Source organism: Peromyscus californicus, unplaced genomic scaffold (assembly GCF_007827085.1).
Source record: "Peromyscus californicus insignis strain IS unplaced genomic scaffold, ASM782708v3 Scaffold_13__1_contigs__length_99412109, whole genome shotgun sequence".
NCBI lineage: Eukaryota > Metazoa > Chordata > Mammalia > Rodentia > Cricetidae > Peromyscus > Peromyscus californicus.
The window spans coordinates 29,433,353-29,505,441 of NW_026294424.1; the positions used below are offsets into that span (position 1 = coordinate 29,433,353).

General features: G+C 42.6%; 1 long non-coding RNA gene across 1 annotated transcript; it reads right to left on the reverse strand.

Moving 5' to 3' along the window:
* Window positions 1-16,706: 16,706 nt before the first annotated feature.
* On the reverse strand, window positions 16,707-60,273 carry LOC128108339 (uncharacterized). The gene is made up of 3 exons (XR_008217440.1): window positions 60,126-60,273; window positions 21,722-21,817; window positions 16,707-19,644 (listed from the first exon to the last, which is right to left on the reverse strand). It is a non-coding gene; the product is annotated as an uncharacterized LOC128108339 (long non-coding RNA).
* Window positions 60,274-72,089: the final 11,816 nt, after the last annotated feature.

Sequence of the window (72,089 nt, forward strand, 5' to 3'; positions counted from 1 at the left end):
TGAGACTAGAAACCTGGAATTTGATGGCCTGAAGAGTATACTCCTCAATTCAGGTCCATCATCAGCATATATTGGGCCCTTTCCCCACTACAGCAACTCTAGAGGGTTAGAGAGTCATCTGTCAACCAAACTTCCCCCAACTTCAAATGCAAAAAGTTTGCTGCAGCAGGAAAGAGAGACTAATAAGTGAGAGCAGGATCCTGTGTCTTTCTGGAACTTTCCATCACAGAAACCTCAGTCCTAAAGCAACTTTTCTAGTATATGAATAAAGGGAGTTTCAGTAGTATTCACCAGAACCAATCAGCCAACAGATGGCTCTTTTTCAATGTTTTAATTAGCATATGTTAATGATGAGTAATAACGGTTCTCATTGTGACATTTCTATACATGTACATAATGTATTTCTTTGGGGGGTAGGAGGGTAGAAGAAGCCCTGAATGTGTGAAGGAAGGTCTGAGTGAATGTGTGGTTGACATAAGACGACAATGTCAAGGACAGGGGTCTGTGCGCAGATGTTAACAGTGTGTGCAGAAAATGTCCACCATAGCGTTCTCCCCCAGGATGTTTACAGCCTGGAGACTACTCTCCTACAGAGACTGTTACTGCCCAGATTAGTTAAACCTGCCTCCTCGTTCAGCTGTATATCATAAACCCTGACTCCATCAGTGATATGTAATAACCCCCATCCCTGCTGAACCATATATAATAAACATGCCGAGTTTCCAGAGTGCTGTGGTTTCTCCATCAGACAGCCGAGTCCACCCAACCCCAGATTTTCTGTGTGTCCATGAGTTTATATGTGTGTTTGTCCTTTCTTCATCCCCTTGCTGCCCAAGTTAAGTCTGTCCCTGTAGCCATGCAGGACATGGGATATTTCAGTCATTTTTATTCTCTGATTTGAATCTCCCTCTCTCTTCCCTACTAACCCCTTTCCTCTTCCAAACTAATATCCCTTCTTCTTTCATGTAGGTTTTGTTTTGCTCTGTATTGTATTTTGTGACCTAGTAAGTTTCATTAGGAGTGTTATGAGAACATAGGTGAGTCATTGTTTACAAAAGAAAAGACACCTTATCAGTGACTACATCACTGAAGGAAATGTCTCTTCCTCTACCATAAACCATTAACTACTTAGAAATCATAGGGGAAGGGTGGTGCCTTCTCAGCCCCTCTGAAGGTGTTGACAGGCCCAATCCTGTGCAGACCTTGTGCAGGTGACTACCCAGTCATAGATGTTGAGTTCAAGAGTACGAGGAAAGCCTGTCACACCCAGAAGATGGTGTTTCACAGTGCTCCTTCCCAGCATCTAGCTTCTACATCCTGTTTTGTCTTCCCCTGTGTTCCTAAATCTTGGACTAAGTGATATGGTTGTCCTCTGGGTAACTGACTATTTACAGTCTACCTAGTTTCAACTTTCACCAGTTGATGCCTTTCTGCAGCTCTCACCGTCCAGAAAATGGTTCTTGAGCAGGGATATGAAAGATTCACTCTCAAGAACTTAGATGGGGCCCCTAGGAGGGGGATCAGGACCTGTCCCTGCCACATGAGCTGGCTTTTGGGAACCTATTCCTCATGCTGGGGTGCCTAGCCCTGCCTTGATGCAGGGAGAGGAGCTTGGTCCTGCCTCAACTTGATATGCCATGCTTTGTTGGTTCCCATGGGAAGCCAGTGCCTTTCAGAATGGAGGAGTGGATAGGGGGGTGGAGGGAGGGAATGGGGAGGAGAGGTGGGAGGGGAAACTGTGGTTGGTATTTAATAAATGAAAAGTTAATAATTTAAAAAAATAACTCAAAGATCAAGGCTCCCAGGGGAGGGGGACAGACCCGGAGAAGTGCACACAATGGGAAATCCCAGACCCTAGAAATGCTAACCACGGTCTGTAGGTTGGGAAGTATGATTGGCAACGTATTAACAAAGGATATGTGAAATGGAATTTGAGGTCAACTTTCAAATGACTATACCCAGAATAGATTGAGTGATTGGGCTGAGGGTCATGTTGAGACAGAAAAGCCAACAGGAAATCCTGCAAAGAGAAAAATGCCCCCAAACTGAACACATAAACGCCTTGGGTTAATAGCTAATTTATCCAGGCAGTAATCGACTACAGAAGATAGATATGTAGGAGAAGCATAGTTCTCAAAGAATGCCAAGGAAATAGAATCTAGGTTGTATATGAGAGCCCTAGCATGTAGGATGACTTCCTAAATCATTTCACTCCCCAGGATACCAGTAAAATCCAGCTGAACATCATTCATGAGTTATCTATTTTAGAAAGACTAGAGCAGTGTTACCTGGATTAGCAAATTAACATGTGAATAAAATTTACCCACTGCCTATCTGAAATCTAAATTTAACCAAGTGCCCTTTATTTCATTGGGCAATCTGATAAAAACCCATCTGGAATTTAAAATCCAGTTCCACCATTTCAAAAACCCTTCTACCAAACGTGTAAGTTCTATCTCTTTTCTCCAGTCTTAAAGGACCAAGAACTGACCGCAAGCCTCCATATCCATGTCCCTCCCTCATTCAAAGAAGAACAACCTGGACCCCACAACAGAAGCACCTGCCTTTCTTCGCAGTTCACTGACCTTTCCTCAGAACCTATTACGAGGAAGATTGCTTTTACAGATGAAATGATATTTGCTCTATCATCGTGGCCAACTCAAGTGCCATGTCACTATAGCAGGATGCTAGCCAGGCAGAGAGCCACAGTGAGACGGCAACATCACATAAGCCAGTTAGTTGTACGGGCCTTCTTGCTGCTCTCTGGCAAATGCTGCCTACTGAACGTTTACAGCTGCAACCAAGGCTGTGAGACCCGAGCAGAGAGTGGAAGACAAGACTGTAGCCACGTCTGGGATTTATAGTCATTTGGGCAACTCTCTACCATTTCAACGACTTCTCAATTGAAATGAGTATTGAAAAATAATTTCTACTAGTTGATCTACTGTTTTCACTTCCCAGGAAAGCCAACACGTCCTCTTCTTCCCTCCCAACTCTATACCCTTAGAGAAAGCTCCCATACTCCTTCCTGCCTCATGTATCAACTTATAGTTTGTAATAGACTCACTATAAATAAAACCACGGATGTCCATCTCCCCATGAGCCCCCTGAATTCTGAGGTGGGTGCCTTTGGTCAGTTGCATGCTTTGCAGGCAGCTTTGAACACACAGCCTCTGTCTCCTGCCACTTGTCCATAACTCCATTTGACAATGTCCGACTCCTTGATGAGACCCATCCTCTAGATTTACCACAGCTTTCCTAGTCTTTCCCCGGTGTCTCACCACTTTTTCTGGGTACTCTTTATCATATTCTTCTGGAATAGAAAAAAATCAAGTTTCTGTAAAGATAGAATAGTATGGGAGAAAAATTTCCCTTCTGAATACCAAAACAAATTTTAAAAATCTAAAAATCTAATTTAATTTTTTTAAATGTACAAAGCCTATATGATGGAAACTCTTTAACGCTATTAGATGACAAAAAAATGAATAAATTTTGACAACAGATTCACTCTTACAGGAATGCCAGACCTATTTATCTAATAACCCAATTGTAATTATTAAAAAATCTAATAGAAATTTTCATTAAAGACAATCTGGAAAAATAAATGTAAGAAAATCCCAAATCGAAAAACTAATTGAGGATGATTTAGTCTTAGCATATCTTAAAATATACTACAGAGCTATAAAAAACAGTATAATATTAATATTAGAATAGGCACATAAGTGACTAGTACAGAATAAATGGTCTGGAAACAAACCTAAATATACTGGGAACTTCACTTATGAGAAAAGGGTATTTATTCCAAATAATGAGAAAACACCATGGAGACAAAGGACATGAATGGTTGCTTTGAACCAAGGTCACAAATATCTCTCCTTCCCTCCCTCCATCTTTCTAAAGACAGAGTTTTCTTGTTGTATAGCCTTGGCTATCCTCAATGTCATGAGGCTCCTGCCTCAGACTCTTGAGTGCTGGGATTGCAATTGGACAGCACCACAACTTGGCTGGAATTTGGCAAGTCTTAAACTAAAGGGTGCATACGTGCCATATTGGTCCACATTGAGTCCTACAGCAAAGCACCTTTGGTGTGGTATTTTATAGACAATATATGTTCATTATTCACTGTTTGGGGGGGGGGGGCTAAGAAGTCCAAGATCAAAACAGCAATGGATCTGGTGTCTGGAGAGTGTCTTCCTCTCATAGTGACTTCTACGTGTCCTCATATGGTTTAAAGGGCTTCCTTGGGCCTCTTTTTTAAGTTTATAACAGGTAGTCCCCAAATTAAAATAATTCAACATGATCATTTCTATTCATTTGATCATGGAACAAAAGCAATGTGCACTTGTGGGTCTCCTTCTTCCTCCAGGTGGTTGGCTACTGCCCTCAGGGAAGGGGGGCAGAAACAGAGAGCTGGTTTTAGGCGACTGTGAAGAGGACAGAAAGAACATCCCAGGAGTTAGCTTCAGTGAGACAGCTCAGTTATTTGAAGCCCCCAGGCCGATTTAAGACAGACAACTTAATGGTACACCATTCAAGTACGTGTGTGTGTGTGTGTGTGTGTGTGTGTGTGTGTGTGTGTGTGTGTGTGTGTGTGTGCTGAGTCATACAGTCTTTGCAGGGAGCTTTTGTGCAAGCTCATCCTCCAAAGAAGGTCAGGCATCCCAGCCTAGAGACACTATCCAAATAAGGCAGAAAAGGGGTCCTGCTGCAAAGGGAGCCCTCCATATTACACCAAGCTCACAGAGCTATCCTGACATCATGAACTGTAACCTTGAATGCAAGGTATTCCAACATACATTTAGTACAAATTATCCTTGGAAATTTGGGGTTGACCTTTTCTTAGGCCATGAGTATTCTTTCATGATTCTGGACACCCTGCAGAGCTCATAAGTACAGTCATGATGGTGGATAACCTATACAGTGTACTCTGTACTTGATGTTAGCATTCAGGGTTCTTACCTGCAGCCATTAAGAGCAACCCCTGTACGCATGGGCTTACTAACATTCAGGCAAGTACCTGGCCAACCCAGGGTGCTATGGCCATTACATCACTACGTAGTCTGTGCGTGTGTGCTATGTCTCTGTGCAGATGAGCTAAGTCCCCTTTAAAAGTAAGTTCTGCCTGTTCCTCTCTCTTTCCAGCCTCTCCTCTGAAGAGGCAGCCAGGCATTTGTGCCTCTACCTTCCAACGACCCTTTTCCCCAAATATAACCCTCCCACATGAGAGTTCTGTTGTATGTCTTCTCGCTGCCGCAAAACGACAGCAGTTAAGCTGTGGTGCTTTCGCAGTTAGGCACGGGAAATCATTATTTTTTAACAATTGGTTTGTATAGATGCAACTCTTTGTCAGTCAAGGACCATCTGTAATTTCATAATGAGAGCAGAGATTTCGTGACCTAATAACCCTCCCCCCAAATACCTTGTTCCCCATACGCTGAAGTCAACAAATGAATTTTCAAGGCACAAACACCCTGACAACAGCAAATGCTTCAAGTTCAGTCTTTCCTGCTTCATATAAAGAAACTGACACCACACTGCAAGTTCAAGGCTGGGACTAGACCATTCAAATTCTTTGTCCTTGTTTTGTGTCCTTAACAATATATATTGTCCAAATTTCCCAATGGAGAAAATGCACATTATATGTGCTCCAAGACTAAGCTTATTATTGCTGTGGGACATTCTCTATGCTGTGAATGCATTGCTGTGATTGACTGATAAATAAAATGCTGATTGGCCAGTAGCCAGGCAGGAAGTATAGGCAGGACAAGCAGAGAAGAGAATTCTGGGAACAGGAAGGCTGGGGGAGAGATGCCAGCCTGCCGTCCAGGGAGCAACATGTAAAAGCAACAGGTAAAGCCATGGAACATGTGGCGACATATAGATTAACAGAAATGGGCTGAGTTTAAGTGTAAGAGCTAGTCAATGGTAGGCCTGAGCTAATGGCCGAGCAGTTTAATTAATATAAGTTTCTGAGTGATTATTTTATAAGTGGTTGCGGGGTCCATGGTGCTGGACAGGACTGAAGAAAACTCCAGCTACATACTATGGAGGCCACCAACTGTGGCTAGCCAGACACTCTTCCCAGCTTTCTCCACATCATAACTATAACAACTAGGAGTACTTTGTTTCCCACCACCTTCTAGACCAGCTGACAATTCTTTGCCAATGGTCTGTTGTTTCTGCTACCCCATGCATGTACTGTTTTGCACATTGGAGCACCTGGGGAGATTGAAAACTTCACTAGGATCACATCACACACAGACCTGTTAAGTGGGAATCTCTGAAGTAAAGAATCAGGCTCTGGGGTTTTGAGGTTATCCAGGTGTTCTGGTGTTCAGTCAACACTGGAGCACGGGTCTCGAATCTCTTTTTTTGGCCTTGACTCTTAAAGATGTCTCTAGAATCTCTCCCTGATGCAACCTTGGGCCCCTTCATCTTTTGCATATTTTTATCACTGGCATTTCCTTGTGGAATAGAAAATAGTTCTTTTGTCTCTTTTGTCTCCCTGCTAGTCTCCATCATAGGATGTGACATAGAGCTGATGCTCCATACACATTAGCAAACATTCCTCTCAGCCCACATGAAATGAATTTATCTTAATGAGGTCCCATAGCCATCTCCATCTCTGTAAACCCGCTGCCTTTATAGGCCGGTATCTTCATCATCTCCTGAAGCAGTACTAAATCCTGCTAATTTGGCTTTCTTTCTCTCTTGTGTCAACTCAGTACTTTCCACAGTCTTCCTATCCTTGGTACAGATCTTATCACTTCTGCTAAAGCTTGAACATAATCAAATCCAGCATTATAGCATAAAGCTCTGTCTTGTAATCACCATGTATATATAAATCTACAAGTCACCATTGATTCAAGCCCAGATACATTAAAATTTGGGTCTAACATATAAAATTAGCCAACTGCAAATCTTTTTTGTTGTTGTTGTTGTTGTTCAACGGAATTACAAATGTTCTCTGTCTGGTAGAAAAGGCAGCTTTATCCAGCAATTTGTAAGCTGATTAAAATACATAACATTTTTTTAGAAAGGAAGAGGAGGAGGAGGTGGAGTTTGAACAGAGGTGCCCTATAGGGAGAGGCAGTACTTCCCCCAAAAAGACATGAGTTATTAAGAAACAAACCAGTGCTGGGCATGGGATACCTCCTTGGTAGTATTGGAGAGGCCAGGCCAGGAGGCCCCAGAAATAATGCCCCCTCCCAAACAACAGGGACTGCTGCTGTTGCTCTTGGTCACCTATCATAACTAAAGGGTAAGACCCTGTTGCTGGAAATGCAACACACCTTGGTTGCAGGACACAGAAACAAGCTGGAACTCACCTGGTTACTTCCTCCCTGCTGGCTATCTTCTCTACTGCTATGCAGGGCGCTGGTGAAGAACCAACCCTCTAATTTGAGGTTTGTTCTAGGAGAGAAAAGTTGTGCCTAATACTATGAATCTGGCAAAACACGTATCTAGGATCGTCATATAACCTAGCAGGGCACCTCCCACTGTTGTACTGTTCAGTGAACACTGTGTCGAATTACTTTCTGAGCTTTCATGTTTTTGCCTATCTATATATTACTAGTGCTGCTTTCAATCCTTGGCAGAGAAGCTTTGTCTTACAGTTGGTTCCAATTAATACAAAGTCATGACTGGCCAAAGTGCTGAAAATAAGTGACTGTTGAAGGTTCTGCCCTAAATGGGACGTCTATGTCAGTCTTTACGAAGCTCCGGGAACATCGTGGGAAGGGGAACAGAAAGAAGGAAAGGGTACCAGGAGGGGGAAAATGGGGAGAAACGCAGTCTTCTAGGCATGACATGGCTGCCACACTCGAGAATTCATAGCATCTGTGGTTACATGCATGAGATAAAGCCCGTCACCATTTCAGGGTGGATGGAGGAAGGGTTCATGTGGCCCTACCCCTAACCAATGAGCTATTGACTGATGGTGGCTGCTGAGCAAGTTGGGTGGGAGCATTTTCTTTTGGAGGTTTGGCCACTGGTAGATGGCGCATGTAGATGGCCCCAAACAAAGAAGGGAAAGGCAGCGGCGGCGGCAACAGCAGAAAAAAAGGAAGAGGCAGAGGAGAAAAGGAGGAACAAGAACAGCTAGAAGAGCAAGAAAACGATGACCCGAACGTGCAAGGAAGATGTGTTAAAAAGGTCCAGGTGGAGTGTTGTAACAGGTTCCCCAGACCTTAACAACTGACGCCATGGTGCATTTAAGCCTTGGAACCCAGTACGGAGACAGTACCACCTGTCCAGATGAGAACAAAGGCCTAATCCATCCAAATCCATAGTTCTGGGAAAGTCCCTAAATCTACTAACCTTGCCTTTTTGGTGTCTGAGGTTTTGCTTCTGGCTAACTGTTCTTGCCAACTGAGGCGTGTCAACCAGTGATATGGTTTTGTGTTTAAAAGCTCACCCTGAGAAAGACTCAGGACAGCATAGGGGTACCAAACATGCAGTGTAGTTGCTGGCCAGCTAATAAAGACTTTCTATTGGCTTAAACCCATGCCTGAGCAATCTTCTCTGGTGGATACCTCACAACAGTGGGCGGGGTGAGTGCGGGGGTGGGATATAAGCAAAATACATTGCGTATAAGTGTGAAGTTGTCAAAGAATTAATTTTAAAATGGTCTAAAAGTAAAAAAGAAATTAGAGACAGCCCCAGAGGTTTAGTGCTTTATTGTTCTAAAACATTTACAAATTCTGTGTAATCATCTCTCAGCTTCCCTCTGTTTATTAATTCATTATACATATGTTTTGATCTCTCAAATTTTTGAACCAGCTTTTGACTTTTTTGTCTCCATAAAAGCAAGATTTTGTTTTTTTTAATCTTTGACATAGATCCAATGTATATTCATGATTATTTGTTTTGGGCTTTTTAACAAAATTCTTTTTTGTTGGGCCAGGGATATAACTCAGTAGTACAGTGGCTGGTTAACATATGCAGGGTTGTGGTTTTGACACTCACACACACACACAAAAAAAAAAAATAGAACAAAAGAAGAGAAAATGCAATTTGGCAATTTATACTAGAAATTCTAGCACACTGCATATTTGCCAGTAGAGATGGATGAATTGAAACCTTTTCTCTTGACATTACTCAATCCAAAACTCTCCATTATGCCCACATCTATCAAAGGCTCCACTGGTCCTCCAGACCCCTCTCCAAGGTTCCTGGGAAGGCTCTGCTGACCTCAGTTGTGTTCTCTTTAAGTCTCTCTCCATCAGGCCCTGACATCTTCCCACTGGCAGGAATGGAAGTGGGGAGTGGGAGAGGTCCTGCTCTGCCTTCTACCAGCTCAGCTCTGTGTCTTTCTACCTTAGCTCAATACCTGACCAATACATGTTTTTTATTTGTTTAATTGGAAGTAATCAGTCTTTAGTAACCCACTATTTCAACACTTTGCCTCAGCCAAACTCTAAACAACCTAGTAGATGATGACTGGGGGATTTCCAAACTTTTTTAAAAACCACAAAAGATGACTGAAATTGAACAGACATTTATTGAGTATCTTGTAGATGCCAAAACCTAAAATGAATGTGGCATAGAACTAGGGTGACCTCTTGGCAGTAAATGAACTTGCTTTCCAAGTCTCTGTGCTCCGTGTGAAAAGAAACATTAAATTCTAAATGAGTTACTTGCTGAGTGCTACACGGACTGACTTTAACAAGCATTTTCCTTGGCCTACGTGTCCTTCTGAGGTGGAAACACTGATAGCCACAGGGTTCTCAGCCAGCTGTGGCTGCCAACCTCCCTGGATCGGCTCAGTGCACTGAAGGTGGCAGCTGCCCAGTGGGTGCCCTGGGCCCTACCCTGTGGGTAGAATATGGACTTAGACCAGCACCCCCACCACGGTGTGCTGTATTCTCCAAGGTCCATTTCTACCACCATTCCACAAGCCCAACCCCAAGTTTGCCTCAACTATGCTGAAAGGTGTAAGTAACTCTTGAGTAGGAATAGTCCAGCTGCATCAAAGGAAGGAATTGGAGCCTACCCAATGTCCCACCAATGTTGCAAAATGATTTCCCACTTGTTGCTTTGGGCTTCAAAGGGCTATTTTGTTTTAATGACCTGCTGTCTAATTAACCAGCCTCCACCCCTCCCAGCTGCAATTACTGACTACTGATGGAAATAAGAGAACAGCCGAAATTTGCTATTTCCCTTTTGAATGCCAACAGTGTGGAAATCTTCCCATGTAAATCAAGACAGGGTGTGGATGGGTTCTGGGCTCCAACAAGTCTGCCGTCCAACCACAGAACTCAGACTCAACTGTAGAGAGCTCGGCTCCTCCCGGGAATGCCAGAGGTTATAAACCTTACCCTTTCCCATTCGCATCCGTCATACAGAAGGCATGGCTATCTGGGTGCACTCAGCCAAGTCAGGCTGAGGCCACTGAAGCCACCGGATCCCAGCCTCACAACTGGCTGACTCCACAGGAAGCCATTGCCTTTCAATCTCAGCTCTCCCTATGCTCTATTGCTTTGAGCAAATTATTCACCTACCTGTGCCCACTTTCTTATTACAAATTTGTAATATTTGTAACAACAATTTACAGTAACAATTATAATAATCCTTCAATGGCAAGAGTATTGTGTAGTTAAGAGTGCCCTGCAGCTGTAAAGATGGTTCAGCCTGTAATAGCTCCTGCTGCTCTTGCAGAGGACTAGAGCTTGACTCCCAGTGCCCACGCTAGGTAGCCCACAACTGCCTGTAACTACAGCTCCAAGGGTTCTGACGCCCACATTTGGCCTCCGCGGGCACTCACATGCACAAGCACATGAATAAAGAATAAAATAAAGCATTTTTTAAAAAGAGTGCTCTGGGGGGAAGCAGGCTTAATTATAACCTGGCTTCATCATTTACTGGAAATGTGACATGAGCAAATCCCTTAACGTCTGTGAGCCGCAGATTCTTTATCTACAAAATGGGGTGATGAAAATAGTACATAATTTACGTGGTAATTGTCAGCATTGAAGGAAATAACACAGGCAAAGTAAGTTCGGGATTTGGAATGTGGTATGTCCTTCCAGTGTTTGCTGCGGTTAGTGCTATTATCATTATCAATATTAGTGCTTTTTAAAAACCGTATCAGTTACATGTCTTCCAAATGGCATCTTTTTAATACTTACAGCAGCATTATAAGTAGTGTCTATGCTTTATATCTGTATTATAGATGAGAAATGAGACTCAGATGAAGTAACTTTTTTAAGGTAATAATAGTAGTAGGAAGTCTAGAATACAATAATATCTGAGATGATCAATGCAAAATGTTGGGCCTAGTGCAGCACATTCTCAATAGGGCTAATAACTGTTATTTAAAATGTAAATTAGATACTATGGAATTCCTTTTACAGCTCAAATTCCAAAGGAACTACATCTCCCCACTGAAAGAAGTCCCAGACTTCCCCTTCACCTCCAATTTTATAAAGAGGAGATGCTTGAGGGGAAATGTGCCTAAGAGATCTCACTTCAGAAGCTACAGCAAACCCTGGGTCTCTTGTCCTACAGACCTTAAATTCATCCATCTTACACAACATGGAAAATCCAGAACCACCTCCCTGCCTCCTACATACAGGCACAGACATAGACACATCTACATGTACATGCACAGGCAGACACACAGACACACAGACACACAGACACACACACACACACACACACACACACGCATAGAAACACACATACACACACACTTGTGCACACACATGTACTCACATACACACACAGAAACACACACGCATGAGCACACATACATACAGAAATATGAGTGTGTACACACATTCTTCAAGAGAAGGATGATGTCATCCTGTCTAGGTTCTGGCTGTAAGTTTCTCTGCTCCCTGCTCACCTCTGAGATCCCCATGACTGCATTTCTGCTGTCTGTTCCTCCCCAGAGGGAAGGACACAGACCCTTCCTCTTGGTTCCTATCAGACTAGACTTCATACATGTAAGACAGAGCTTTGACTGAGTGTCATTTTCCCTAGACCGTTTTTCTCTGTGTGTATCAAAAGAGGTCATTTTAGGTGTATCCCTTCTTCTCTGAGTTTCACATTGATTTAGCAGCCCATCCACCAAACACATGTAATAACTCAAATTCTATTCTAGAAAACAATTTCTTTGTTTGTTTGTTTCTTTGTTTGTTTGAAATTTCCCTTATCTACAACCATGCTCCTTAAAGTGAGGTCTGCAGTGTAGTACCAGCCCATAAACTTTGGTTCCCACCGCATGACAAGATAAATATAAATGTTAAGTTTTATGGTAATTGAATCTAAATAACAAAACAAACACAGGACTTGTGCTTTCTAGTTTTTATTTTATGTTTTTAATAATACGTGTTATTGTATTTTATAAAAGTAACAGATCAGGAAGTATTGGCATGCTAAAGCTGCTTCTTTATTATAGGTCATTAACAGGAACAGGTGTAGACTGGTCTTATAGAATCCAAATATCCCCTTATGTGGTCCCAAAGGGAAGACCAGTTTTTCCACCTCAAAGAAGGTCTGCTAGTCTCCCAAGGCAACCAGATTAACACTGAAAATACATTTCTTCTTCCCATCAGCTACAAAAGAAATCACTGGTGTGGCTCATGGGTTCAGAACAGGCTGCGGTGGTAACAAACGATCTGTTTCCACCTTCCCTTGCGCTTGCGACTCACTTTCCTGTGCACCAGCACCGTTTCCTTCCTAACCCATAACTCCACAACCCAGCAGCAGCAGCACGTGCCCCACTTCCCAGATGAGAAAGCCAAGGCTCCATGCAAAAATCTTGCATGCAATGATCCAATGAAAGCATTCAGTGACCTCAGAAGCAGAACTTTGCTTCCAATGTCTGTGCCCTATACCATGTCACAAGAGGATAAGGTCAGTGTCTATTTCTGTGACAGTGGACTCATACAGATAGATCCCCTAACTCCATCTTATCTTGAACCAAAACTGCCCTCCAATATTTCTAGTTAGTTAATAAAACTAGCTGGGTCTCATTCTGTTTTCATGCTGCTACACTTGAGGTATACACACACACACACACACACACACACGTGCACACACACATACACATGTACCTCCTCTTTGTTCTTTGCCAGTTCTGCTTCAGGGCTTTGCCTACCTACCCACAGTCTTCTTGGTTCGGTAGAAAAATGCTCAGGGCCTCCCCGGGACCAGCACTAAGAACAAAAGACAGGGCTCAGAAAAGAGCCCTGAGCTCTGCCAGCCGCGGCCCTGTCTTGAACCCTGCCTTCTAATGTGTACTCTTTTCTAATAAGGCAGGCATTCTGGATTGGCACTAAATGCCTTCTTGGGCATGGCCACATGCTGACAAAAGATGACCAGAACAAGTATTAAGCAAGAGTTGAAAAACAATTACAGTTTTAATCTCATTAAACTGTTGCCCAAAAGAAAACCAGAGGGGTTTCTTAGAACCCTGCTTCTGTAATTCTGATTTCTTCCATTTTTATAGCATATAAATAATTAAAATTATGCCCACAATACATTTGGCTTCAGTCAGCAGGCATACTGAAGAATATTACATTTAGTAATTTACATACACCGGAAACATAATACATTAGATTATCCAGAAGGCTAAAAGCAGCAAGCAACATGGACAGATCTCTTATGTAATGTCTGCACGAGCTGATTGCAGGCACATAAAAAGAGCTTAGATTTTCCTAGGAATCATTTTCTTGCAAATGAAACATTTAATTATGAAGCAGAGTCCATAAATAGACCATTAACACTGGGAGGAAGGATGGATGCAGCTATATTGCTGGATTAGCAGGGGAATAGCCTACAAGAAATTCATCAATGCCATAGATAATTAATTACAGCTCACCTTCTCCCCACATAGCCATGCCTTTATCAGTCAGTGTTGGGGAAACAGCAGATGGTCGAGCAGATACAGAATGCAATTTTCTGTTGACTCATTACTTACAGAATCACAGATTAGGTACGAGACCCCTGGAAGGTCACCTAGACCATTCCCCTGTGTCCAGAATAGTCCTCACCAGAACTGTCCCAGGCACATGTGTATCTGTCTCTCCCTTAGTCAGAAAGCATGCCCAGGAAAAGGAATAGCTCTGTCTCCAGAGGTTTGGAATCCCTTTGAATCCATCCATTGGGAGGTGGTCCCTGTGGACTACCGTCTACAGCACCTTTTCCTCTTTGGTCCTTGGATTTGTATCTGTAGTGAGTGCTGAAGCTCCTAAACCTACACGGTCTCCTGAGCTTCACAGGGACATTTTGCTGCAGGTACTCACAGTGTCTTTTATTCTATCCTTGCAAGATAGAAACAGTGAGACCGCGAACTCACAAAGCCAGCTTCCGGTGACATACTTCTGTTGTGGGGTATCTGCACAGTGTGTGAAGATATATTGCTGATTGATTTAATAAAGAGCTGAAAGGCCAATAGCTAGGCAGGAGGTAGAAGCGAGACTTCCAGGCAGAGAGAGAGGAAGCAGGAGATGAATCTAGGCGAGAGGGAGAAGCCAATGATACATGGAGGGAGTCTGAGAAACAGAATGAAAGAAAGGTAAAAAGCCCCATGGTAGATTAATAGAAACAGGTTAATTTAAGTTATACGAGCTAGTAGGATACACGTAAGCTAAGGCTGAGCTTTCATAATTAATAATAAGTCACCGTGTCACTATTTGTGAGCTAGCGGCCCCAAGAAAAATCCAGCTACATACTTCCTTCCACAAGACCACACCTCTTAAGCCTACCCAAAGAGTGCCATCAACCCGGGACCAAGTTCAAACTCTGAGCCTGCAGGGAACATTCACGTTCAAACCACTACAGATGCCACCTTGACATCTCAAAGAATTTCTTCATCCCCATTCCATGAGGGAAGAAGATTCTCTCACCCTAGTCACGGCTGTGATTGCCTAAAACAGCACTCTTCCCTACAGTGGTGACAGTGGAGGGAGAATGGTGGCCGTGGGTTGTGTAAGTGTTCCCCGAAGGCCTGTCTGCTAAAGACTTGGTCCCGCTCATGAAGTTATTGGAAGGTGGTGGAAACTAAGAGATGGGGCCGCGTGAGAAGTTAGATCATTGGGGCATGTCCTTGATGGGGCTGTTAGGATGTTTACTCCTAATGGCAGTATCCCCCTTTCTCTCTTTATCCAGACCGTGAAGTGAATACCACCCCACCCCACCCCCGCACTTGGCCACATGCTCCTGCTGTGATGGAGTGTGCTGCCTCAAACCCAAAGTAATATGGATGGCCGAGGAACCACGTGCTGTGAGCATAAATCAATCATTTTCCTTTCAATGTGGTTATCTCTGATATTTGTGGGATAAATCTGACTAAGAAATGACTAAGGGGTAAAGGATGAAGGGGTACACACACTTGAAGCCAACATGCTCCACTCACTACTGGAGTTTGTGGTCTTGTGTTTCCGTCTCTGAGACGATGACCACTGTGCCATCTTCACCTTGACTCTGAGCCTCTGGCAGAATGATAGGTTTCCCCAGGCCCTTTCTGCCCCTCCAGGCTGCCAGGACCTGGTTTTTCTGTATATCCTTCTTCTATTGCCTTAGCCTCCTTTTGCCACACCTCCACAACCATCATTAATACGCTATGAAAACAGCAAGGACTAGTCCATGCAATTAACAAACACTGCAAATCATGGATGCTTTTTTTCCATTTACCAGCACAGTGTTATGCCTTAGCTGTGTTCAATGTTTTCCCAATTCTCTTCATTATACCACCCATCTGACTCCTATTAGAGAGAGCACATGCTCCTCTCTCTCTCTCTCTCTCTCTCTCTCTCTCTCTCTCTCTCTCTCTCTCTCACACACACACACACACACACACACACACACACACATACACACACACTCACACACACACACACCTCAAAAAAGCACAGCACTAGCTCATTATCCTAATATGTACCTTATGCCAATGTGATACCCCAAGATACCTTGTGATACCACAAGGAGACCCCAACAGTATCAGAAACAAAGATGCTTGAGTCTGTTTTTCCTTCCTTCTTGTGCCTATTCTTCTTAAACCTACAGAGGAAGATCCCCCTTTAACTCTAACATATATTATTCCTAGCCTAAGATTACAAGCTGATATGGCAGCCATCATGGCAGAGGGAAGCATTTGGAAACACCGCAGTAATCTAACATAGCACAGCAGACTTTCAACCATAAATTCAGTTGCAACTGGAGATTATTAAGGTTATTTCAGAATGTAATCTTACTACATTCAGTTTCCCTCTGCAACTCCTGTGCCTCCTAGGCACCTACATTAATAACCTACAGTCACACGTAGTCATGCATTACAGACATACCCAGCAGATGCACACTATTCCTTATTTCAGGTGAGAGAAAGTAGCAGCACCAGGATTCAAACTAACAGACTGTCACAGCTCCCTAACAGACTGGAAGAGCAGACATGCATAGTTAACCCTTTTCCAGAAAACCCATCATAGCAGAGAGAAAACAAAAACAAAAAATATGCAAGTGGTTGGTTCATTCTATTTATTATCATTTATTTTGAATCTTGATGACATACTGTATTTCACCACATGTCAAAAAAATCATCAAATGATTTCTCAAAGTGGTACCATTAGAGTTCATCAATACATGAATATACATACATGTAGAATTGTTTATGACTAAGTCTTAATATATACATACATGTAGAATTATTTATAACTAGGTCTTAATGTGTTTTCAAACAAAATGATTATATCAACTATATATATATTCATAGGTAAAACCTATGCATACCCCAAGTTGCACCCCATTAATATCCCCCTACTGCACACATATTAGACTCTTACAATGAATAATGAATGATTAAACCCTCAGTACAAATGCCATGGAGAGGCACTGACATCAGTGGCCAGCTTTACCCCCTCCCTGTGGTTTCCAGCAATATGAGAACAAACCTCTTAATCATGAGCTATTTCATAAGGAATTTCTTCCTCGTCATTATATGTGGAATATATAGCATGGTGGGGAGATTTATAGGGCTGATTTGAATCTCTCTGCTCTGGAATATGCATCAGTGCTTACCTCTAAAAGGAGGTATGTTTTATGTGCTCATTGTTTCTTGTGATCACAGGACTCACCCAGCCAAATAACCACATATCCAAAACCCAAAAGCAAAATCAACACTGTGGGATATAGTGAGGTAGAAGCCACAGTAATAGGAAAGGTCTGTTAGGGACTCCTAAGCAATGCCCATAAATGTGAGCAATATTAGCAAATAGAGTTGATGGTGGAAAGATAGAATTTTGGCAGAGAAAAAGAGATCTCAGTGGTGTAGCAGATCCCCAAAGCCCTGGCGATTCCCAGGATATGAACTTCTCTAAGTCACATAAATAGAGTTCAGACTCATTCTCTGGAATTTGACCTTTCCTTTGAAGCATGAGTTTCATACATAGAACTGAGGGTATCCACAAGACATGGTTTAAAGTTGACACTGGGTCGCAGGGACCTCTCCATGCCCTCTCAGGCCTGCCAAGCTGACTGCCTCACCAGAACCTGGGGAAGACCCTCGTGAGTTTCCATGGACAGTAGTAGCTCCTGTTCTAGATCCAAAGGAGTGCTCATTGGTGGGAGAATCCTTTGACAACTGACCAACTAATTCTCAGCCACTGTTTTCCACTGACCCAAGGTACTAGTATATATTTTTCAGATTGGAAAAGTATTTTCTAATACTTAAGCACCCTAATCAACTGAAGTAGACTGTGTCTTCATTTATTCTTCTGGTATTTCTTAAGAGCTTATTCTACTCAGTAGAGTGTATGAAACTAAATAAGATCAGGATTTACGGTTGGGGCCATTTTTACTCAAATTATCTTCAAAAAGTTAGAAAGTGATGGAAGGAAAGAATTGCCCAGCTGTGGCCTTAGCTGAAACCTAAACCAGGATCATTCCACTCTTCAGTCACTAGGTTTGGGGACAAAGAGGCTGATGAAGGAGGAAAGTGACACAGACATCACAGACCCTGAGAACCTGTGGCCATAATCAAGAAACAGATCACAGCCTCTGTGATGTTCAGGACATCACGAGGAAGGTTTTAGAGCCAGGTGGCCAGCTCTAGCCCGGCCCAGCTCTTTGTAACTATTCCTGTTCTCTCTCTCTCTCTCTCTCTCTCTCTCTCTCTCTCTCTCTCTCTCTCTCTCTCTCTCTCTGTGTGTGTGTGTGTGTGTGTGTGTGTGTGTGTGTGTGTGTGTGTGTACAGTCACAGATCTTGTCTCATAAAGAATGTCCATCTGAAACCTCAGAATGTGAGGAAATAAGATTTAGAGGGTATGTAAGGTTCTGGGGATGAAATTATCTTGGGTCCTAAACCACATATTAGTGTCCTTATATGAGGAAACGATCCAGACAGGCACACAGAGAAAGTGACATGGGGTGGAGGCAGACTTGGGGTGGTATGTATTTCAGTTAATGAATGCCAAGGATACCTAGAAATCATCAGATATTAGGAGATTCTAGAAGGAACCAACTCTGCCACCACCTTGATTTCAGACCCTGGAAGACAGAACTTTAAGGGAGTAGATGTCTACTGCTCTAAAACACCCATTTTTGTAGTAGTTTGTCTCTACTACCCTAGGAAATTAATAAGTGAGTTCCACTATTCCTCACCACCAGATCTCCCTTCCTTTTGCCATTATCTTCCCCTTGTAGGATCCGAGGAAACACTGAAGGAAGACCCGGACTCAAACAGTATGCAAGAGCAAAGAGCGTTTATTAATATTCCAACATGCATGTGGGGTCGTTCAACTGTACAAAATGGCAACGACCCTGAGAGGAGTGTGCATGCCCCTTTTAAGCACAGCTAGGGCAATTTCAGGAACAGTTAGGTCATCTCAAATACGATTGGTTAAGCAAGCAGCAGTTACATTAGTACATTTTTAATTGGCCGAGCTTTTATCTTTGGACATACTTGAGTAAGTTTCAAGGGGGTTGTAGAACTGTCCTTGAGACATTGTGGGGCTGACTCAGGACCTGTTTGTGCTCACTCCCTCATCTCTGAATGTAATTTGTTGATAAATGGCCCTTTGTTGGGAGAGACATCTGTTTGCCTCTCTCAGAGACCTGAAACCTAAATTTAGTTGTAAAAGTGGGAACATTTGAACCGTCACTCTGAATGGTCACCACCTGAGCTTCAAATATGTTGTTCTCAGACCACAAGCAGGAAGAAGGCAACAGAGAAGTGACTTCCTGTGTCTCCAGTCAGTGATGGAAGCCAGCTGATGCTATACTGGAAGTATCAACTCCATGCATCTCTTCCAAAATCCAAGTTTAATAAGTGACATGACAGCAACCTTGAAATAAGTATTTATACCAGGAAAACTAATAAGCACTACAATTCATGGCTTTTTCTCCATTTATCAGCACAGTGTTGTGCCCAAGCTGTGTTCAAGACTTCCCCAATTCTCTCCATTGTCCCGCCTCTGTGATTGCTACTAGTGGATGAGGGGATCCAGAAACATTACCATAAACTAAGCCACAACTATCTCTTCCTGAGAAGACACTCCATTAGTTTTGTGTGTCCTTTGAGCTGTGATTGTTACTGTATTGTTAGAAATGAAGTCATCCTCCCCATGGGCATTTGATTATTTATAACTTCAGAAAGCTTCTCTTCTGCAGTTATTCTCCAGGCTTTCATCCTGAGCAGACAACCTTTGATAAGAATATGGAAAACAATCTGAACCTTAAATGGCAAACAGATGAGGAGGCCCAATGAAAATCACACATTTGAAAGCCATGTGTTTTCACATGAAATATGTATATATGAGATTTTTAATTGATGTTGACTTTTTTAGCTTACTTCATTACTGGGTTTTAAGAAACTATTAAGTAGAAACTGTGATCAAGAAAAGTCCTAGAGAAAATCCTAGGCTTTACATGATTTCTCTTTGATTTACATAATTTCCCCTTGACCCCTGAACCCAGTGGTAGTATACTCAATTTTCTTGCGAAAAAGGAAGCATTCTCTTATTCACTCTAGCAGCCCTTCTGCACATACTGCAATATAAGTAGTCCTGCCTTAGGTGGCATCCAGTAGTGTGAGATGCTAAAGGCACATGTGGCATTCATATTTTAGGTGGCCACTGATGCTCTTCTCTAAAAACTCTTAAGTTTCCTACCTTTGGAGCACATGGGGAATCATATACCTAAAACCCTACAGATGGATGGGACTCTGTAATTCAAGAAGAGTTCAGAGAGATTGTGACACCATTTTCTAGACCAAAGCATTTAATTGCCAGTTTACTAACTTTCAGAATATTTTTGTCTCTGGCAGAATGACCCAACACATTAAAAATAGTAGCTCTGCCATTCTCAGCTCTAGAGGCTTAATCAGTGTTCACACACACACACACACACACACACACACACACACACACACACACAAACTGAAATGGTCTTGTAAACACACGCACAATTCTCTTTGAAGACACTTTTAACCATCAGAAAAACTCCACTTCCCTTCCTATAGGTGCATAAGGAGTCCAACAGTACTAGATTTAGATTCAGTCAGAGCTCAGAAAATAAAACCTGGGGAATCTCCAGCCCAGCAAACTTCTAAAATCACATATATTGAGACCTGAAAGGGACCCTACAAATTATTCAAGCCAATCCTTTTACTTATTCCCCCATAATCTAAGGTCTAGAATGGGGATATTTTTGCCTTAAATCATTCAGCTATTAAAAAATATTGGTAAATTTTATTATCTCTTCTCCTAGCGAATTTGATCTGATCATAATTTTTGTAGCCTTTAGTGTCCTTGTGGTAGAATCTCATTCCATGCCTTTGTGCTTGAAAGAACAGAATACTCTGGTCAGACGAACTGAACTTGACCCCGTCCTGTACGATGTCTATGTCCTGTACAGTGTTCTGCATTTGCATAAAATCAAAACCAGTAATCTTTGAAATTCAGAAACAGTCAATACTTCCCCAAAGCAGGCCTTGCCTTTCCCAGAAGCTATATGTGCCAAGTACAGTCTATGTATTGTTCTATTATTTGGATAGCTCAAACAATTGTGATTCATTGAAAATGATGTTATTTCATCCAGATTATTCAGACAATTACCTCAGGTCTGTTTGCTTTAGAAGTGAAGCCTGGAGCAATAATTACTTATTTCTTAGATTTCTTCTTCCCCAGAGACCTTAAGTTCTATTAGTGTCAAATAGAGGAAAACATCCCTTAGCATGTTAACAAAGGCCTACTAAAGAATAAAATCCTTTCTCTGAACCCATTTAGATGCTAAAATGTCAACTCTAGGATTATTCATCAGGCAACAGTACCTGTCTGTGTGTGCTGTTTGTACAAATGACAATATTCAAAACATAGCTGAAAGACAACCTTCTTAGTTACTTTCTCGCCTGAGGTCCCCAGTGAGCTAATAGCATCTCTACAATGTTTGGTGGGGGAAGAAAAGGGCCAGCAGAGGTGCCAATCATAGGACTCTACTTACGGGACCATTGCAGAATCCACGAAAAACAAGCTAAGGGGCTTGAACCTTCTAGACACAATTATTTTCAAATAGGGAAAATGCTTTCTATCCAAACTGGAGGGTAAGACTTGAGTTGTGAGAATCCCTGGAAGAGGTGACAATTAAATGCTCCCTGACTGGAAGTATTCTTGCCTGAAATGAGATTGAGGTCAGAAAAAGCTGTGTGTAAACAAAACGTACAGAAAGAAGCACGCAGACAGAGGACCAGGCTGAGCCTGGAGTGTTAGGTGATCTTACATACGTCCCAAATTCTTCCACCTCCAGCAGCTCTGGGCAGAGACTTTGAATCCAGATAGTTGATTTTATCTACTAGGCATTCCAGTACTTTCATCTAATCCTGCAGAAGTAATCACCAAGACAAAAGTATAAAGAGAGAGTTATACAGCAGGACCAGGAACCTCAGGGTAAACATCTGTGTCCAGCAAAGCCTGCCTAGCATTCTGCTTCTCCTGACTTCTAGGCATGATGTTTAGTTATATATGAGACATGACTCAAGGTGCCGTTCCCGTAGACAGCTGGATTGCAAGATTAAGCAGGTGTTCTTACACCTCAAACACAGTGGGATAGGACTGGGCAAGAAGTCAGGTTGATGGTGCAGGCTTGTTATCATGGCATTTGTCTTTCCTCAGAGAGGGCAGTGCTTTGCCTATGACTCAGTTGGGCTCAGTCATAAATCTGTGTGTTCAATTGGAGGTTCGGGCCAGCCACAAATGTTCTTTATGTTAAGATTTACATGGGGTAAGTGGTTCAAGAGGATGCTGAAACAGATCACTGGGGACTGTGCAGTTTATTAGAAGAGTTATTAATACAATGAACAGACAGATAGAGAGGCACATGGCAGGGACTCTGAAGAGAATTCAGACCCTAGCATCATCACCGACAGACAGCATAGTAGGGTCTCAGAGAATCTGAGCCCAAGTGGCAGAAACAAACAAAGCTAACCTCTTTGTTTTGTTTTCTAATTAAACATTTATTACAAAGAACTTGCAAATGAAAAATCACATACCAAAATTAGCCAAACCCAGAGTCTATATAGCTCTATGAACATCTATGTAGATACAACAGTCATTCTGATGCTGTGGAACGTCAGAGCTGGATTTTATACTTTCACTAGCAAATGCAGTTTTATGTATTTATCCACCACCCAAAACCATAACACAAAGAAAAATGACAGATTTCAAACTATAACAACAATTAGCTTTATATACCTTTCATGACCCATGTCCATTACCTGCATTCAATTTTTTCTCATCATCTAATATCTACCCTTTCATGTTCTGCTTTCAACATGTAACAGTGTGCAACAGTATCATGTTATACTATAGCCACAGCACAACATGAAGACATAACCCCTTCCTCTAGCTCCCCACGTGTGATGCTTAGTGTCTGTCAAGTTGACACAAACTCAGGTCACCTGGGAAGAGCAAACCCCAACTGAGAAATCTTTTTCCATCAGACTAGCCAGTGGGCATGTCTGTGAGACATTAATGATTGATGTGGAGGACCCAGTCCACTAAGAACAGTGTGCCATGCTTGGGCAGGTGGTCCTAAGTTGTATAAGCAAAGAGTAAGCAGGATTCCTCCTTGGCCTCTGCTTCAGTTCCTGCCTCCAGGTTCCTGACGAACTCCAAGCTTGCCTTCTGCTGATGATGGGCTGGAAGCTTTAAGCTAAATAAACTCTTTCTTCCCCAAGTTGCTTTGGTCAGAATGTTTTATCACAATAGTGTAGAAACAAACTAATACACTGAGAATGGGGGTAGTTCATAGCATGATCTTGCACACAGGCTCTCTGATCCCCAGGCAGAAGTCAGCGAAAGTGGTGGGGACCAGGATGTAGCACCTTTGATGACAACTTGCTTTCCAGATGAGATGTCATGTCCTGGCACTAGCAAGCCTGTTAGCTAGGGATTCAGACAATGTCTCCGTAGGTGCCTGTCAGTATCTGTGAAAGTGTGGAGCAGCTACAGACAGCAGCTAGATTCTAACATTACATTCTTTGTCGGGAGGATGGCGTTCTCCCTACATAATTCTCTGTTTCTCCAACAAGGTAGCTCAGGCATGCAAACATGTGAGTGGCCGAGGAAATACACAGCATTGTTTCAAGCTTCTACTTACATGCAGTTAACTACTGTCCCACTGGTTGATTCAAGTCACATGGGCAAGGCCAGAATCAGAGTAGAAGTTGCAGGCCAAACAGCGTGAAGACATTAGTTAGAATCAGTCTGCAACACCTATCTGTCACGGCGATAGATCCAAATGTGTTTTGATCTCTGTCCATTTATCTTTAAGGGTTAAGTATCAGGAAGTTAATTAGAAGCTGTTGCAGGGAGGCAGGTTTGTGGACTGTCGAAGGTCAAAGAAGGACAATCATTAGAACACTCTGGAGGCCAGCACATGGGTCACTTAGATGGATCCCTCTTGAGACAGTTTGGGTCTCCTCCCGAGGGCGGTGTAGAGCTTCTGGTACTCTGGAGCACAATCAGAAGGAATTGTGATAACAGGGTTCAATAGACAGATATTCAAGAAAACTCTAGGTTTTAGCCTCTCCTCTGCACTCCGTGGGGGCCAGCATCCCAGTGTGCAGAGCCTCTCAGATATCGTTTTCCCAGAGATTATTTTTCTGAACTTTGTGTGATGGGTGAATTGGAAGGAGGTGGGAGAAGGACTGAGGTGAGGGGGGAGAGTTTCCTACCTACACTGGCTCAGGAGGGGGCCTTGGGGTAGTCCATGGTCCCAGCGCTCTGTACTTAGACTTTCAGTCCTCCCCATGATGCTTAGGGGAGTCTGGCATCTCTCTTCCTGGGCTGCTCTCCAGTGTCCCATCTCTCTACAAGCATGAAAGCTCCAACTCAGACATGACTCCCCTTGAGGAACTTGAATGGAACTTGGGAAGGCAAGGTGCAAACAACTCGTGTTTTCTGGTTTAGCTCTTGATTTTTTTTTTTTTTTTATTGTTTTTAGTTTTCCGGAGCTGAGGACCGAACCCAGGGCCTTGTGCTTGCTAGGCAAGCGCTCTACCACTGAGCTAAATCCCCAACCCCTAGCTCTTGATTTTTAAGGACATGTCTATATGGACTATTCCAAGTATTTATTCAACTTTGAACGAAAAGCAGATCTGAGGGAAAGAGGAGTTTTGCCATTTTTACTCAGGAGCAAAATTCCAATCTGAACCCCGGGGTTAGATCAGTTTATTTGGCAACTATAACTGGGGCAGCATTCCGTCCAAGCCTTCTCCCCATCCTTTTCACTGTTTTGGAAAAGGCACGACAGAGCAGGGAAAGGCAAGACAAAGATGGATTGTAGAAAGGGAACTGGGAAATAGAAGAGGATGTAGACTGCATGCAAACAGAAAGGAAGGTGACCAGCCAGAGGGGAGAATAAAGCACAGGAGAGAGAGTGGGAGAAATGAACCAAGGACGGCACGTATGTGTGCACATATGTATGAAGACGCAATGTGAAACCCATTACTTTGTTGCTACATTAAAAATAATTTGAAGAAGGAGGAAGGGAAGAAGGAGGAAGAAGAGGAGGAGGAGAAAAGCACCTTGCAATCTTACTCATATCATGGCTCACATAGAGAATTATTTCCTGAGCAGAAACAAAGTACTCTAGTGGCTGTGCCTTAAGTTATCCCAAGTCTCCTACAGGTACCCGAGAGCCCAGGAACACAGCAGCTAAGACACCTGAAATCTGTGCATGACACACAAGTCTGAAGCCACACCTCAAAGTATGTATGATAAGGATCCACGATGTGGGAAACACAAGTACCCTGGTATGAATAAGCATTCATGACATGAATATGGCCATGTCAAGAACACCAATGTCTTAGACTCGTGGGAATGGCAAGGCCCTCCCTGGGTCAGGCTCAGAGGAATGGCAAGACTTTTCCCTGGTCCAGGTATGGATGCTGAAGACCATTGACTTTTAGCTAAAAACAGTACATGCAGAAAGTACCCACTGCATCTTCTTCAACACACTGACTTCATGGCCAAACTCCCTGAGACTGTTCCCACCTACCAAGATCACCTAGGCTGCCTCCTCCTCCCTCATGCTATATATAATAAATCTGCTGAGTATCCGGGCTGCTGATAAGTCTCCATCCGAGGTCAAGGCCCACCCAATCACAATTTTAAGTCACTTGTGTCTGTCTTTGGTAATCTCTCATCACTCTCAGTGGAGTTTCCAGGACCCAGCCACAAAGGCCATACCACCAAGTGCTTGTTTGCTTCCCTTCATTTCTAATCCACTTCAGAATAACACATGGACCCACTGTGAATGTCTCACCCACAACTCACATGACACTTACCTTTTACACAGGCTCCACTGTGGGATGACTCATCCCTAAAAGGCTTGAGGGCCAGCTGGCCCAAACAAGTAAAAAAGATGCTTTCTGAGAGCCAAGCTGGGTCTGCCTAAGGGCCTTAGCAACAGCAGCTGAAACATGATCTGAGATGACCTGGACCAATGAGAGGCAGCCATGTCACATCAGAGGATACATATTCATCAGATCTTCCCCCAGGGTTGGGTGGAAGGTATATAAGACTTGCCTCTTCCTGAATAAACTGAGCTTGTTGTTTTGACATTCTCCCCAGAGTCTGTGTGGTTTGACTCCGCGCCTACTTGGTCCCCACCTCCAAAGGGAAGAACAACAAGGACCCTGCTACACATGGCAACTCTTCTAAAGTAAAGCATTTAACTGGGGACTTGCTTACAGTTTCAGAAGCTTCGTTCCTTATCATCATGGCAGGGATCATGCTGACAGACATGGCAGGCATGATATTGGTGAAGGAGTTCAGAGCTACATTATGATCCACAGACAGAGAAAGAAAGAGTCAGAGACTGGCTGGGCCTAGCATGGGCTTTTGAAACCTGAAAGCCCACCTCAGGTGACACACTTCGACCAAAAGGCCACACCCCCTAATCTTTCTAAACCAGGGATTCTCAACCTCCCTAATGCTGCGACCCTTTAATACAATTCCTCAAGCTGGGATGACCCCCAACCATAAAATTATTTTGTTGCTACTTCATAATTTTGCTACTGTTATAAATTATAATGTAAATATCTGATATGCAGGATATCTAATATGCAAACCCCAAAGTGGTCACAATCCACATGCTAAGAACCACTGTAAATCTGAACCTTTCAAACAGTTCCACTCCTGGTAACTAAGCATTCAAATATATGAGCCTATGGGGTCAATTCTTATTCAAGCTACCACATTCCACTCCCTGGTCCCCATAAGCTTATAGTCATATATAACAGGGCAAGACTGTACAAAGGTTCTTCCATCTTATATTCTTGCTGAGGCCACTTGGATTTAACTAGAATTTGATTTCCTTAATGGAGAATCCCATGGAAAATTACCTAATTCTATTCTAGGTACCAAAGGTGAGGATGCCCTAGTTAACTTAGCTTCTGTTAAACTGCTTGTTTGTGCAGAGCCTGCTCCAGCTAACCACATGTCTTAGCTTCTCTTAAAACTGCTTACTTCAAATTGCTTTCTATTGCAAAGCCCCCTGTGGCTGCTGAGCAAGTTGCCAAGTCATGGTTTCTGTCTTTAAAAACCTCATGTTCTGAACAGCTGGGGCCACACCTAGGTCCCTGAATACCTGGTATGGCCTCAGCTGCCTGGAATAAAGACTTTCAATTGGATATGAAGTGTGTCTGTGTGGTCATCTCTGGTGGGCTACCCATAACACATACAATGCATTCAGACCAACTTCAAAAGTCCCCTTGTCTATCAAAGTCTCAAGACTGTTCAAAGGTCCAAAGTTCAAAGTGCCTGGGACTCAAAGCCTTCTCTTAACTGTAACCCCCTGTAAAATCAAAATTAAAAAGCAGATTGCATACTTCCAACATACCAACAGAATATACATAACCATTCCAAAAGAGAGGAAAGGGAGCATAGTGAGGAAATACTGGACCAAAGCAAGACTGAAAACCAACTGAACAAACTCCAGACTCTGTTGTCTCCACATCTGAGGTCAAAACACTCTTCAGAACTCCAACTTATTTCAGCTTTGTTGACTGCAACACATTTCTCTCTTGGGCTGGCTCCACTTCCTGTTAGCAGCTTTCCTTAGCAGGTATCCCATGACCTTGGCATCTGTGACATCTTGAAGTCTCCAATACAATTCAGACTTCACCCTCACAGGTTCACACGATGGTCTCTCTGGGCCTCCATGCAGGGACACCGCTGACACACACCTAGTCTCAGCAGCTTTCCTTCATTGTGGAGGGAGATCTCACAACCCCTTTCTTGTGTTCTTGACTCTAACTCAAGAACCACACATGGATGAAGCTGCCAAGTTCTGCTGCTTGATGGGGTTGGAACTTGATCTCCTTCAATTACATCTGCATCAGCTTTCTGTTGTTGATGGTTTCCTTCACTGCTTAATCTTTCCTTTAATTCCTTTACACAAGTTAGAAGATTAGCTAGCATGTCTTGAAATCTCTTCTGCCAATGCCATTAACCCCAAACCCTTCAAATTTAGCCTCAGACAGATTTGTTGAACAGTGCCAAAAAGCAGCCACATTCTTTGACAAAATATCCTAAGAATGATACTTACTAATACTCTTCCCCTCTGCAACTTCTTGATCTGGTCCCCTACAGCTCAGATTGCCCTCATCAGCATTATCTTCCATGCTCTTACTAGGATGGCCCACTAGGCTGCACTTAAAACTTCCAAATGCTATTCTAGTCCAAAGTCCCAAAGTCATCCATATTCCTCCAACAAACAGCATGGTCAGGCCTGTCACAGTAATACCCCAGTCTCTGGTACCAACTTCTATCTTAATCACTGTTCTATTGCTATGAAGAGACACCAAGACCACAGCCATTCTTATAAAAGAAAGCATGTAACTGGGAGCTTGTCTACATTTTCAGAAGCTTGGTCCATTATCATCAGGGTGAGGAGCATGGTGGCAGGCATGGTGTTGAAACAAAAGCTGAGAGCTATTTCCTGATCTGTAGTCAGAGGGAGATCTGTAGTCTGACTGGGCCTGGCAAGGACTTCTGAAACCTCAAAGCCCATCCTTAGTGACACACTTCATCCCACAAGGTCATGCCTTCTAATCCTCCTAATCCTATCAAAGAGTTCCACTTCCTGGGAACTAAGCTTTCAAATATATGAGTCTATAGGGGACATTCTTCTTTAAACCACCACATTCATTATTCAGAAGAAGATTATGAGAGCCAAAGAGGTGAACTGACTTTCCAAAAAATCTCCAGGTGTGTGACCTGAAATAGACACGGATATTCTTGTTATAGAGTCTGTTTCATAGATATCTTACAAGACGTTGAGTAATGCTAATTATCCTAATTATCATCTAAAGTAAGAATATAGATGCCAACGATGTATTTGGAATATCCAAGAGTATATACTTTGGGGGACATGTGGACCTCTAATGAACTCCTTGGCAGATGGGACATGGCTTCAGGGGCTTTATAGTTCTCCTGAGTCATTTCTACCCACTGAAGCAAAACAAGCAAAAGCCATTTTTCTTCCCTCTTGGAAATTTGAATTCAGGATAACTTCCCATAGTCTGACCAAAGGGACCAGATCATTTTTCCTGTTTTCTCTTCTTTCGAAATCTCTTTCTGATCACACTTATTTTCATGATCTTAGTAGAGGTTGGAGAGACAGCTAAGCAATTGAAGCACTAGCTGCTCTTCCAGAGGATGAGGGTTTGTTTCTCAGTACCCACACGAAGGCTCACAACTCTGTGACTGCAATTCCAGATGATCCAGCACCCTCTTCTGGCCTCTGCCAGGCATGTGATCATACACATGAAATAAAATAGTACAATAAACCACTCAGTAGTGGTTTCAAAGAAACTGGCTAGAATTTCTAAATTCTAAAACTAACATTGCAGATGCCCAGGTTAAATCAAAGGACTGGTTAAGCTCCTGAAAAACTGTAATGTACTGGTTTGGGTTATGTAAACAATTTCTAAACTCAATTTCTCTCCATCTAAAATCTTGTAAGAAAAGGGAGTAAATACCTGGGTGGTTCTCCCAGTCTGGTCAATGCCTGCTTCCTGCAGAGAATGGAGGGAAGAATATACTCTAGAGGAAAGACTTGGGAGTCTCTGAGTCTTGGGGTAAGGAGAGCAGGAAGGCTGAGACACCTTTTCCTGTCCTAAGGGTGGCTACATCTGTGAACTGCCTGTAGTATTCCCTGGTGTGAGGACAGCAAGCGGTGTTGAGCCCATACATCACTCTCTGTGTAAGTCTGGGTTGTGTCTCAGAGCTAAGAAGGCCTGTATACAGGGTATCTCAGACAATTTGCCTTTTCTCTTATAAAACAAATCTAATTCTAAAATATCATTAAAATTAGTTCTTCCCACTGGGGTTCATGTTTCCCACTCTTCAGTTTATGTTCAGGCTATGCTGAAATACAGAAAAGAATTAGGCATTTCTCAAGGACTGTGGATAATTATCTATCTGTAAGACTAAAGTGGCATGTTAGAACCTCTGGTTTCTCCTGTCCTCCCATCCAAGTGTCCTCTGACAAGCCCCTTATGTCCCCTTCCTCATTAGCAGTCATGAAGAAAGGATGGGTCATTCCATTTTAGCCATACTTACCAACATGGCCATGGTATCTATGTTGCCCCAACTCATCACAACCACAAGGGAAAGTAAGGCCTTTACTCCCTATGGACTGCATTCTGCCCGATTACCTTTAAATAAATCTGTGGTAGAAACATGCTGAATACAACTAAGAGGCAAATCAATAGGTCTAGGAATCAGTAATAGCATCTACTGTTCAATTCCAGACTTAACTTTGGTGGGTGAGAATCAACTAGAACAGTGGTTCTCATTCTGTGGGTCACAACACCTTTGGGGGTCAAATGACCCTTTCACAGGGGTTGTATATCAATATCCTGTATGTCAGATATTTACATTATGGTTTATAACAGAAGCAAAATTGCAGTTAGGAAGTAGTAACAAAAATAATCTATGGTTGGAGGTCACCACAATATGAGGAACTGTGTTGAAGGTTCACAGCATAGAAAGACTGAGAACCACTGATCTAAAAGCTTCCTAGAAACTGGGATGCATGCTTTGCCCAATTCTGAAGGTGCTTTATCAGTGAGGACACAGCAAGGGTCAGAACCCATCAGATGCTAGTTGATGGGGATCGAGGTTTGCCATTCTTTCTTTTTCTTTTAACATGAATAAAGGTGTGATTGCTTCTTTCAGCAAGAGTATTAATTTTTGTTGTTGCTGTTTGTTTTGAGTGTTTGTTTGTTTGTTTATTTTTGTTCTTTTATTGTTGAGACAAGGTTTCTCCATGTAGTCCTGGCCCTCCAGGAACTCATCCTGTAGACCAGACTGGCCTCAAACTCACAGAGATCCACCTGCCTCTGCCTCTCAAGTGCTGGGATTAAAGGCATGTTCTACCTCCGCCTGGCCTAATTTTGTTATTATAAGGATCTGCAATGATGGGAGAGGTAACCCAAAGATCTTATGTTCCTGACTTTACAAGCTGTTGTTGGAAGGAGGAGGATGGGGAAGCCGAGAAGCATTGCTAATATTCATAGATGTTGTTGTTGCTTTGGGAGCACATGGGAAAACAGGACTGGTAAAGCATTCCATGTCATCACTGCTCAACTTGAAGATGGTGTGGGCTGAGACCAGACAGATCTGTGACCCTCTGTGTTGAAAGGGCACTTAAGGCCCTCAAGTTGACAAGCACAGCAGTAATTTGAAGCCTTTGCAGCCTGTATGATACTTCTCCTCAGGCATGCAACTGTCTGGAGACATTGGATCAGGCAGGCAGACACCAGCTGTGAGCACATCACACTTGACCCAGGGCTGTGCTGATGCCCTCCATTTTGGTCAGAGGTCTGTGAGTCTAACCCTGCTAAGCTCTGTTTGTTCTTCTCCATGCACCTAACTTGGAGCAGAGTTCTCTGGCTTGATGGGAATGCAAAAGTTAGGGGAAAACTGTCCCAACAGCCAAGGAGAGAAGGGGAGTTCAACTTAATGCCATTTATGTCATACCATGTGGCATGAACCTTGGTCACATAGAAAAAAAACCAAGGGGGAAAAAGGGCATTGTATGCCCCACTATTATCCCCAAGGAAGATAGTCTAGGGACCTTGTACAAGGTCAGTTATACAAAAGACTGGAAGACTTCAGGCCCAGGAGATAACAGCTTATACTTAGAATGTGCCCCCCCCCCAGAGTTTAGAAGCTCCCAGAAGTCAATTTTCTCATGGAAGGATCTGAACAAGTAAAAGGAAGAAAAAAGTAATAGGCAGCCATCATCTTGGGAAGCTCTCAGGGTGCAGGACCCAGGATAGTTAGGTGGCTGTGCCATCCTGGCCCATCTCCTCTTCCTCTATACCTCTCTCTCTCTCTCTCTCTCTCTCTCTCTCTGTGTGTGTGTGTGTGTGTGTGTGTGTGTGTGTGTGTGTGTGTGTGTGTGTCCATCCCAGCCATGGTGTTCTTTCTTGCCGTTATCCTTAAGGAGGAGTTATGCAAAGAAAGAAATCAGACCCTTTTGTAACACGAATTGTTAGAAGGTCTTATTAATAAAACAAACCCAGAGCCAGGTATTGGGGTGAATGCTGGAAGATCAGAGAAGCGGAACAAGCCACAGCCACCTCACCTTGCCAGTTCCTCAGCTGATCCTGTTTCCTCAAACTGTAAGCCTCTGAGTTCTCATCCAAATGGATCTCAGCTGAACTGCTGCTAAAAGCCTAAAAGCTTAACCAGCTCTAGTTCCTGGTTTTCACACCTTATATACCTTTCTGCTTTCTGCCATCACTTCCTGGGATTAAAGGTGTGAGTCACCATGCCTGGCTGTTTCCAGTGTGGCTTTGAACTCACAGAGATCCAGATGGATCTCTGCCTCCCAAGTGATAGGATTAAAGGCGTGTGTGTGCCATTATTTTCTGGCCTCTATGTCTGTCTAGTGGCTGTTCTGTCCTCTGACCCCATATAAGTTTATTAGGATGTACAATATATTGGGGGACACACTATATCACCACACCCTTTTCCTTATCCTTAGGGTGGCAGAATCTCAAAGCCTATACCAGGGACAAGATAGAAAGATGAAGCTTGAGGGAAGTAGGGAGAGTCATGAGGCAAAGAGGACAGGCACCAGGACCCTGTAGATCCAGCATCCTCAGCACCAATGTTTAGAGCATTCCAGTTGCCCAGTTCATCACCCTAGCCTGGCTGCTGTGCTGGTTCTAGTCAATGGCAGCCACAATGCAGATGTAGGCTCATTGGGGTCGCCTGAGTGAGCTGGGCACCTCCCAGACTTGGTGCCAGTCCCTGTTAATCTGTGTAGACCTCCCAGGTCCAGCTATCTCAAAGTATTAGTTCTCTCATGCTAATGATGCATGCTTTCTTACATGAGCAAAGAAAAGGGAGTGTCCAGATAGACTCTCACTCTTGGCTTATGGCTGCATAAGGGACAGAAAAAAACAGATTGAATCATGTTCAAGACAAAAGGAGTATAAAGAATATGAGAAGTGGGTAATAGAACAGACATACCTCCTACCTGTAGGCAAGAACAGGAATGTAGTCAGACTTTTCTTTGGGCTGCCAACTTACAAATAACAACATGGAAACTTCCTAATAGTTATGAAAGCTCAGCCTTTGGCTTAGGCTTCTCTCAACTAGTTCTTGTAACTTAAATTAACCCCTTTATATTAATCTGTGTTCTGTCACATGGCATTACTTCATCTCTGTATTGCCCATCCTGCTTCCTCCACATCTGACTGGTGATTCTGTCTTTCTTCTTCCCAGAGTCCTCCCTGCCCCCAGAAGTCCACCTAACCTCTTCCTGCCTAGCTATTAGCCATTCAGCTTTTTATTACACCAGTCACAGCGATACATCTTCATACAGTGTACAGATATCCCAAAATATTCCCCCTTTTTTATCTAAATAAAAAGTAAAGTTTTAACTCTAACATAGTAAAACTCTATGCAATAAGAACAATTATCAGGTAAGAATTGCATTCACAATGTCTAGTCCATTTGTATTTGGTTCATTCAGAGAAAATATTATCTATCTTACCTTGATGAATTTAAAGTTTTATACCTAAACCATTTTCAATCATACCTTGTTTTACTATCCTAAAAATAGCTTTTTAGACCTTAAAGTGTCTTCCTAGATAAACAACTTAAGCTTTTATATTTTTCAACATTATAAACTTTACATCTCTTAAGTAAGTTTCTTTTTTGAATTTTGTAACAAGGAAAACTGTAACTATAAATATCTGGTCTTCAACACCATCAAAGACCCAAGAAGGAAATAATATTACCTGAGTAAACAGGAAGCGTAGAGCAAGCAACTTCCAAAACTATGTAAATGACAGAAACAGCTGGCTTTGAGCTTTCAAAAGCCAAGTCAGGTCCAGTAGTGCTCTCTCTCTCTCTCTCTCTCTCTCTCTCTCTCTCTCTCTCTCTCTCTATCTATCTATCTATCTCTATCTCTATCTCTATCTCTATCTCTATCTCTATCTCTATCTCCTGCCTGCAGATCTGGTTGTAGAACTCTCAGCTACTTCTCCAGCACTATGTCTGCCTGTGTGCCACCATGATAATAATGGATTAAACCTCTGAAACTATAAGCCACCCCCAAGTAAACATTTCCCCTTATAAAAGTTGCTGTGTTCATGATGTCTCTTCACAGCAATTGAAACCCTAACAAAGACACTCTGCTCTCTCTATTTTCTATCTCTGGTTATTCTCTCTTTTCTCACAGATAGCCCTGGCCATGTTCAGTCTACTTCTTTCTCTGCTCTGGACTCTTTCAGAGTCCTCTGGATATATCTACAATAAAAACCTTGGCCAAACTATGGAGTGGCCATGTTGGCAGTTTCTTTACTGCATCCCCTTTGCATACATCTGGCACCAAAACCCTCACATACAGTGGGCTATAATAACGACGCCATGGTAAAGGCAGTTTTTACCAAGTCTGGTAACTTGAGTTCACTCCCAAGACCCCACATGGTGGAATTATCCTGTGACCTCCTAAAGTCCTCTCTCTCTCTCTCTCTCTCTCTCTCTCTCTCTCTCTCTCTCTCTCTCTCTCTGTCACACACACACACACACACACACACACACACACACACACACACACACCAACTAAATGAATGAATAAATAAATATAAAGTAGAACACTGGTCCATGCCCTTCGGTTTCCTAGGTCATGCTCCTCGAATGTCCTCGAGGGAACTAGGACCCTATTCTTGTCGCACAAACTAGAAGAACAAAACTCATGCACCACAGGAGGGTAAGTCTCAGAAGGAAATTTTATTATTGGATTGTAGGGGAGAACTTTAGGAAAGATGGCAGATCCTCTCTCTCTATAGCAGGAGGGTTCCCTAGAAACAGAATACAACAGAAGTATCAGTCCACAGGCTTTTTATAGGACTTTTGCCAGACATTTTGGTGAGGCCTTAGAGGAGGTGACGAACTAGTTCATCTGACCAGCCCATATGTGAAGTGTGCATGTGGCCTCAGTTTTGATCATATCCTCACATAAGTTCCTAGGCAGGGCTGCTCACTTACAGGAGGAGAGAGCAAACTACACCTCCCTTCCAGCATTCCTGACCTCAGGCAAGAAGAGAACTACCAACAGGACAAAGGAGAGATGTTTCCACCTTCCAGTCTACAATAAGAGCCAAAAGCACTCACTGTTGGGGTCCCTGCTGCCTGGGCAATATCTACCCCCTGTTCTCATCAGTTTCTTATCATGCAAGGCATAAGCAATTGCATTAGGAAAAGTACTAAATATCTCCAAATAAAATACAGGCTACTCAGTTAAACTTGAATTTTAAATAAACCACTAATACCTTCTTAGAGCAAAGATGTCCCATAACACATATGTAAACTCTAAAAGAATTTATCTGAAACTTTTATTTAACTAGGTCTTATGATTTTATTTGCCACCTCCAGCCACCCTAATATTTGAAGAACAGTCTGGGCTATGATCTTCCTACTCTTTAAAATTATAGGGAAGTATGCTGAGACCACCAGACTGTTGTTGGTCTAAATGAAAAACATAATTTTTCTAAAGAAAAACTGCCCTCCCGAGTCTCTTGGAGCTAATAGGAACTACCCAGCTGTTCCAGCAGGGCTGTCATTACCAAGCTCAATAAAATGGATCCTAGTCAGCTCCAGGGGATTGAAAGCTGCAGCACTTTCTCACACAACAGTGAGAACTTGTCGGTTTTGTTTAGTAAACATAATGTCTGACTCCAGGTGCTCCCTTCTTTGTTTATATTTGGCTGTGCTGCCAGCCAGGGGTAAGGCCCATGGCTCCCTCCCTGGTCAGGCATCTTGTTAAAAAACAAGCAAACACAACAGGAAGTCCCTGGAGTAAAAACACAAGAATCCATGCAAAGCATCCTTGCTCCTGAGACCCACAAACATGTCCAAGCATTCACCTCACTTTGTGGGGAGAAGAGGAAGAGATGTGAGAGATCAAGCCACAGAGGAAAAGAAGAGAACTGAGAAGCAGAACAGACACCACTATCCACCGCTGAGACGCTGCTGACTCTGTAGCAGACCAGGGTCTGCGAGGGTCTGGCCTCCTTGAGCAGGAACAAGGGATTCTTCAGTCAAGAAAGATTCACCTTCTTTTGCAGCCCAGGGAGCTAGTGAGTAGCTTGACCTCTGCTGCATACCCACAACAGGTTGACACTCTGAGTAAGAAGGACTGATGTCATTCCCTAGACTTCCCTCCCTCTCCCCCAACCCCTGAGTGTAGCTAGAGTTTTCCTGCCTGGCCCACAGTCAGGACAAATCTCTGTCACCTGCCAGTCCCACAGCCGCTCAGACCCGACCAAGTAATCACAGAGACTTATATTGGTAACAAACTGTATGGCCGTGGCAGGCTTCTTGCTAACTGTTCTTATAGCTTAAATTAATCCATTTCTATTAATCTATACCTTGCTACGTGGCTCGTGGCTTACCGGCATCTTCACATGCTGTTTGTCATCATGGCGGCTGGCAGTGTCTCCCTGACTCAGCCTTCCACTTCCCAGCTTTATTCTCCTCCTTGTCCTGCCTATACTTCCTGCCTGGCCACTGGCCAATCAGTGATTTATTTGCCAACCAATCAGAGCAACACATTTGCCATACAGAACATCCCACAACACCTGACCCCTAGCTCTGACCCTGTCTTCCATCCCAGCAGCCTCAACACCAGCCCCACTCCGAATTTCCACCTTTGCAAATTGTCTCCTGCTAGAAATTTCATTTGCTATTCATGAGATGCTGATGTCTTATTGTGAACTGGTCCACACTGGAGTGGGCACGGGAATCTATACATATATGTACATATATACAAATCATACATTCACATAATCTGTCCATTTAATGTGGCTGCCTAACAAATTGAAAAGGAAAATTGACTTCCACCTTCTCCTCTTGTTAGGAAATGTCATCTGGTATCAGAAATACAGTAGTCTCTGTTTTTTAGAAAAAAAAGACTCTACTTTAATACTTAACACTATTTTCTCCAAGCTGCACATTAATGGATTGTTAGTGGATGCTTTATACTCATATACACATTTTCAAGTACTTATGATGTCGGTGTTCATAAAGCACTCACATAAAAGAGGGTGGTTAATGGTACTCTTTTTCACATTAAAAATACACGCACAAATGGATTGCAGCCCATACTTTCTAGTCCAGGCTCAAGAGGGGACTCCAGCAACATCTTCACACCAGCCAGTATCACACCCAGCAGACAGTTATGACCTCTTTGTGATGAGGAAGCATGGTCTTGCCCAGCACCATGACACTCTAAGTGGGACAAGTAGATCCACACGCAGGCCTAGGGTGGCCCACTCCAGGCTCCGAGGAGAAAACACTGGCCCACCTGGCACTTTGTGGTGCCAGGCACATGGGCACTACTATGGTGAAGAAATGTATGATGTGATCGGGAGAGAAAGAGACAAGATGGTTCATGTCCTGTGGACAGAGGCATGTCTGAAGAGGTGAAAGAGATGAGGAGAGGGATGAGGAAGGTGGCTTCATTGCCACTTAGGGCCACGGTGATGTCTGGGCCTGGGCTTCTGCTAGGACCCATGTCTGGGTTTACGGCTCTGATGTAACCACGGTCTGTGTTGATGTCTGAGACTCCTGATACCACCCAAGGCCAAGCACATAGGGCTCTACAGAGTTGGCTCCACCCCTCACTGGATGCAACACTAGGAAGAACTGGTCCTGCCCGTCACTGGCTGAAGCACGCAGGAGAGAGGGTCCTACACCTCACCTGGGCCACACAGTGGAGTTGACCCTGTTCGCAGGGGTATGGGTGAACCTGAGGGTGTGAGAATGGGAGAGCAGGTCACGCCCCTCTCACATGTCATGTGGTGGCGTGGGTGAGGTAAAGATGCCCTCCTCCCCTCACCCTTCACCACCTGCAGCAGGTGGGGGACCTGACCCAACCCCTCACCAGCTGCAGCACTCGGGAGAATGGGCCCTGCGCCTCACTGGGGCAGCACAGTAGAGTTGACCCTGTCAAGGGGCGCCGGTGAGCCAGCCCTGAGGGCATGAGAGGGGCAGAGCTGGTACCGCCTCCCTCATCTGCAGTGTGGTGGTGGAAGTGAGGAAAAGATGCCCTCCCCACTCCCCTCGTCCCTACAGCCTCGAGCTGGTGAGGGAGCAGACCCCTTTATCAGCTGCAACACTCACGAAAGCCGGCACTGGACCTCATCTGGTCCGCACAGCAGAGCTGACCCTGTTGATGACAACAGCACAGGTGAGCCAACCCCAAGAATGTGAATATGGAAGATCTAGCCCCACCCCTCATCTGCCATATGGCAGCATGGGCGGGAAAGAAATGCCCCCACACACACACACACACCATCAATGCGTGAGGCAGGTGGGAAAACTGGCCCTGAGGTCATAAGAACGGAGAGCAGTCCTTGCCGCCAATCAGCGGCAACACTTGGGAGAGCAGACAACGCACCTCACCTGGACAACACAATAGAACCATCCCTGTTGGCAGAGGTGTGGGTGAGCCAGCCCTGAAGCTGTGAGCGTAGAAGAACTGTCCCCACTACTCATCTGCCATGCGGCAATGTGGGTGGGGGAGAGATGCCCCCCTTACCCGTGACCCCCTCCCTCTTACCAGCTGCAACGCTCAGGAAAGCGGGCCCTGCTCCTCGCCTAGGCAGCACCGTAGAGCTGACCCTGTTGGCAGAGGTGCTGATGAGATAGCCCTGAGGGTGTGAGAATGGGACAACTGGCCAGACCCCTCTGGTCTGCCATGTGGTGGTGAGAGCGAGGGAAAGATGCCCTCCCCTCCCCTTGACCCTGCCACCTGTGGTGGGTGAGGGAGATGACCTCCCCCTTATCACCTGCAGCACTCGGGAAAGTGTACCCTGCACCTCGCCTGGGCATCATAGCAGAGCTGACCCTGTTGGTGGAGGTTTCGTGAGTATGGGAGAGCTGTCCCCATTGCTCAGCTGTCATATGGCTGCGTGGGCAGAGGATAGATGCTGCCCCCCAACCCCACATCAATGCCTGAGGCAGTTGGAAGAGCTGGCCCTGAGGTCGCAGCCCCTCATCAGCGGCAGCACTCAGGAGAGTGGCCCCTACAGCTCTCCTGGACAACGCAGTAGAGCTGGCCCTGAAGGTGCAGATGTAGGAGAACCAACCCTGAGGAAGTGAAAGCCTGAGAACTGGCCCCGCCCCTTGCTCATTGCTGCAAGGGGTAGCCTGGGAATGCTGAAGAGCTCCCCCTGGTGGCAAAGACGGGGTAGCAAATAGCTGACAGGCTGACCAACTCTGCAACTACCCACGCCCAAAAGCAGGGTTATGTGTTGGCCCACCCCAACATTCACCCCATCTGTGATCTGCTGGAGCACGGGGAGGGGCTTGCTTCTTCGGGATCCAGGGCTGCATCTCCGTGAAGCAAGGCAGCAAGGGCATGTCCAGGAAGAGTCCTAGTGAGGGCCCAGTGATGGTATAGCAGAGATCAGGGGCCTCAAACCCCAGTCCAATGATTCTTTGTGATGAATGCATGTAAAAAAGTATGGGTAAAGGGGTTTACTGCGTGACTCAATGTGTCACACTGCAGCGTCCGTGACGAGATTTTCCCCTTCTTCCTTTTTTTTTTTTTTCCTTTTTTTTCTCTATTTTATTTTGTTTAATTTGGGAGGGGAGAGATGGGTGGGACCAGGAGGTATGATGTGAAAGACACATGATAAACAGAAAGAAAGTTTAAAAAAAGAACACACACACAAATATAAATATGTATATGTATATATATATATATATATATATATATATATATATATATATATATATTTTTTAAAGATTTCTGGGCATGCTGGCATGCATCTATAATCCCAGCATTTGGGATCTGAGTGAGGTAGGAGGAGCATTAGTTCAAGGCCAAGCTAGGCTACATACAGCAAATTCTGTCGAAACTAAGACTTCTACCTTATGGACCAGACTTTTCCCAGGTTCCCACATGTAAGAGTACTCAATTTGGATGATGCATTTTTAGACATAGCAGCCTAAAGGGTTATAAAGAGTTATAGGGAATATAAGATCGAAGAACCAATTATGCTTAGACAACATGGTGATGATATGGTGTCTGGAATGGGCCAAGAGGTCTAATGCTGTACACCTAGGAAGCTATGGGTCAACACAAAACGGCTCACAGCGGAAATGCAGAAAACTCAAAAGCAAACAATGATATAATCAGTTACACACTGTTTGGGGCAGAACGTCGCTTTTGTGTGAGTTTCATGTAAACAGGGTCTTTGGGTCTAAAGCCTTCACCTTTGCTAGATGCCTGTGTGTGTTTATCTGTAGACCTGTGTGCCTGTCTGTAGCCTGTAAGTCAGTCTGTGCACGTGCCCATGCAGTCCGAGTGTGCAAAGTGTGTGCCTGCCTGCCAAATGTCCCTTTGTGGAATACATAAAGTATGCCTCATCTGCTTGTGACTCCCAACAGTCAACTCCTGGCTTTCTGTGACCCTCCTTCTCTCCCAGCACTGGGGTTGGACCTCACAGGGATCTGGTCTGTAGAGGTCAGCGTCAGTTATCTGTAGGCTTCCCACTCCTGTTCTCAGCAGGTGTCATGCCTGTCCACATGTTGCCTCTTGTAGGTGGACTGGAGTCAGTCATTCTTCAGCTTGGTGTCATCCTAGCCATTCACTCTTCCCATTCCTTCAAATTCATCCCCAGTAAGAAGCTCTTCTGACTCCACTGGAGTTAATATGAAGCTGCTGTGGATGTTTATAGTTTGTGTCCATTGCCCTGCGTCATTCTTAGAATATCCTGTCACAATCTGTACTTATCTATTCTTTTTCCACCATTATGAGGGCCTTAATTTCATGGATTTTTCTCTCAATACCACTGTATCTCCAGTGTTCAAAGTGCTAGATAATAATAGTAATAAATAAGTGAGCAGTTTGGCAATTTCACAAAAAGTTCCAGACACGATTACCACTTGATCCAGCAATCCCACTCACTCCTGGGTACATGACACAGTAATTGAAATCAGGGCTTCAAACAGAACATTAGCCCTAAACACCAGCATTCATATCAGCCTTGGTAAGGGCCAGAAAACAGGAAACAACCCAAATGCTCATGGGCAGATGAGTGACTCAACAAAGTATACAATGAAGGATTTTCTGATATAAAGTAAATCTTGTCACGTACTAAACTATAGATGAAATGTGAAGACATTTTACCAAGTCAAGAATAAAAAAGCAAATAGTGTATAATCCCCGTGATATTAGATCCAGGGAGTAGACAAATTCATAGAGATATTCACACTGAGATGTGTGGACATTACCAGGAACCAAAATGAGGAAGAATATGGAGTAAGTGCATAGTGTTTCTGTCTGGGCAAGATGAAAACCATTTGAAGTTGGGTGATGTTAGTCATTATTGGATGCAATAATGGATATACATTATGACTCTAAATTAACTCTAAAAATGGTCAGTTTTAACACACACACACACACACACACACACACACACACACACACACACACACTACATACTACATATACCACACCATCAAGGATAATTCTTCAACTCAGGTAATTCAATGTAATGAGTAAGATACATGTCCCATGAACCAGCTTCAGTTGAGAGTTCAATTAAGCCATTGGCTTCTCCTCTCTCACTTAGCTTCCTGATCTGCACTGTGGAGCTACTGAGGCAGTGACATCTGCAGGGCAGTGATTCTACCATCACAGGACCAGCCACCCCTTTGAAGTGTTCAAAACAAGATCAGCTGCGAAGCTGAGGAGTAGATGGAAGACAGATCCTGTGGCATGGCTTCCTGTGGGCTCTGTCCATTTAAAACCCAACAAAACTCTTCAGCCTGCAGCAGAGGTTGGACAGACAACCCTTGCTGAACTAGACCCTCTGCACACCTCTTCAGAGAAACTTTGGAACTTGAGAGTACACGATAGTTTCTTCTATTGCTTTACATTGTTCATATCTGTGTTGATCTAATAATCAACATGGTGCTTTGTGTTGCCCAAAGCATCACATTCTGCTTCTTCCCCAAACATTTGTCTAAAACACTAGTGAGGTACTTATTCATAAACCAGTGTCAACTTTTCAGACTTTAGTCGACTTCCTTGTGGCCCTTGATGATGCTGAATCCTATCTCCTTCAAGCTCTCCCCCACCTGGCTTTTTGATTAACACTCAATTTTTTCATAAAGTTCTTTTCAATGGCTCCTGTCTACACTAAATCCTTTTTTACTGAACTCCACATGCAATACTAAATCCAACGTTCTCTTATCTGGTGTGACAATGTACTGCCTTGTAGCCTTTGTATTTTGTTGGTACTATGAATTTACTGCCCTAATTTCTACGTGTGACTCAATTTAACAAACATAGTTTGAGCTCTTTGTGTGTTAGGAAGGCATGAGAGAAGATCTGAAGACACTATCTCTGAGTCCATAGATGTATAATCTAGGAGGAATTTCAAAAGTATTTTATAGCATACAAAAATGCACATTTAAAAAAAGATATGAATTCAAAAGAGGGAAAGCATCATCCACTTGAGGTGGAGCAGAATCAAACTGAGAACAAGAGTTTCTGGAAGTCAACAAAGTAGGGTGAGGGTATCAGGAAGGATGAACCCCAAGGAGACAAGTTATCTGTACATCAGCTGTCCCTTCCCACTTGAAGACTTTCTTGTAGGTTAAAAATGCAGAAGGGCTAAGCTTTCTTTCAATAAGAGGATGCTTTCTTACCTTGCTGCATTAGGTTGGAGCTGGACAAAAATACGTAAGTCTATGAGTAGGATTTTGGCTGCAAAGTAAAGAACTCATATCCAGAGTCTGTTGACTGCCTTAAGAAAGTATACGATGCCTCATAGAATAGAAATTTAGACATATACAGAAAGCTCTTCTGACAAGAGATGCGTAGCTGTATCTCCTGAGAGTGAAGTGCTATGCAGATCTACCCTCTTGATGCCAGATTATAGGCCTGGTAACTCCAAGACCACAGTTCCTGGGACTAACTAGCACTTTGGGAGATTTGCAATCACATTAAAACTTGAAAGCCATATACCAGAGAGCTGCCAACTTTTTTCCAACCCTAAGACTCTAAATCAAAAGGGAAATTTACCTAGCATGTGCAAAGTCCTTTAGTTCCAGCACTCCTAGCATAGGGAGATGGGAAGGTGGGGAGGGAAGGTGTGGAGGGGAGAGTAAGGGCGGGGAGGGGAAAGAGATCACAGCACAACTAGCAATGGCATTGCAGATGACATCTTTGCTACCTCTTTAAAAGACATTCCCCAAATCTGCCCATGGGCTTTCAGAAACTCGGTACCTTTGTGCCTATACTGTGGTCAAAGGCATCAAATTTAAGGATAAGGAGATCCAGAAAGTTTCACACACAAGGCTTTCTAAGTTATCTGCCATTATAGACATATCCATTTCCTATGTGCTCTATTCCAATATGCCGAGAATACCAAGTGATGAGTTTTCATTTCATATCAGAGCAACAACAAACATCCAATCACAACTAAAGGTTCAATGACTGGTTTTGGTCCAACTCTAAGAAAAAGCCCAGCTTCTGGGAGCCTGTAGTCCTAATAATCGACATATGAGGTCCTAGTGCATATAAAAGACTATCCAAGTATAGTTGCCTTTGCTGAATACCAAAAGGAAAGCAAAGGACTTGTACAATCTCTTTCCAGCCTCCCAACCCCCACCCACATTGTATTCTGCACACATACTGAAGCATTAGCATCGGCTGATTTGGAAGGAATATTGGAAATGAAGTGATAGCAGAGTAAATGTCAATGCATTCAGTGTGACACCGTGAGCACCAGATCTTAAACAGCTTCATCATTGTGGCATTTACTGTGTCCTGAAATAATATTAATCCCACTGTTGTCCCTCTTGATGGAATCATCCATGAATATGGTTTATGGGCCTGGCCAAAGTGATAATAGGTTAAAAGAACAGCCTATCCAGTGTTCCACTAAATTAAGGTTGCTCCATGGAATTTAATGAAACAAGTGCTGCATGGGGCTTTCAAAGGACGTTCTTGTAATTCATGTCTATTTAGGGCTCCCGATAACCAGAAACCTAATTTCTTAGAATAAAATAGCCTTTTGTAAAGCCTGGTCACATAGAAAAAGAAGAAGGAAAAACTTTAAAGGGCAATAGTCAGCCCTTTGTTATTTCAAAGTCAAAGTTTAAGCAAGAAGAAAAGTTAGATGGGAATAAGAAGACATTTTGAATAAAACCAAAAAGGAAAATTAATCAAATCCTTATGAAGTTCTGCAGCTGGGTCCTAAAATAAGGACCTTGCGCTAGCCACTCCCTCTAACAACACAACTAGAGAAATAGAAACATGTTGGAATACAGAAGATGTACTAGATATGCTGAGACTTGAAGAAGTTATTCAGTGCTGAGAACTGCAGAGAGAAGGAAACACTCTTGTACATGTATTCCCATTCTACTTGCCAAAAGCTAAACATAAGGTGTTAAACCTTCTCTAAGAAAGCCAGAGCCCCAAACAGGGAGAATAGGACCATTCATTGTCCTGCCAAAGGCTGGGCCAAAATATCAAACAAAACCAGGTATTTATCTCTCATAGGTAGAATGGTGCACTTATGTTTTAGGGTAAAGGCAACTTCCCCATCAGGATTCACTGAGTTCTTCCTAAACTATCATTTTTATTTTTCTCTATCATCAGTGACTTTGTATTTCTTTGTTAGAGTGTAGGTCACAAACTCAAATACCAACAAGAGCCCGTCAAATAACTAAAAGGAGTGATAGAAGGGAGTAAATAAACTAGAGAATAGCTGGGATGGTCATAACAAGAGAATGCTTGTCCCATTGACAAGGAGAGACCAGTGAGCTTGGGGCCACTGGACTGTGCAACTATGGTGTTGCTATATCTGAGGATTTTTGAGAATCCAGAAACCTAAAATTTTTACATAAAATAATCTAGCTTTTAATGTAGCCTAATACTGCTTTACATGACATTATGCCAGTGGGCTGTGGTCCCAACTCAGCTTACAAATCAAGAATTTGACAATCATGTTCAAACAATGATATTTAGGGTTCAAAGCACTAGACTAGAAAAGAGAAAACAATATTCTATATTTAGCCCACTGTCTGTCTGCATTTGGCCAATGCTTAGTAGGTTTTCAGTTATCTTTGGTTTTTCTAGACTAATCTTTGTGAAGGGTCTGAGTCAGACTTATTTCTTCTGAGTCAGACTCCAGGGTAGAAAAGGAGGAGTTTGTTTAGTAATCCAGGATCTCTTGGGTGCCATTTTCTGTGGGTCTACTCCTCTAATGGCTAAACTCTGCTCAGAGACACCCTTTTACATTAGAATTCATCCCCACCCTGCCCCTCTCTCTTCTTTTCTCAATAATTTCTTTGTTATTGCTCAAAACAAAACTGGGTTAGCAGTCCATTAGGGCCCACTTTACTTAAATTCAGAAACCACATGAGTAATGTAGTCAACACAAGCTTCCAGGTTAGCCTCCCCAGCTTCCAGCCCAAGCATGGCAGGATAACCCAGTTTTTCTGTTTCTAAACATGTAAAAAGATATAGGCTATGCATAGACAAGACTCAGGTACTTTTTCTTTTAAGAAGGTGTCCCTTTTTAAGCAAGTATAAAACCATAGCAAAGCAAGCAGTAACCCCAGTGTGCTGGATAGTTTCATGTCAATTTGGCACATGCTAATGTCATCCGAGAAGTAAGGACCTTAATTAAGAAAATGCCTCTATAAGATCAGGTTGTAGGCAGGCCTATAAGGCATTTTCTTAATTAGTGATGGATTGGGGAGGGTCCAGCCCATTGTGGGTGGTGCCATAACTGGAACAGTGGTCCTGGGTTCTATAAGAAAGTAGGTTGAGCAAGTCATGATGAGCAAGCCACAAAGCAGCACCCTTCCATGGCCTCTGCATCAGGTTCTTGCCTTGTTTGAGTCCTTGTCCTGGACTTCCTTTGATGGTGAACAGTGATGCAAAAATGTAAGTCAAATAACCCATTTCCTCCCCAAGTTGCTTTTTGGCCATGGTGTTTCAGCACAGCAATAGAAACCCTAAGACATCCAGAACAGTGAGGCAGTGGCAAAACTTGCAGCAGCCACGCACCTCTTTAGTGTGGAAGAACACAACCCCTAGTTGTCTGAATTCTCCAGGAAAAAGTGAAGAGTGAAAAGCAAGCCCTTATTAATTCATTGCCAAGTCCAAGCACATTATTCGGCTTACACAAAGAGTCTTCACCCCTCCCTCTCATTATCTTCTTCTTTCATGAGGAAATTCAGTGGGTACCGAGTTTAGGTCTTTTTCATCTGTTAATTCTGTGTGCCTAGACATGAGATAAATAGAAATAGAAATATCTCACACAGCATTATCACTGAGCCTTGATCATAAATAGAGCTCAATCAACATTTAGGGAAGGGAATGACATAAAAAATTATCTATCAACATATGAAAGTCAAACTCAGCCACAGAGATAATTACACTGCATTAAAGACAAAGTCAGAAACAGAAAGATTTGTATATCATAATCAAATAACAGATACATGATAGTTAATCTGAACTGTCAGCTTGATGAGATCTAAAGTCACCTGGGAGACAGACCTCTATGCATGCCTGTGGGGAATTGCCTTGGTTAGGTTAATTAAATTGAGAAGACCAGCTCACTGTGGGTAGCACCATTCCCTGGGATGAAATCCTGAACTATACAAGAAGGAGCAACTAAGTAGAATATAAGCATCCATTACTGTCAGCCTTTGGGATAGAAAAGCCCTAGCATAATATACTCAGTGAGCCATTCTTATGGAAGCTCGGAAGACAAGAATACTCAGAAAAATGCAGACAGTGTAAGATAATGAGCTGAGCTTCCAAACTGGAATAATGCTGGAAATGAAAAAATATTAAAACAAATAAAAACCTCAGTGGAAAGCCTCACCAATGTAATGGAACATATAGAAAACAGAATCATGAATGAAAGATGCAGTAGAAGAATCATTTAATAAAGGTCATATGAAAAAAGAAATATGAACAAAGCATGGAAGAGCTTTGATATGCCATAAAAAGACCCAACCTTTGGATTATGAACACCAAAGAACAATACCATAGCAAAGGCACGGAGAATATTTTCAATAAAATCATCGAAGAAAATTTCACAAGCCTAGAGAAAGAGAAGAAATCTCTCAAATAATACATTAATGATGCAACTGGAGGCTTTGGAAAAACAAAAACAAACAACACTCAAAAGCAGTACATAGAGAAAATCAAAATCTGGACCTCATTCAATGAAATAGAAATGAAAACCAGTGAAACTAAGAGTCAGTTTTATGAAAAGATGAACCTATGGCCAATGTAACAAAAAGAAAAAGGCTTGAATTAATAAAATTAGAGATAAGAAGGGAGAGATTACAACAGACACTGAGGAAATTCAGGGAATAATAAAGACATACTTTAAAAGTTTGTGTACCACTAAAATGGAAATTCTAAAAGAATGAATGAATTGCTAAACACATATTAACTACCAAAGTTAAGTCAAGATGAAGTAAATAATTTAAACAGACCCAATAACAATGAATAGTGTTTAAACAGTAATTAAAGAGCTGGAGAGATTGTTCAGAAGTTAAGAGTGTTTGCTGCTCTTCTGAAGGACCAGAGTTCAGTTCCCAGAATCCACATTGATTATCTCACAACCACCTGTGACTCTATTTCCAGGCCACCAGATGCACTCTTCTAATTTCTACCTGCACACACTCACACAGATATGCACATATACATATAAGTAAAAATAAATCTTTAAAAATAGTAATTAAAAGTCTTCATAGTAAAACAATCTCACAGCCAGATAGATTCAGCACAGAATTCTACCAGACCTTCAATGAACTAACACTAAGATTCCTAAAATGATTCCATATAGAAAAGAGGGACTCTTCCAAATTCTTTCAGAGCCAGTATTACTTTAATATCAAAGCCAGGTGTGTACGAGGGAGAAATAGAATGAGTATTATAGGCCAATCTCTGTGGTGAATATAGACTCAAAATTTTCTGAATAAAATACTTGCAAGGCAAAATCAAGAATAAATTTAAAAGATCCTTGACCATGATCAAGTTGGCTTCATTCCAGAGATGCAGGGATGGTCCAATACATGGAAATCAATCAATGAAATCCACCACATATATAGACTCGAGGACAGAAATCATATAATCATCTTATTAGATGCAGAAAAAGATCTTTGACAAAAATCTAGCACTCTTTCACAATAAAAGTTCTAGAGAATATAGGGATTTAGGAGACATATCTCAACATAATAAAGACAATATACAACAAACCCATGGCCAAAATCATGCTAAATGCCTCAATAACTTGAAGCACTTCCACTAAAATCAGGAATAAGAAGGATGTCAATTCCTTCCTGTTCTAGATAGTACTTTAAGCCTCATCTACAGCAGCAAGACAAAAGAAGGAAATAAATAGGATGCAAACAGGAAAGGAAGAAGTCAACATATCCTTATTTTCAAATGACATGATCCTGTAAATAAAACACCCTAAAGATCCCACTAGAAATTCCTGAATTCTGACACATTTAGAAAAGTATCAGGATATAAAATTAACACATAAAATTAGGTATGTGTGCCCTGAGAAACCACCCATGCTCCTGTAGATCATGCCACGCTCATGCACATGGAAGTAGCACTAAATGAACTCAGCAAGTGTCTTAGTATGCTTTGTATTGCTTTGATAAGACCCTGACCAAAACCAACTTGGAGAGGAAATGGTTTATTCCACCTTATACTTCCAGGAAAGTGAGGGCAGAAACCCAAACAGGAACCAGGAAACAGGAACTGAAGTGAAGGCTGTAACGGAATGCTGCTGTTTTCATTAGACTCAAGATGTAGAACATTTTGTCACCCTAAAGTTGACATCATGTCCCTTTGCCTTTGATGATCTCTTCCTACTTCAAGCCTTGAGTCATCACTGGTATCTGTCATTTTTGTTTTTCGTTTTCCTATATTTCATCTAACTGAATTCATACAATTATGGAATTATTTATTTCTGTCTTCTTTCAGTTGATGAACAGCTTTTAAGATTCATCCATGTAGTGTATGCAATGTTAATTATTCTTTTTTTATTATTGAGTTGTGTTCCAGTGTGTTTGTGTGTGTTATGATATACACCATACATAATACATTTATCTAAGTACTAGTTTACTGTTTGATGGATATTTGGATTATTTATAGCTGTTTACTTATTATGAATACAACAGTTATAAAATGTTCAGATGCAGAGTCTTGTGCAGGCACGTGCTTTTATTTCCCTTGCGCAAATATTTGAGGGGGATTTCTGTGTGGCATGGTAAGGGTTGCTAACCAGAATGTTTTCAACAATGGCTGGCTCATTTTGCAATCCTGCCAGCAGTGTATGAGAGAGGTGCAGTGTACCACAGTCTCACCAACCAAAAATATCGCCAGGCTTTTTTATTCTAGCCATTCCAGGAGAGGACAGTGATACTTTATGGTGGTTTAATTGGATGTCTCTACTGACTGATGACACTGAATGTCTCCTGGCATGCTCACTGACCTTATACCAGCTCTTGGTTCAAATGTTTTATTCGCTTAAAGAAATGAAGTCATTGTCTTCTTATTGAGTTGTTTTAAGATGTAGTCTAGAGAAAAGTCCTTCATGAGATTCTTTTAAAGACTGGTTCTTCCATCTGTGCTTTTTCTAAACAATATATGTTGAAGGTCAAATATTTTAATTTGATGAACTTTAATTTATAGTGATTTATTTTACTCTCTATCTTGTATATGTTTTATTTTTAAAAACTTCACCTAAATCAAGGTCATATTTTTCATTACTGCTCTGGGGAACTTTTAGTTTTATCTCTTATGTTTAGATTTATCACACTTTCTGAGAATAATGGAGGTCAGCTGGGCCTGCGTCCCTTCTGCAGCAATCGTGACTCAGGATTCCCATCCCTGTTCCCGATCATACCAAGACTATAGTTCTCCCTCACCCTCTCCTTCTCCTCTCCCTCTCTTTCTCAGTCTCTTTTCTGTTTATATTCTGATCTGTGCTCTTGAAATACTCACACTTCCCTACATTGATTCTGAGCCTCTCTGGGTCGATGATTGTGTTCAGTCTATTAATTTTTCTTACGATGCTTTCTCTTTTTCTTTCCTGACAACATTTCACTGCAGTCTCATCCTCATTCCTCCAAAATCTCCAACATGGGAATTATTTCTTCTGGGAGATGTCCCCCACCATTTTAAAGCCTCCTATCATGACCAAAATAAGTGTATCTTACATGCCCCTTCATCCCCAGGTCTGAATAAGATGGTAATTAAAACCATCTCTTTTGTTATTTTTATTGCTCAGGGTACTTGCTATCATAGCTGCACAAAAAGATGATTAATCAGTATTCATGGATCTATGTTGAATTCCGTTAATATATTCTGTATTAAGTATAAGCAGACTGAGAGGTCTTGGGAATAGAAGAAACAAGAGGTAGATCCCATCTCCAGATTTAAATTCTGCCTGAGGCAGGAGCCTCAGAACTGACTTGCTGAAGCCCATGGCCTCCTTTTATACTTCATAGATAGTGGAAGCCGAACTGTGTGGGCTGTGTCCAAAAGAAAAGGACATGGTGACCACCAATACTGAGTGGGCTTCTCCGGGAATGCATCTATAACAACAGTGCATTTGCCTCTGGTGCTAAACACATGTCCACACTTTCATCATGTGTTACAGAAGTGCACTGGGTCTCATCGCGTCTGCCACCTCATATCCGCTTCCTCCCCGCCTTCCCCCATTACAAGGTCCAGGTGTAATCATTGTTCTTCTGCTTAAGAAATAAAGTGGAAGCTGAGAAGATGGCTTAATGTGTGAGAGCTGATTGCTGCTCAAGCTTGAGGACGTGAGTTTAAATACCCAGCACACATGCCAAAGGTCCTGTGTATGCCTGTAACCTCAGCACTGCGGGCGTTAACTCCAGAGTCAATGAGAAACTTCATCTCAAAAGTGGTAAACAGGACACCTGACATCTTCCTCTGGCCTCTGCACATGTACAGGGGTGCATACACCTGCATGCATGTGTGCATACACCACCCATACCTACTCCACCCACATACATTAACACAAATAAAAAGAAGTAAATACAAATTTCAAGTTATTCGTGACACTTGCTACAGACCTAAGAGAGTTCTTACAGAAGGAAGACATCAACCAGGAGAGGGGTGGGATAAGGAATTTGTTCAGATAATCATAGTCGATTAGACACAAAAAGAGCGTAGCTGCTGGCTAAGCCAAGTTAAAAGGGCTCTCCATGAAATTCGGTGAAACAGTGAATCACAGAACTCCAAAAGTCAAGGCATGCTCAGGAAGAAAATTCATAGTAGCCTAACTTAGGTTAGTCAAAAAGAAAATCTGACACTCCCAGGATTGGGGCAGGGGGAGCAGACACCCTTTTGCTGTATGCGTAAGCATGTGCATGCGCACGTGTGTGTGCGTACACAGACACACACACTTTCTACATCTGCTTATTTCTTTCCACTTGTCTTCTTATTTCCTCTTTGCAAGCTCTCCTCTTTCCTTTCTACTGTGCCTTTCTGTAGAAACAGGTCCCGAATGTAATATCCCAGGGTCTCACAGAAAGTGTACGTTAAGGGATGAGCAAGGAGTTGGAGGCATAAGGACTGGCTTTAAATAACATAGTGAACAACATACACTGTTTAGCCTTGTCAAACCGTTACTTGGCTACTATGATCCCCAGTCAATGGCCCCTCGGTCATATTGTTCAGACCTTTAGAAGTTGTTTAACAAAGTGTTGAATGAGGTAACATTCAACAGGCGACAAACGCTTGACTACCTAATGCAGCCCCAGAGAGCTGGTCCGGTGGCAGTGTTTGATGTAATGCTTTGTACCGCCTTCCCAAGATCCCGAGAGCAAGAGGTCTCCCTGCCTGTCACTTCCTATCTTGGCAAATAGTGAGCCTGGGATGAGAAGGACACAATCACCCTTAGCAAGGAGGCCTGGCCAGCTAAAGGGGGGCCTTTCAGAGGAAGCATCACTGAGCAGGGACACCTGAGAGTAAAGCCAGTAGGGAGAGAAAAAATTCATCATTTATATGGAGTTTTATTCTCTCCCCTTCCTTGTCTCCAAAGGGTTTGTTCTCTCTCTCTATCTCTGTCTCTCTCTGTCTCTGTCTCTCTCTCTCTCTATCTCTATCTATCTATCTATCTATCTATCTATCTATCTATCTATCTCTCTGTGTGTGTGTCTCTCTCTCTGTCTCTCTCTCTCTGTCTCTCTCTCTCTCTCTCTCGGCCTTGAGGGGAGAAGGCAGAGGTGGTAATGAGAGTAGACTTTTTCTAAGGGCTGAAATATGAAGCCAATTACTAAGGGGCAGATTTCCAGCAAATTGGCTTCTGATAGCTCACATTTATCTGCTTTAGATTTGCATAGACAGATGGGAAGAGAGGCTTTCTGCTTTGATCCAGGTAACAAAGGCAGAATCCACTCAGCAGGAGGTGAACAACTTAACTCAACTTACCTGCAACCTTGTGTCCAGAGTTCAGCAATTACAGGCAATAAGGAACAAATCATGCCAAACACTGGTTTAAAGAAAGGAAAGAAAAAAATCTAAAAAGAAAAAAATCCTTTTCCCTTGGATGATGTGTGAACTCCAGCAGAGGTAGCCAGGACAGTTACACAACAATTGAATCCTATAAACCTTTTGCAATGGCAAGATATTTTTTCCCCAGTGGATAAGCATAGGGAAGGAAATACAATTTTCTCCCTATTCTATGTAGTATTTAGTGGAATCAACTTCTGTAACAAAAGAAAGATTTGCAGAGGAGGAGAGGGGATAAAGCAAACAAATTTAATAACATGGACACCTCAGATATATAATAGAGACACCCAGGAAATAAAGAATAAATAATCCCAAAGAGGTAGTTCTGAACTCAGGTTTATATGCAATCATGCTTATTTGGAATGACATGTCCTGGTCTCTGTCAGCCTCAAACACTTTCCATATTCCTCCTTTCTCTTAGTTTCTGGCCTTTATCCTATGTTCAAATACTTACGTCCAGGAAGGGACTACGTACCCAGCAACCAGAGGTGCCCCCCCAGAACTCCTGAGAAAACAGAAATTATACACCTGCACCTTGCTGATGAAAACAATGAAGTCTAGTCGTTAGTAAAATGAATCCTTACCTACAACACCATCTCACATGATTCAATAATAAAAGACAAGAAAACAACCCAAGTGAACATGGGCAAAGGATTTGATACACAAACAACCAGTAAAGAACAAGAAACAAGACCTAGTTCACACTTGGAATCCCAGACCTCCAAAGGTTCTGGCAGGAAGACCACAGGCTTGAAAGCAGGGTAGACTACATAGGAAAACCTATTTTGTTTCACAAAAACAGCAACAACAAAACCATAAAGTGGTAGAATCAGCATGTGTAGCTATTTCTTTCTTTTTTTAATAAATATTTTTATTTTATAATTAATTTGTTTACATATCAGCCACGGATTCCCCTGTCCTCCTTCCTCCCACCCTCAGCCCTCCCCTACCCAATCCACCCCCCCAGTCCTACCTCCTTCAAGGCAAGGACTCCCCTGGGGAGCCAGCCCAGCCTGGTAGATTCAGTTGAGGCAGGTCCAGTCCCCTCCTCCCTACACCAAGGCTGAGCAAAGTATCTCAGCATAGGCCCTAGGTTCCAAAAAGCCAGCTCATGCACTAAGGACAGGTCTCGGTCCCACTGCCTGGGGGCCTCCTAAACAGTTCAAGCTAATCAACTGTCTCACTTATCCAGAGGGCCTGGTCCAGTTCCATGGGGGCTCCTCAGCTATTAGATCACAGTTCATGGCTATTTGTCCCTGTGCTTTTTCCAATCATGGTCTCAATATCTCCTGCTCATATAATCCCTCCTCTCTCTCGCCGATTGGACTCCTGGAGCTCCACTTGGGGCTTGGCCATGGATCTCTGCATCCGTTTCCATCAGTCACTGGATGAGAGTTCTATCATGACAGTTAGGGTGTTCAACCATCCAATCACCAGAGCAGGTCAGCTCAGGCACTCTCTCGACCATTGCCAACACCCCCCTCACCTCCAGTTTGCTCATGTAGATCTCATCCATTTCTCTGTCGTTGGGCGATCCCTGTGTCTTTCTCAGGGTCCTCTTTACTAAGTAGCCTCCATGGTGCACTCTGGTTATCCTTTGTTTTACATCTAGTATCCACTTATGAGTGAGTACATACCATGGTTGTCCTTCTGAGTCTGGGTTACCTCACTTCTCTCTTCAGGAAAGTGGGTGACAGCAACAATTGCTGGGGAGAATAGACTTTCTGAACAGCTAAGCTACCTAAAGTTGTTCCCAGAGCTCCATGGACGCAGACTTCATGAGTTGCTGCCCATGCTAGGGTGAGCTTTCTTTATGCTTTAAGTTTTAATTACTGTACTTAGGAAATCTATAAAACAAAACAAAACAAAAGTGCCTCTAAGCTATAAGCCCTACTTGCCCAAGGACAGACAACTTCCTGAAATGCTGGGGGCTGTTCATGTAAGATAACAAGCCACAAGTTTTCACTTCTGTAAATAAGGTTGTCCCAATTGCATAGGATGTGCTTGATCACACATAGATGAGACGTACATACATAGGAAGTATGTCAAAATGTATGCTTGCCCCTGATTGGACAAAGGCAGGAAGTATGTAGCCTTGTGGGTTTTGCCTTTATAAACCCCTGTCTAATGGGACTGAGTGTCATCTAGGAATCCCAGATAAGGACCTGGCCAGTGTCCATCTTCCTGGCCAATATTTAATAAAGCTTGCTTCAAATTTACTCAAAAATTGTGGTAGTGGTCTTATTTTCACCCCATGGGATTAATACTCCCCATAGTCCTGCAAGTAACCCCAATAAACTCACTGAATTTTTTTGTTTGGTTTGGTTTGCTTTGCTTTGCTTTGGTTTTGAGCTAACTTAGGTAGAGTAATTTCTTTGGACTCATCTAGGTGTCCTATGGAATATTTATATTTCCATAAATATTCAAATGTAGATGGTAAACACAGCGGTATGCCCATAACAGGCTGATAAAGGGATAAAAAGTAAATTGATCATTGCTGAGAAGTAAGGAAAGGAGTTCATGGAGAGTGATTGCTAGTAGTTATAGGTTCTCAATATTCTAAAAGTTATTCATTAATAATTGCACAGCTTTGTGAATATATTTAAAGTATCATTGAGTTGTATCTTTATAAAGTAGACTAGTTGTGTGGTATATAAATTATAGCACACTAAAGCTTTTTTAAAAAGTAAAATATTTTTTCTTTTGAGACAAGCTCTCATGCAGCCCAAGGTGACCTCAAACTTTCTATGTGTCTTAGGATGACCTTGAATTCCTGATCTTTCTGCTTCTACCTCCTGAGTGCTAGGATTATATATGCACCACCATGCCCAGTTTTATGTGGTGTTGGGCTCTGAACACAGACCCTCGTGGATGGAAGGATGTCAACAATTGAGCCACACTCTCCATCCAAGAAGAGAACAGTTGTTGTGGTTATAGACTATATATATATATATTTGTTTTACATTTCTAGGAATACCATAACAAATTGCCACAAATTTGGTGAACTAAACAAGGAAGATCTATGGTCTCACAGTCCTGGGAGCTAGAAGTCAGGGCTCCTTTAGAAAACTGTAAAGAAGAGTCTCTTTTGCCAGGCGGTGGTGGCACATGCCTTTAATCCCAGCACTCAGGAGGCAGAGCCAGGCAGATCTCTGTGAGTTCAAGGCCAGCCTGGTCTACAGAGTGAGATCCAGGATAGGCACCAAACCTACAGAGAGAAACCTGTCTCAAAAAAAAAAAGAAAAAAAGGAAGAGTCTCTCTTCCATGCCTTTCCCTAACTTCCGGTGTTTTTCCAGAAATCATGGACATTCCTTGGTTTGTAGGAACATCTGTCTCCATCTGGTTTCTGCATTGCACTGGTCATATTGTGTGAAGAACCACCCCAATCAAGTCTTTTATTATTATTATTTTATTATCTCTGTAAAGGCCCTATTTCAAATAAATTCAGTTCAGCAATTTGGAGGCACTGTAGAATAGGACTTCAACATATAAATCTGAGGGGAGGCTCGGGAGGCAGAGCCAGGCGGATCTCTGTGAGTTCGAGGCCAGCCTGGTCTCCAAAGCGAGTTCCAGGAAAGGCGCAAAGCTACACAGAGAAACCCTGTCTCGAAAAACCAAAAAAAAAAAAAAAAAAAAAAAAAAAAAAAAATCTGAGGGGAGGGACACAGTTCTATATAGAACAGACTCATGCAGAAGAATAATATACAGTCGACTTAGATATAGTATCTGTCAGCTTACAATTCACCAGGAGATTATGAAGTACAGCACTATAACCTAGAATTTTAAATACCCGTGGTGTTTTTCAGTCTCTAAGCCATTCATAAGCTTTCAGCAAAGCAGAAAAGATCATTATGAATAACCCAATAATTAAAATGTCATGGTTTCACCTTACCCCCAGTGTATAGAGAAGTGTCTAGGTCAGAGTGAACCAGAGATCTTGAACAACTTTGATGGTTACCAAAGATGGGACTTTCTGACAAGTTATGGTTTTATTTCTTCAACCAGTGCAAACTTTAGTACAGTCATCCATGTATAACTTTTAACGATGATTTTATTGCACTTTTTGAGAAATCAGCACTCTGACAATAATCAGTTCATCTCCAGGCTTTGCAAGTTACTACAAAATCACTTCTCAAGTTTCCACTCAGAAAACATCTATGACGGGTCTCCAAATGGTTTGCATCATGACATATACAGAGACAGAGATGGAAAACTGTCTGGGTTTTCTCATTAGTAACCTGTAGACTGAGTTACATATTTGTCAATGGTCTCAGCTTTCAGTACAGTTGGAGGCCCATCAATCAACACTCCATCAACTACAAGTCCACCATGAGTGTCTTTGATCATTTACCCAAGCATGTGGTTCCAGCATCATTCTCCATGTGTTCTATGAAGTAAAAAGGGTTGGGCATAGTGGTCTAGACAGAGAGTCAGCAAACTATGGCCCACACCAAATCCAACCATCTACCAATTTTTAATATAGCAAATTAAGGAGTGCTTGGGAAAATACTTAGTAATTGAAAAAAAACATGTAAAGTTGATGAAATGCACACAAACTTCAGCATCCACAAATGAAATTTTATTGAAGTATAGCCACACTTGCTCACACCAGTGTTCTCTGTGGATGTTCTTAAAGCTGCAGCAGCACAGTTGAGCACAGCAAGAGACACCATATAACCCCCAACGTCTAAAATATTGAAGGTGGCCCCTTACAAATGAAATTTGCTTCTCAGACACGACTCTGTTCACATGCAGCCATCAGAGGACATTGTTTAAATGCTGATGCTCATCAGATAACTATGGGATAGCACTTGAGATCTGACTTTTCTGTTATTAGAAGAATGAACTTTCCCTCTATCCACTTAGGTTGGACTGAGGAAGTAGACCTTCAAAATAACTTGAAATAGGTAATCTAGAGAAAAAGACAAACATTTGTACTTGCATAGGAGTTACTTGTTCACCGAATGCCTGGATATTAATGTTTCTGTATCAATTTAACATGGTATAGTTGATCTTTCTCATTGGACTGCTGGCTCCCCAAAAGCCACATGGCTTTTTATCTCTCTTCCATTCTGTATGTTTGACTTCCTCAGTGTACCCCTGGCATCTAGGTTCATCCCCCTGAGTTCCTCTCTCTCCTGGAAGTCCCGCCTAACCTCTACTGCCTGTCTATTGGCCATTTAGCTTTTTATTAAACCAATCACAGCAATACATCCTTACACAGTGTACAAATACCCTGCGACAAAAGGGAATGACTAGAGTGTTTCAGGAAAATGTAGAAGGTTCTATTGGTTTCTTGTTTTCACTTTTTTTTTTCATTTTTTGTGACAGTGGAATGGGTAGTTAGTCTTTAAATTTGCAGGGACTCCCTTGGAAATAAAAATCGGGGGTATTTCAGGGAGGCTTTGCAAGTTAGAACAAGCAAATTCAGAAAAGATTTCAAATGTTCTTGCTCTAAAATAATCTTTATGCTAAGATGGTGGGCCCTCTCCCACCAAGTTCCCACATGAAACCATATCCAAGGGTTATAACTTGAGACATGAGGGTCCATAGACCCATCTCAGAGCCCATCTCCTGATGCTGCCATTCTCCCTTGCTCTGTGAGAAGAATACATGATAAATATTGACATTCTTGCAAAGGATGACAGATCGGCATAAAGGCAGTCCAGGGAACATAGTCCCATCAACCCTGTCACTTACAAAGCAATTGTTCCTCCTGATGCCTTCAGCAAACCTCCACAGACTTAGGGCTCCCCAGGCAAGCAGCATCAACACCCTAACTACCATGAGAAAGGACATAGTACTGGCCATCAGGCCATGGCCTGCTGGAGTGTTCATGCCCTCAGGACTTCTTTAGCCTATGATAGTCACCAGATCCTGTCTGTCCACACCCCGATATTGTCCCTATGCAGAGCTGAGTCCCACTGGCTAAGCCAGTCCTGTCTCATTTCTGTCATAAGCATCATATCCTGTTAATCTCAAAAAAGAAAATCAACTTAAAATGATATCCTCGTATCAAACTCTTCAGTACTTTCTGATACTAGAATCTCTGGTTTTGTACCTGCAAGCTTCTGTGGTACTCAGGTAAATTCGGGAGTAACGTTGGAGCCTTTCAGGAAAGCTGCAAGCTCTTTCCCCATAATCCTGAGATTTACAGTGTTAATTTAAATCCCTGAGACATCTGTGACTTTACAGCACCTCAGCCAATTTTTCCGCAAGGAGCTGTATGGGTTCTGTAAGGAATTCACTGCTGGATCAATATTAGCTGTAAAGAAAGAGTTGTACCCAGAAGTCAAAGTATGCACCTTACTAAACCTTGCTCCAGCCATTCTGTGTCATAGCAAAGATGCTTAAAGAGAAGCAGTGGGGCTAGAAAACTGGGGTATGCACACTCACCCACTTCCTCAGGAAGGGAGAAAATGAAACACTCCGTGTTTGCTTTAATCTGAAAATGTGCCTCCTCTATGACATATGACAACTATAGGCGAAAATTATAGTTTCCCCAATAATGGGGAGAGGAAGAAATCGTGAGTCTCCAGAGCAAAACTGTCTTTTTTTTAACAACAACAACAAAAAAAAAATAGGATGCCCAATATGGTAGCCACTGGTCAAACATGGCCTTTGAGTACTTGAAATGTGACCAGCAAGGTGGAGGAACTGAAGTTTCCACTTTAATTAATTTTCATCTAAATAGCCTCACATAGCCACTGATCCCTGCTCCCAGAATGCAGCTTAAGGCAAGCCATTACATTCCCATGGATTTTCATTTCTATTTTGGAGAATTTGAGCATGGATGCTATGGTTTGGATATGATTCGAGCATGTCCCCCAAGGTATCATGTGCTGGTACCAAAACTGCACCAAATGTCCATGACAAACGTGGACAGCCATTAGGTCTTGGGGGCCTTGCCCTCAGAAGAGACAAAGCTAGCTTCATGGAGTGGAGTCATTGCCACAAGAACTGAAATTCTACGGAGCCTGGCCCCTTCCCTGAACATATCTCCTGCCTATACTGCTTGTCACACCCTCCACCAGTGCGATGCCATCTGTCATGAGGCTCCATCAGAGCCAAACAGATGCTCTTACCATGCCCTCACACCTCCAGAACTGTCTGCTAACCATAAATCTCCTTTCTTTACAGTTTCTCCACATCGGGTATTTCGTCACAGCAAAAGAAACCCACCTATGACAGTGGAAATATGAAGTGTGTATGGTTTCGTGAAGTTATTTCACTCTATAAGCCAAGAATAAACAACACAGCAGTTGGCTTTGTAGTCGGGGTTGTTTTCAGATCTTTGATCAAACTTAGAAACTGCCTGCCTTCATCTTCCCATCCTACATTAATGACCCAGCATGAGTGGAAGCCACTTCCAGCACATAATCTAAATGCGTGACCGGCGCCTGCTTCCTGGCTGGTTCCACCACCTGCTCTTCTAATAACACAAGGAAAGAAACAACATTAATTTTCTCTTGTTCGTTTTGGCAATAATAAACTCTTAGTAACCCGAACCACAATCTCTATATTGCCCTAAAGGCTACTTTACCTGCACACGGACCAGAATCCCCCCCGTGTGGGGTCACGGAGCACAGTTGGGTAGAGGAACTGATGGTGCCCCAATACTCATATGACACAGCTCCTCTCCAGGGAGACAGACTCTGCAATCCTTAGTTAATTTAGGAGCAGCAGGCCACTGCCTCCTACAAGGTTTGAAAAGACCTGGCAAGATCAATTACAGAAATGATTAGCATGCAAATGGCACCAGCAGGCTGCAGGCAAGAACTCTCCGAATAAGGACTGCAGAGGCCAGCCCTGTCAGATGCAGCTCACTCGGCTAGAAACAGCAGAAAAGTCATTAGCCTCTTTATGGATGGAAAACATATTTCTCCCACCACATCAAGCATGATACTGATATTCTGGAATCCTTTAATCAAAGGCTGGAGACTGGAAAGTCAAAACTTAACAAACAAAATGAAAGAATGATTACCATTCTGTGAAAAAGACCATGTATCTCTAGCACCTAATGTATTCATCTCCCTGGTATCTTCTTGCTTACACTTCTTAAGTCTTCATCTGACGCAAAGCTGTGGATCTCAGACATGGGACAGTCTCTGCTATCAACTTAAACCAATATTCCCACAGTCCCAGGCTGGCTATTGAAAATAAGGAAGCTGTAATCAATTCTCCATTAGTCTAAACTGACTCAAGCTGAAGAAGACCCCTACTCTGTCCTGGGACTTTCTGAGACTGCAGAATAATTGTGATCCGAAAGGAGAGTGTGTTTTTGCTTTTAATACTAAATTTAATAAATTCCTTCACTGGCAGCAACATGTTAACAACGGCCTGCTTTGTGCTGTGGCAGAACAGAATGTGCCTTACCAAAACGTGGAAGGTTGTTGAGCTGAAGGCATTTAAGAAACAGCAGATGCAAAGCGCGTCCTCCGTTTGCCTAAACTCAAGACACAGATTGACGAAGATAGAAATGCTCTGCCTGCCTTTCTTCCAGGAAGAACACCACCACTGAAGAAAGCTTTAGGTCTTCCTGGGCCTGGAGAAGAAGACACTAGAAGAATCCCCACGCACAGGCTGGCCTATCTTTTATCCCCCACCCATTCACCATGTCCCAAGTTGTCAGCAACAGAAAACTCAGTTCCTTTCTTCTTTATCTTGTTTGCTTGATAAAAAGGTACTATTGATTGCTGAAGATGTTATGTAAGTGTGAAGACGTTATGTAAGTGTGGAATCCAAAGCTGCCTGTCAGAGATCTGCTCATTCTCTAGATGTCTCCATTATAGAAATCCCACTTCAGTATTGTTCCCTCGGTGGCCTGTCTAAGCCCAGATATTAAAGGAGGAAACTATTTCCACCCCTGATGGCATTATCACCCCTGATCTGATTGGAGTGATCTGCTTGCAACACAAATAAATACCTAGTTGTTATCGTTTGGATAGAGAACGTGCCCCCGAAGATCACACACTAAAGACTTAATCCTCAGGTTAAGTGCTGCTAAGCAGTGACTGGGACATATAGTGTATGTGTGTAGATGGATAAATCCACTGAAGAGCTCAAGTGCTATTAGTTGGAGGAAATAAGTCACTGGGTGTATGCTGTCCTGACCCTTCCTCCCTTTCTCTCTCTCTCTCCCCAGTAGGCAGGCAACTCGAGTCTACCATGTGATTTTCATTATCACAATGTCGCCTTACCACTGGCCCAGAAACAATAGAACTCAAAGACAGAACCATGGGACTTTCTGAGACTGCAGAAAAATCTGCGTGTGGTGGCTCACACTTTTAATCCCAGTACTTGAGAGGCTGGGCAGGGACTTTGTCCCAAGTTTGAGGCCAGCCTAGGCTATAAGGAAGTTCCAGGCCAGCCTAGGCTACAAAGAAGTTAGTTCCAGGCCAGGCTAGGAATGTCCAGGGATAGACCAGCAGTTTCTACAGAGTTCGGGTAACAGTCTTGTTGGAGTGAGGTAGTGTATTATTTGGCATCTAACAAGATTTCAACAATATTAAATAACAAAGGAAGGGTGTGAAGATGTGTATAATCATGGAGAGGGGCCATTGGAGGGAAAATACTGAGAAGAAGCTAAACCCAAGAGGACCGCAGGAATGGCGGCAAGGAGAGCAACCGAGGGCTTCAGAGAGAAGCAATCACCTTAGCCCCCCTCTATGCCAGACGCAAACCTAGGATCTGCAGCCGAGGGACACTGAGAACTCACCCTGCACTCTTCCACACGAACGACTTTCCAGATTAACACATTGAATCCTCACAGCAAGCAGATAGGGAAATGCTCATAACATCCACTTCTGAAGATAAGGAAAAGAGAGTGAGGTTATGTCAGCTGCCTTACATAATGAAGATAGTAAGTCACATCTGGACTCAAGTGTGGCATAAAACCGAGGCCCTTCCTAACACATGTCTTTATGACAAAGCTACGGGAGCAGAACCACGCCCAGTGGACTTCAGAGAACATAGAAACAGCTATTTCAAGGGTTATCTTAACCATTTATGTTACTACATTAAAGTCAATTTTGTGACAGCTCTGGAGGATTAAATTAAAGTCAGTTCTGGTATTGATTTTGCTCAGTGTTACCGTGATAAAACTGCAAGGAACCTCTAAGACCATCCGGCTCAAGGCCTTTACCTGTTACTGTAATGCAGAATCTCAAGAAGTGACCTCGTAGTAAGCCAGTAGTTTCTACAGAGCTCAAGTTGACAGTCTAGGTAAAAGTAGTTTTATTTGGCATCTTAGGGAATTTCAACAATATTCAGGAGTACTATTTATTGTTTCAATATCTAAAATAAATTTGGTCTTAATTGAATACAGTCAGGCAATAACCTCAAGGAATTATATTGACACAGAAAGAAAACTAGATCTCAAATAAACATGAGATGTGAATAACAAGTTACAGATAACGGTGAGGTTAATATTGTCTTGTTACATTTGACAACCCATTGAACTTCTCAACTCTGAAAACTAAGTCAATAATTTCGCTTAAACATTTGAACTTGTAAATGTACATGGTTAGGTAAACCTTATGCCCATAGTAAAACTTTTCTTTGTCAAAAAAGTATGTTACATATGACTCTAACATATTTTATATTTGATTCCGAATTGTCTTGATTCAAAAGAGGAACTAGATTCTACCACAGCTTCAGTAATATCTTATTCTTTTCCTCCTCCTTGAGAATTCTGATCTTAAAATCCATCATGACAGTTAGCAAAGAAGATGAGCCACTAGGTATTTCTTCAAGCCTTTGATTTCACATGGATCTCTATAGCTTTAGCTAATTTCTCACAAGATTAATGGCCTTTAACATGACTAATAGAACTTACACAGTTACACGGAGAGATGCCTCATTCTGCCAATTTACATTCAGTTTTCAAAAAGTCATATTCCAACTGCAAACCCATATCATTGCTTTGTATTAGAGTAATAAATTCTGAAATAAGTAGGAGGCAAAAGAAAATAATAACACACTTTAAAATTTAATGTGAGTGTGTGAACTTCCCCAAATACAGAGAATCCCTGCACGATTACAGGATTAGGGACCATTCCAACAGATGTGCCAACAGTGGAGCACGGAGAGATTTGAGTCTTGGATTGTAATTCAGGATACCGTGTTAAGGATAAAATGCAGATGATTGGTTACAAATTTTACAAAGAGCATACAGAAATACTTTGGAGGAGCTGATTCCTATATTGAAACTGAGTCCAAAACCAGAAATATAGACAACTGTCCAATCCAGGAACACTTTCTGTTTCTGTATGCGTGGTGAACATTAATGAACAGAGACACCTATGATGATTATTCTTGGAGTTAAATGGGTTTTACATTCCGTTAATCAACCATATTTAACATCTTGCAACCCAGGAACTCCAGTATGCACGTAGTGGGTAGTTGAAGTATGTTTAAATTCTTTTGACCAGGGAGCATTTGACCACTAAAGCACACACTGGGTACATTTAGACCTCCATTGGTCTAAGAATAGATTTTGAGTATTCTGAATGTAGTCAGAATGTCTGACTTTAAAGAGAAGAGCACTGAGTTCTGAGAAACTGATTGATTTAGCTAGCATATACCAGCCATGTAGACACAACTTGGACTAGAGTCCAAGGCTCTGGAGTGCCTGGTCTGCAGTTCATGGCAGCATACCATGAGTCCACCTTTTGCTCCTTTCCTGGCATGAGCCAATTTAAAAACTGATAGACTCAGCAAAGTAAGAGCTCCATTTAAAAAGAAGGAAAGAAACAACATGAAAGCGAATCCCAAGGTCCCTCTAGCAATTCTTCCAACCAGAGATACACCAACTGCCTTCCCCGGGTCCTTGTCTCCACCCAAGTTCAGTAAATAACTACCATTTCAGTTATAACACTGATGCTCCTTCAACTCTTACGTGACAGAGGAGCTCCTCAGTGATTAGTAGTGGACTCTCTTGTCACATATCTGAATGTCATCAGACAGAACGATAAACACTGATCAGAATAGCCTGGAAAAGATCACAGCTGAGGGAACTGCCTATTGGTGGAGCTCACTAACTGCTACATGGGATCCATGCTGCAGCTGGACTCCAAGCAGGGTTCTCCTGGAAGAGAAAGCAGAGAGAAAGAAAGAACTGCAGAGTCTGAGTCCTAAATTCTGCACTCTGGATCCATCCACTCACTGATGCTGTGGCTATTACCAAAAGACTGATTACATATCCCAAATAGCATTCTGTGTTCAAGATGATTATAATGTTTAAAAAGAATTGACTTACTCATCGAGACACCTAGCTCACATACCATCAATGGTCTTCATGTGGTGTCTCCCATTAAGCATGAGCTGGTCTTCATGCCTTCATTAAGTAAAGGTGATATTATGTGACTCTGAAACTAGACCAGAGCAGCTCTCAGAGGCCACTTCTGATAACAAAAGCCAAATGTTATGCCATAAACGGTCCCAAAGAGCGGCCACCCAATGAGAAACGAAAGAATCCAGTCATAGCCACACAGAGACTCTTTAGTGAATGCCCAGCCTCAGCCAAGCCCTTCAAGACATCCTGAGATAGAACTGTACAAAAATCAATTCAAAGTGGATCAAAAACCTCAATATAAGAAGACCTAGAACTCTGAAAATGATAGAGAAAAACATAAGATAAAACATATAAGGATTTTCTGAAAAAGACTCCAGTGGGATGGAAAACTGTCCCAACTGACAAATAAGGTTGTGTGGAGTAAGTTTCTGCAGAGCAAAGGGCATATCAGCAGAGTCAAGACACAGCCTGTAGAACAGGAGGAAATCTTCACCACCTGTGTATGTGATAGGAAGCTGATACCCAGATATACAAAGCAAGCCAAAATGGAAGCACCCCAAAATCATATACTCAAGAAACAGCCTAATAAATTGAGTGAATAGTTCTTTTAAAGTTTTTTACATCCACTTATTGTATTTTATGTGTATGAGTGCATGTGTGTGCGTGTGTGTGTGTGTGTGTGTGTGTGTGTGTGTGTGTGTGTGCACCATGTGTGCGCCTGGTGTCTGTGGGGGTCAAAAGAAAGCATTAGATCCTCTAGAACTGGAGTAACAGATGGTTGTGAGACACCATGTGTGTGCTTAGAATTGAACCCAGGTCCTCTACAAGAGCAATATCTTAGCTAGGGTTCCTATTGCTGTGAAGAGACACCATGACTACGGCAACTCTTATAAAGGAAAATATATAATTAGGATGGCTCACTTGCAGTTCAGAGGTTTAATCCATTATCATCATGGTGGGAAGCAAGGCAGCAAGCAGGCAGACATGGGGCGGGAGCTGACAGTCCTTACATCTTGATCAACGGTAACAGGAAGTGAACTGAAATGCCGGAATGGCTTGAGAACATATGAGACCTCAAAGCCCTCCTCCACAGTGACACCACACCTGCAAACAGTGCCACTCCTCTTGGGGGCCATTTTCTTGAAACCACCACAAGCAATAAATGTTTTTAACTATGGTACCATCACTCCACCTCCCAAATGGGCAGCTCTTAAAGAAGACAACTTTAGTCCCAGCATTGGAGAGACAGAGACAGGGAGATCTCTGAATTTGAGGCCAGCTGGCTTTAAGAAAGTAAGAAAGAAAGAAAGAAGGAAAGAAGGAAGGAAGGAAGGAAGGAAGGAAGGAAGGAAGGAAGGAAGGAAGGAAGGGAAGAAAGGAAGGAAGGAAGGAAAAGAAAAAAGAAAAGAAAAGAGAGAGATACAAACAATCAATAACTATCTGAAAACATGATCAAATTCTTCAGTCGTCACAGAAATGTAAATTAAAATTATACTGGCATTCTATCTAGCACAGTCAGAATGGCTATCATGCAGATGATAATGGATAACAAATACTAGTGAGGAATAAATGCCAAGGAAAGAGGGACCTATTCGCTATTGGTGAGATGCAACTTTGTACAGCCACTATGGAAATCAGTTTGAAGGTTCCTCAAACAAACAAACAAACAAACAAACAAACAAAAAAAAAAAAAAAAAAAAAAAAAAAAACTAAAACTAGAACTGTCACGAGATCCAGCTATAACATCCTTGGGTATATACTCAAAGCATTCTACATCAACACACCATAGAGGTACCTGCTCATCCATGTTCACAGCTGCACTATTTATAATGCTCAAGATGGAACCAACCTAGACATCCATCCATCAATCAATGAAGAAAATACAGAATATGGTGGTTCGTGCTGATAATCAGGACTCAAAAAGCCAAGGCAGGAGGATTGCTGAGTTTGAAGTCAGCCTGTGTTACATACTGAGTTCCAAGTCAGTTTAGGATGCAGAGTGAGATTCTGTCTCAGACCAAAAAAAAAAAAAAAAAAAGTGTCACATTAACACAATAAAACTTATTCACTTGTAAAGAAGAATAAAATTACAACATTTGCAGAAAAATAGATGCAGCTAGAGATGATGTTAAGTAAAACAAACCAGACTTAGACAAATATATATTTCTTTCATATATGTAATCTGTTTAAATGCCTGTGTATGACATGAAGTAAAAAGGGGACTATGGATGAGGAGGAAGAGCTAAATAGAGGGAGATGTGGGGAACAAGTGGGGGTAACAAAATATATGGGACATAGGAAAGAAGGAAGAACTGTTTGATGGGAGGAAGGGGGTGAGCAAAAGAGAAAAAAGCCATGGAGAAGGCAGTGGTGGGTGGATAAGAAAAAAAGTGTGATAATACACATGTGTGAAAATATCACAGTGAAACCCATTTATTTGGATGCTAAACAAAAGCTTAATGAATTATAATAATAATAAAATGAATGAAATAAAATCAATGTTTCAAGTTGCCAAGTTCAGAAATGCATTATTTATTATTAGACAACTGATGCTTTTGCTTTTTTTAGTGACCACTGAGTCCAACCTGTGCTGGCCATATACTCATGGGTATGGCGCCATCCACTGGAGTCAACCTCCCAGGGGCCACACTCTAAGGGAAAACTGACTCTTCCTTTTCCAGAAACCACCAGTTGTCAATAGGTCCTCAGCTAGGTATGGGGATCCACAAGCCCCTCTGCTTCTGTATTGGAATGTTTGATCTTGTGCAGGTCTTGAGCAGACAACCACAGCAGCCGTGGGTTCCTGTCATGTCCAGAAGACACTTCACTCTGGTCTCCCCCGACCTCTGGCTCTGACAGTGTTTCTGAGCCATCTTAGTCCCTGATTATTTTTTTTTGGGGGGGGGTGCTTATGTTGATGTCCCATTTGTAGCTAAGCACTCCACCGGTAGTTGTCCTCTGCAGTGTTACCAGTTGTAATTTCTGCACTAACCACCAGCCACTGCACAAGAAAGTTTCTCTGATGCATTCCGAAGGCTGCACTATTCAATAGGTACAGAGATATTAATCTAGTGAGTAGTTTGATACTAAGCCAATTTAGCAAAATAATAGAATACTATTATTATTTACTTCCAGGGCCTGTGAGCTCCCAAACCATGGGCTCTTAGCTAGATTTGCAGTACCAAATACATGTTTTCTCCATGGAGCCAGCCTTAAATCCAATCAGAAAGCAGTGACTACCCACTCCACCCCATAATATTCATGCCACTATTTGTACCAATGGGCATATCCTACCATGATAACATTATCATAGTGCACAGAGCTCACAGCTGGGTAAGACTGTTAGTAAACTTTTTTCCCCAGCAGTCTACATAACACCTTCCTTGCCAATGCCAACTTGATTTCTTCATGTCCTCTGTCCAAAGTGTATGGTGTCTTCAGCAACAGGTTCTTGCCATTAAGTTCCTGTGGACAACTAAGAGCAATGGCAATACCCTATGTCATTTAGAGGATATCTGGGGCACCCTTGGCTAAAAGTTAAATGGAAGCTATCCCACACCTAGAATTTGGGGGTTTTATTTGGCAAGCTATAGCTTTTCGGAGTAGAATTATTCCCTGTGCAGGTGTCCTAGTTAGAGTTACTGTTGCTGTGATGAAACACCATGACCAATGCAACTTGGGGAGGAAAGGGTTTGTTTGGCTTTACACCTCCACAGCACTTTCCATCATCAAAGGAAGTCTGGATAGGAACTTGAGCAGGGCAGGAACCTGGAGGCAGGAGAAGATGTAGAGGCCACAAAAGAGTGCTGCTTACTGGCTTGTTCATCATGGCTTGCTCAGCCTGCTTTCTAACAGAACTAGGGACCACCAGCCCAGGGACAGTACCACCCATAATGGGCTGAGCCCTCCCCCATCAATCACTAATTAAGAAAATGCCATACAGGCTTGCCTACAGCCCCATCTTATAGAGGCATTTTCTTAATTGATGCTCCCTCCTCTCAGGTGACTTTAACTTGCATCCAGTTGACATAAAACTATCCAGCACAGCAGCATAACCCAAATTAAACACTTTTGTGTGAAATATATATACACACATACACACATATATGTATATATACTCTAATGATAGGTTTCCATATGACTTTTTCAAACATCCTTAGTGCTAGCTGCCCCTCACCACTTCCCATTTCTGCCCTTCTCTTTTTCTCTCCACTTAAATGTCCCTCTCATTATCCCCCTTTTCCATCAATGCATTTTAAAGTATTTGATTTATGACTTTCCTTTGTTCTGATACTGTTAAAATCTTCATGAACTATTACCCCATTAGAACACAATGCTTGGGTGAAACCGCCTCTGTCTTTCCACGGTCACTCATGTTTGGCTCAAGCATAGATTGTCTTTTACTCCCTTTGAGATAAGATCTGTGTTTTTTGCAATGACAATGGCAAACTGATAAAACTGGATTCTTTTGGAAGCAGGTAGAGACAAAAGCCAACTAGATAGAAAATATAGGGAAAATGCCCCTGAAAGCTTCAAGTGCCTGGAATGTTCTGAGCAGAACTGGACTTTAGGAAAGAGACTTACTAACGAAGGAGCCCTTGTTAGAGAGTGGTAACAGCTGTTGTCACCTGATAGAATAGATTCTGACATCAGACAATCTTAGCTGCGTGTTTACGCTGACCAGTTAGAGCGAAGAAAATATAAGCCTAACAATTTTTTTTTTGAAAAATCAAGACTTGCTGGTGTTGAAAATTCCTAGCCTTTCCAGAGGCTGATTCCAAAGTTAAGAAATGCCTTCTGAACAATGATAAAAGCAAGGCAGCCAGAAAATAGGGCCCAGTGACATACAAGGTGTCGTAGTAAATGCTTTCATTAGGTTTTGAAGCCCTACAGAGGGATCCCTTGTTAAGACCTTAAGTCTAAATGAAAGATGAAGTCTTTTTGGTGCAGGGGTATAAAAAGAGGTTTTTCAATAACATCAACACTATAGCTCATGTTTATAAAGCACCATATTTTGAAAATATTTTCTCGGCATTTCACAAATTTGATCATCTCAACACTGGGAATTAGAAAATATCTGAACCAAATACTCAGAAAGATGGAATATTTGCCCACTAGTTTCTAACTGTGTCATGAACTGGCCATCGAGGATCCTTTTCACATCATCTAGCCAATTCATTTTGTGAAAGGAGATGTCTTGGAGGTGTTTGTTTTTGTTGTTGTTGTGTTTTCTTTTGGGGTGTGTGTGTGTCCAAGCCATGGTATGCACCTGTGGAGACTAGAGCACAGGAACGGGTTCTCCCTTTCCCTGTGGATTTCAGAGATTGAACTAAATTTGTCAGACTTGGTAGCTAGAGTCTTTTCCTGATAAGCCATCCCATTGGCCTAGGGACATATTTTTTTAATTTTTTATTAATTAAAATTTTTCATTTATTTTACATCCCAATCACAATTTCCCCTCCCTCCTCACCTCCCATCCCCTCCCCCAACCTTGCCTCCCCTTTACACCACACCACACCACCACCACCCACCACCCACCCACCCACCCACCCACACACACCCTCCTATCTCCTCCTCCATCTCAGTTCAGAAATGGGCAGGCCTTGGAGGTGTTTTTAAAAGTGTGGAAAGCAAGCCGGGCGGTGGTGGCGCACGCCTTTAATCCCAGCACTCGGGAGGCAGAGCCAGGCGGATCTCTGTGAGTTCGAGGCCAGCCTGGTCTCCAAAGCGAGTTCCAGGAAAGGCGCAAAGCTACACAGAGAAACCCTGTCTCGAAAAACCAAAAAAAAAAAAAAAAAAAAAAAAAAAAAAAAAAAAAAAAAAAAAAAGTGTGGAAAGCAGAAGTCTAAATACACTGGTATACAGATGTTTAAACCCTTTTTATTTTTTTTGTTAAGAAATATTTTATTCATTTTACATACCAATCACAGATCCCCCTCTCTTCCCTCCTCCTGTCCCCTCCAGTTGCCCCCCCCAACCCACCCTCCATCACCTCCTCTGAAAAGGTAAGCCCTCCCATGGGGGTCAGCAAAGCCTGGTACATTCAGTTGAGGCATAAACCCTTTCTTTTTAAATCATACTCTTCTTTGAACAGATCTATATCATTATCCTCGTTTTCCTAGTTAGCTTTAATTTTGTTTTTTTGTTTGTTTTGCTTTGCTTTTTGTTTTTGTTTTGTTTGTTTGTTTGTTTGTTTGTTTTGAAGCAGGGGTTTCTCTGTGTAGCCCTGGCTGTCCTAGGACTCACTTCCTAGACCAAGCTGACCTTGAACTCAGAGAACCACCTGCCTCTGCCTCCCAGGTGCTGACTGTCTAGCAGCTTTAATTTTTAACTTGACAGAGCCTACAGTCATCTTAGAGTGAAGTCTGTTGAGGAATTACCTAGATCAGATTGGCCTTTGGGCATGTCTGTGGGGACTGTTATAAAAGGGTCAGTCTCATTGCTGGTGGTTTCTTTCCGAGGCAGGTGGTCCTGGGCTGTATAAGGAAGATAGCCTGCTGGGAGGCAGGGGCAAGCAGATCTCTGAGTCCAAGCTAGCCTGGTCTACAGAGTGAGTTCCAGGACAGCCAAAGCCACAGAAAGAAACCATGTCTTAATAAAAAACAAAAAAAGAAAGGAAGGAAGAAAGGAAGGAGGAGAGAGAGAGAGAGAGAAGCCAACAAACTAGAAAGCAGCATACCTCCATGGTTTCTGCTTCAAGATCCTACTTAGGTTCCTGTCCTGATTTCTCTCAATGGTGGACCGTGACCCAGATATGTAAGCTAGATAAATCCTTTTCTCCCCTAAGTTGTGGAGACCCCAGGATACTGGAGACCCCGGGACCATGGGACATCCACTACGGACAGCAACAAGTGTGAAACAGAGCTGGCCTGCGCCTAAGAGACAAGCTGTGTGTGCTATGGGTGGCAGAGCAGAAGAAACGGGACTGTCTAGTCCCTTCGGAACCCAGAAGATCACAAGGGAGAAGGCTAGCGAGCTACACCATTTGGATTGACACCGCTAGATATCGGGTTTGCTTTGATCTGATTGTTTTAATGCCTCAGTTCTTCTGTTTTCGAATAAGGAAGTATTACTGTGGGATGGTCTGTATGTCAAATGTGTTGCTGATTGGTCAATAAATAAATCACTGATTGGCCCGTGGCCAGGCAGGAAGTATAGGCGGGACAAGGAGGAGAGTAAAGCTGGGAAGTGGAAGGCAGAGTGAGGAGACGC